At 48.9% G+C, this 70,961-nt stretch overlaps 3 protein-coding genes across 3 annotated transcripts; 1 reads left to right on the forward strand and 2 right to left on the reverse strand.

Annotated features, from left to right (window-relative positions):
- Positions 1 to 17,094: 17,094 nt before the first annotated feature.
- TKTL1 (transketolase like 1) lies at positions 17,095 to 40,148 on the reverse strand. The gene is made up of 13 exons (XM_084871070.1): positions 39,989 to 40,148; positions 37,145 to 37,262; positions 34,145 to 34,242; positions 33,038 to 33,229; positions 32,827 to 32,954; positions 31,425 to 31,618; positions 27,792 to 27,956; positions 25,245 to 25,401; positions 23,419 to 23,549; positions 21,275 to 21,358; positions 19,254 to 19,350; positions 19,001 to 19,120; positions 17,095 to 17,806 (listed from the first exon to the last, which is right to left on the reverse strand). Exons 1-13 carry the CDS (start codon positions 40,120 to 40,122, stop codon positions 17,634 to 17,636), a joined length of 1,791 nt encoding a protein of 596 aa, XP_084727196.1. The 5' UTR covers positions 40,123 to 40,148; the 3' UTR covers positions 17,095 to 17,633.
- A 7,729-nt stretch (positions 40,149 to 47,877) lies between these two features.
- TEX28 (testis expressed 28) lies at positions 47,878 to 53,818 on the forward strand (the record flags this gene model as incomplete). Its single annotated transcript, XM_084870891.1, has 3 exons — positions 47,878 to 48,611; positions 52,635 to 52,770; positions 53,462 to 53,818. The coding sequence occupies 3 exons, from the start codon at positions 47,878 to 47,880 to the stop codon at positions 53,816 to 53,818; spliced, it is 1,227 nt and encodes a 408-aa protein (XP_084727017.1).
- A 450-nt stretch (positions 53,819 to 54,268) lies between these two features.
- Positions 54,269 to 68,998, reverse strand: LOC311615718 (long-wave-sensitive opsin 1; the record flags this gene model as incomplete). The annotated part of the gene is made up of 6 exons (XM_084871135.1): positions 54,269 to 54,379; positions 58,351 to 58,590; positions 59,970 to 60,135; positions 60,933 to 61,101; positions 64,516 to 64,812; positions 68,887 to 68,998. The coding sequence occupies 6 exons, from the start codon at positions 68,996 to 68,998 to the stop codon at positions 54,269 to 54,271; spliced, it is 1,095 nt and encodes a 364-aa protein (XP_084727261.1).
- Positions 68,999 to 70,961: the final 1,963 nt, after the last annotated feature.

Here is a 70,961-nt window from a genome sequence, read left to right on the forward strand (position 1 = left end):
CTGAGCCCTGCCGGGCACGGGCAGGAGGAGCCCAGGGGAGGGCCCGCCACTGGCACCAGGAACCAGAGCGCCACCAGGACCTCACGCTGCTGGGGCAAAAGGCCCGGGACCTGGCCGAGCCACTGAGAGAACCCAGGCGCCCTCCTGGCTGCTGGGAGGACACAGGGAGGGAAGGCCAGGCCAGGAGCCGGGTCACACACTGTGAGAGCCACAGGGCGGCCCCCAGCCTCACACGGAGCTGCTCACCGGGAGGGGCGGAGCAGAGGGAGGACCGGCCACAGGCCCTCCCAGGCTCCCCACCTCACCTACCGAATGGGCAGGAGACGGCTGGGCACCCCATTGGGGCCCCGGGCCCCGCCCCGCAGGTCCTGTCTGCCCTGAGTCCAGGCGGGGCAGGGCAGGGGAGGGCTGAGCTGACCCCCACCCCACAGTCAGCTCCACCCCTGCCCCCGCCACACCCCACACCTGCCCTCCCTGCTGCCCTCCCCGCAGGGGCTGGGGGCCCAGGAGGGAAAGGGGAGCACTGGGTCCTCAGGGCAGGGCTGCCACCCCCCCACAGTGAGGGGGTCCGGCGTGTGAACCGGGGAACATTGGTCTGGGGGCCCTTGGGGTTCCCGCTGGGCCCTCCAGCTGGGCAGCCTCACCCCATCCAGGGCCTGGGGCCCCGGTGCTCAGGGCCGCCCCCGGGAACCTGGAGGGAGCAGGGGCCGAGGGGGGCGGACACCAAGTCAGGGCGGCGGGCATGCGCGGTGCTGGTGTGACCTGGGCCCTCGGTGCACTCGGTGCCCCAGGACGTTCCATCCCCGGCCAGGCCCGGCCATCCGGCCGCAGACGGCCCAGAGGCCGTGCACCCACACTCCTCCTCGGCCCAGGCGTGCCCAGGGGGCCGTCCCTGCAGGAGGACACCGAGCCGCTAGGAGGTCAGGCTGCCGCCGCCTCCGTGAGCAGCACGGGGTCAGGGCAGGGCTCCGGGCCCGGCGAGGCCGCAGCCAGGGGGCAGGGGGAGGACACGGCTGAGCAGCCGGCGGGGCAGAGGCTGCCCTGGGGTCAGCACAGCTGCCGGCGACGAGGGGCAGACATCGTGCTCAGGGTCAGGGCTGGGTCCTCCGGCAGAGGGTGAGGCACGGCGGTCACTGAGGGCGGACGGGGTCAGGCCCTGGTTGGGGCTGTGACTGCCCATCCTCAGGGCAGGCCGCCAGGAGGAGCTCCCCAGGAAAGGGCCCTGAGCGGAGAGGGGGGCCCAGTGCCCGCCCAGCACCGCCCAGCCCTCCACAGCTGCCTGGCCCGGAGGCCCCAGGGCAGACCGCAGGGCAGCGCCCTCCTCGCTGTGGCTGCTGCCCAGTGCCAGGGATGGGGAGGGGCTCAGTGTGGCACAGGCCGGTAGCGAGTCAGACATCAGGTGGCCGGGAGCCGGGGCTGCACCAGGCCTGGCATCTCCAGGGGCCCCGCTCCCATGTCCCTGCGCCCTGGCGGATGTCCCAGAGTCAGGGCCAGGGTCCCTGAGGCGAGGCCCGCCAGCGTCCCCTGCTGCCAGAGGCGGAGCCCGGCTCCCCGGAAACTCGCTGTCCTGGGTGCAAGAAGCGCACAGCACCCGGGACGGTGCCAGGAGCTGGCACCGAGGGCTCGGGGTTGCCTGGCAGCCAGAGCCAACAAGAAAAGACTCCCCGACCACAGAACCTGTGTGACAAATTCAGAGCCAGCAGATGCGTCACCGGGAAGTCACCTCTGGGCCCCTGCCAGGAACCACGGGGCTGGGCGGGCACGTCTCCAGGGAAACCAGATGCAAAGGGCTCCTTCAGCACAGGGGGAGCTCCTTCCTGGACTAGTGGCCACTCGGCTGCCCCGGCCCCTCCCCAGACTGGCACTGCCACCCCCACCCCCCAACCCTGTGCCAGAACCCAGCTCAGGGCCACCTGGCACACCTCCGCTCCCTGCCCCCACCTTCTAGGCTGCTTGGAGGAAGGCTGGAGGGGACAGCAGGGGGAGGGCAATGACCTTCCTGGGTGCAGCCAGAGGTCACCCCGCCTTAGAGGGCAGCTGCCCCTGCCCCTGCCCCTGCCCCTGCCCTGGAGAAGGAATGGAGGCAAGACTGAGCCAGTGTGGGACACGGGAGGTCAGTACATCCTGTGGCCCAGCCTGGGTGGGGACTGACCGGCGCTGCCCGCGCTGCTGTGAAGAGGAAGAGCTCCCTGCCCTGAGCCCAAGCTCTCCAGGGGCTGGGACCGCCCTCAGGGCTGCCCAGTCCCAGGAAGGGCCGAGAGCACACACCCGGGCACACGGGCTCCGAGCCCTCTCCTCTCTTTCTCTGTGTGTCTGGCTCACGGCCCTTTAGAGACAAAGAGCCCCCTGCCCGCACGCCCGGGCCCTGCTGGCTTGGTCCTGGTCCCGGGCTAGCACTGGCCGCCCTCCCTGAGACAAGGCACGCTCTGGAGGGGCCTGCTCTGGGCGGGGCCAGGTCCTCACGCCGGGAGCCCCAGGTTCGGAGCCAGGCCTTCCTCGCAGCCTGCTCGTGGGCTGTGACCAGAGACCTCCAGCCCCGCCTCCCCGCCGGCCCTGATCCGGCGTTGACCCGTGTGACCATGAGATAGGCAGAGGGAGGCCCGTTCCGGACAGACGGAGTGATAAAAGCCTGTGTCTTCCATCCTGGGCCGCTCCCCCCTCTGCCCTGGTCCCGGCAGCCCTGTCTGAGCAGCCGGATGGCCAGGCCCCGTGGGGAGGCACTGAGGCCCGTCACCTTCGCTGAGAGATCTGGGAGGCAGAGCCCCTCCCACCAGGGAGGCCCCGGAGCCAGACCCCCGCCAGGCCCTTTGGCAGCCTGTCCTCAGACACTTGGTCCCACCGGGGAGCTAGGATTGGGGCCCTTTGTTCCCAGCAACAGGGAACTAAGGCCCAGTTTCCAATGGAGACGGGACTCCAATGAGTCAGGAGCAGACCAAGCGACAAGAAGCCCCGGAGCCATAGGAAAAGCCTGGAGCGGCTGATGGCGTGGACTCCGCCGCTGTCTGCCCGACCAAACAGCCCCAAACCACAAGTCAGGAGACAAGTGACAAAACGAGGGGAAAAGTGACAAGATGTGAGTCAGGGCTTCTGTCCTTACCGCAGGGAGAGCTGACCCAGGACCCAGGGCACAGGGCACAGGGCACAGGGCACAGGGCACAGGGCCCAGCCCGACAACCCAAAAGGAAGAGGGGTCCCGGAGAGGAAACGTGGAAAACGGAGGCCCAGGGTTCCTCCCCGCTCTGTCCCCCAGCCGGCGTGCGCTCGGTGCTGGGCTCTGAGGGGCCATCGGGGCCAGGCCTGGCTGTGCCCTCACCTGCCGCTCCAGCAAGACCACAGGCCGCCGTGGCCCCAAACAGGCCGGCCTCTGACCCCTGCAGACGGGGCCGAGGGAGGAGGGTGCTGCTGGCACTGGCCCAGGCGCTGGGACCCCCTCCCTGTGGGGAGCATTCCGCAGTGAAGCGGGGTTCCCAGCAGCCAGAGGGCCGGCCGCACCCCAGCCCTGCCACCTGTCAGGGGAGTTCCCAGGCAGAAAACCGCTCTCTGGGCTCCTGTGCCCCCACATCACGCTCCTGCTCTCTGGCCCAGGTTCCTCTCCACCTCCGAGCTGGGGTGTGGCCTTCCCTCTGCCTCCTCAGAGAGCTCTATCCAGCCCCACCCCAGCCCAGCCTGGTCTGTCTGTGTCTCCTACAAGCCCGATGTGGTCATCAAACCGGGCATCGCTGAGCACCTGCACACCGACCCCTCTCCCCCCGGGGCTGGGCACGTGCCCTGCAGGCCGCCCAGGCAGGCAGGCAGGAAGGCTGATGCCGCTAACAGGCGGCCCCTGGTCTCGGAGGGCGAGGGCCTCCCAGCATCTCCCACACCCTCGGGGGCCATCAGAGGAGCCAGCCCCTCGGAGGGCAGGGGGCACACACCCAGGGGCTTCAGGCCTTCAGGGAAGTGCTTCTCTCCGCGGGATCCCTGCACCAGCAGCAGCAGCATCACAGGGAGGGGGTGAGATCGCTGACTCTCAGGCCCCAGGTCAGATCTGCAACATCAGAGACCGCAGGGCAGGCCAGGGACCTGGGTGTGAGCACGCCCTGCAGGGGCTGCCATGCACCTGCCGCCTCTCCCCCGCCCCCAGCGTGAGCACCCCCGGGATGGGTGTTTCTGAGCACACCTCCTCCAGAGAAGCCGCCAGCTCCCTCTGCAGGGCTCCCCGGGGCCTGTCCAGGTGAGGGGCAGCGGGCACAGCTGATGGCGGCAGCGCAGGGGCTCTGGAGAAGAACGGGCCTGTGTGAGCAGGACTCCCTCCCTCAGGACCACCCTGCCGGGTCCCCGGGGAACACTGTCCCTTCCTGCCTGCTCCCCTCTAGGGCCGGTCAGCCAGGCCCTCTGGCGGGCACACAGTCCCCGTGACTGGCCTCAATGGCGTGCCCCTCCCTGGGTACCCGCTCCTGGGTGGTTTTGTCTGTGGTCCGTGCTTGACACAAACTGCCAGATACACTCGGGAGGCGCTGGAACACAGTGGGCCCGGAAATGAGTGTGTGATTGTGTGGGGGGAGTGGGGGTGGGGATTGGAGGGTGGGTGAGGGGTACATTTGGGGCCCTGGGAGGATGGGAGCTCCCAGGAGCTGGGAGCAAGGCCACTCTCATTGGCCAGGCTGGGCGGGGCCGGAGACGAGTGACCCTGCCCTTTGCCATCTGCCGGGAGGGGGGGGGAGGTGGGGGGGTGGGGGGGTGTTGCCGCCCTCCTTTCCCCTCCCTGGTCCCCTCCGGACTTCAGTACATTGTCCCTGGCTATTGGGAAGGGCCTGGCCCCGTTAGGAAGGTGGGCAAGTCCTGCCGGGTTCCGACTGAGACCCCAGAATCTCCCAGGGCCTGGACTAGATGGTGGCTTTTCTCTAGGGGGGGGTCGAGAACCTCGGGTCTAGGGAACCGTGACTATGGCCAAATCGGTGTGTGTGTGTGTGTGTGGGGGGGGGGGAGATGGCGGAGCCGAAATGGCTTTCCATTGTCTCAGGGCGTCACCAGCCCGCCGACAGGAAGTCCCGCCTTTCTTCCTACACCGTCTCGCTGGTTCCACCAATGAAAACGCTTGGCTTGTGACAAGTCCCGCCCCCAGCCCACCCTACATAGCTCAGCCCCTCGAGCCTGACGGACAGTTGTTCTGCCCAATCAAGGCCAGCCGTTCTCCTTCCCGCCTCTTGGCTTAATGTTCGCGAGCTTCTTTCTTCTTGGTGGGGTGAGCTGTCTGTGGACGGGGGACAACGTCGGTTCCAATGTGGGAAAGCAGGGACTTTTCATGCAGAGCCGGGAGAATCCTCTTGTTTGTACACAGTATGCATGCTTGCGTTGTTTTGGTGTGAACTTATATTTTAGGTAATTAAATTGAAGGGAAATTCCATAGAAACGTCTCAGGTTTGGGCCTCTCCTGCCATTCCCTAGGGTCCCAAACCAGGAAATGGCATCGGTGCCAGCTGAGAGCTGCTCCGGGGTACGCCCGTGTGCATGTGTAGGCGGCCGCACACACAGCGCTGTGCACTTTGATCACACGTGTAGATTCCAGGGGCCGCCACTGCCATCAGTGTCCAGCCTGTTCCCTCACAAGGATCCCTCCGGGTGACCTTTCATAGCCACAGCCTTTCCCCTTCTCCCGCCAACCCATGCAACCAGTATTCTATTCTTTTTTTAAAAAAATATATTTTTATTGATTTTTTTTTACAGAGAGGAAGGGAGAGGGATAGAGAGTTAGAAACATCTATGAGAGAAACATCTATCCGCTGCCTCCTGCATGCCCCCTACTGGGGATTGAGCCTGCAAACAAGGTATATGCTCTCCACCAGAATCGAACCCGGGACTCTTCAGTCCACGGCCTGAGGCTCTATCCACTGAGCCAAACCAGTCAGGGCCAGTATTTTATTCTTTATTATTATTATTATTATTATTATTATTATTTTATTGATTTTTTTTTTTACAGAGAGGAAGATACAGGGATAGACAGTTAGAAACATCGAGAGAGAGACATCGATCAGCTGCCTCTTGCACACCTCCCACTGGGGATGTGCCTGCAACCAAGGTATATCCCCTTCACCGGAATCGAACCTGGTACCTTTCAGTCCGCAGGCTGATGCTCTATCCACTGAGCCAAACTGGTTTCGGCCAGTATTCTATTCTTATCCCTACAGGTTTGTCATTGAAGGCCGTTGGTTACATGAGTGGAAGCATGCAGTGTGTAACTGGCTGAGCCTTTCCCACTCACGCGGTGCCTGGAGGGCCATCCTCGCTGCTGCACGCATTGCTAGTGTTTCCTCTGCACACATTGCTGGCTGTAGTCCTTCCTTCCGGCACCCACCCACGGAGGCAGCTTGCTTGTTCCAGTCTCTGGCTTCTACAGACAACCCGCTCTGAACATTGGAGCACAGGTTTTCCTGTGATGACAAGTTTCCCCTTCTTGGGCCTAAGTGCCCAAGCCTGCAATGCCTGGGTCCTGTGCAGATGGGTGTGTAGCTTTAAAACAAACAGCTGAGCCCTGGCTTGTTTGGCTCAGTGGTTAGAGCCCCAGCCTGTGGACTGAAGGGTCCTGAGTTCGATTCCGATCAAGGGCACATGCCCTGGTTGCAGGCTCTATCCCAGTTGGACAGGCAAGAGGCAGCCAATCAATGATTCTCTCTCATCATTGATGTTTCTCTTTCTCTTTCCCTCTCCTTTTCTCTCTGAAATCAATATAAATATGTTTAAAAACAAAAAAAAAAGCTGAGTTGCCTTCCACAGTGGCTATACCATTTTACATGACCACCCTGCACACTTTAACAGTACATAATTGTGTGTGTGTGTGTTTTTTTTTAACAAAACAACATTAGCTTAAGCAAGATTCTTAACAATTTTGTTTTTCATCTAACTACAATTTTCTTTCTTTTTTTAAATAAAAAAAAAATCTAGATATTCCAGGCTGTGGGATAGTAGACAAATAGGCTGTTTGTTCTAATCTTAACATAAAACCAATCATTGCCTTCTGGCCGTTTCCTAGGGCTGAGGGAGGAGAGCTTCTGAGGTGTAAGGGCTCTAAGCTCTCTGAAGGCTGGTGGGAAGACAAGATGTTTTTTAAAATTTATTTTTATTGATTTCAAAAAAGGAAGGGAGAGGGAGAGAGAGAAACATCTATGATGAGAGAGAAACATTGATTGGCTACCTCTTGCATGCCCCTTTCTGGGGATCCAGCCCACAACCTGGGCATGTGCCCTTGACTGGAATAGAACCTGGGACCCTTCATTCAGTCTGCAGTCCAATACTTTTTTTTTTTTTTTTTTTAAATATATTTTATTGATTTTGTACAGAGAGGAAGGGAGAGAGATAGAGAGTTAGAAACATCGATGAGAGAGAGTCATCGATCAGGTGCCTCTTGCACACCCCCTACTGGAGATATGCCCGCAACCAAGGTACATGCCCTTGACCGGAATCGAACCCGGGACCTCTCAGTCCCCAAGCCGACGCTCTATCCATTGAGCCAAACCGGTTTTGGCCAATGCTTTTTAAAAAAATATATATATTTTGTTGATTTTTTACAGAGAGGAAGAGAGAGGGATAGAGAGTTAGAAACATCCATGAGAGAGAATCACTGATCAGCTGCCTCCTGCACAGCCCCCACTGGGGATGTGCCCACAACCAAGGCACATGCCCTTGACCGGAATTGAACCCAGGACCCCTTCAGTCCACAGGCCGACGCTCTATCCACTGAGCCAAACCGGTTTCGGCACGCAGTCTAATGCTTTATCCACTCAGCCTAACCAGCTTGGGGAAGACCTTTTTAGAAGAAGAAGAAGAAGGAGGAGGAGGAGGAGGAGGAGGAGGAGGAGGAAGTCATTCCTCTGAATGAGGCATCCTCAGGGTCCCCAGGCTGGCAAGGAGCCGGTGGCCAAGGGGACAGTGGCTTGGGCACTGGGGTCGGGCTGACAGACAAATGGCAGCCAGGAGGTTTGGGACCTCTTGGTTTCCCAGTGTGTTTGATAAAGTCCCATTTCTAATACAGAAAGTGCCCCAGGAAAGAGGAAGCAGTACGTCATTTCTTCTTCTTCTTTTTAATTCTTTATTGTTGAAAGTATTGCATATGTTCCCTTCCTCCCCCATTGTCATCTCCCAGCCTGCCCCTGCCCCCAGTCCCAGTCTACACCCCCCCATTGTCTGTGTCTATTGCTTATGCTTATATGCATACAAGTTCTTTTGTTGATCTCTTATGTATGTCATTTTTTAAAATATATTTTTAATTGATTTTGTACAGAGAGGAAGGGAGAGAGATAGAGAGTTAGAAACATCGATGAGAGCGAGTCATCGATCAGCTGCCTCTTGCACACCCCCTACTGGGGATGTGCCCGCAACCAAGGTACATGCCTTTGACCGGAATCGAACCCGGGACCTTTCAGTCCCCAAGCCGACGCTCTATCCATTGAGCCAAACCGGTCTCGGCCCAGTATGTCATTTCTGATCTCTCAGCAGCTTAGCTGTTGAACCCTTGGGATTCCAGCTACAGCATGAACCTCTGAAGAATCAGTCAAGAACCATTTTATTTTATTTTTTTTAAATATATTTTATTGATTTTTTTTTTTTTTTTTTTTTTTTTTTTTTTTACAGAGAGGAAGGGAGAGGGATAGAGAGCCAGAAACATCGATGAGAGAGAAAAATCCATCAGCTGCCTACTGCACACCTCCTTCTGGGGATGTGCACGCAACCAAGGTACATGCCCCTGACCGGAATTGAACCTGGGACCTTTTAGTCCTCAGGCCAACGCTCTATCCACTGAGCCAAACCGGTTTCGGCAAGAACCATTTTATTGAAATATTTCATTCAGGGAAGTCCAATTGCTTAGCCTTGGAGTGGGGAGAGTTGGGGAGGGTGGGTGTGTGTGTGTGGGGGGGGAGTGGAGACAGACCAGGCCAGTAACTACATTTTTCTATGCAATCACCAACATAGTTATTCAATTTTAAAAACATACACTTTTAAAAATATTTTATTTATGTATTTGATAGCTGTACAGATGTCTTTGTCCTTATCTTTATATTTGTCTCTGTGTTCTTAAGGAAAAGAATTAATGCCTAAGGGATAAGGCCTGGATCTGTTTCACTCAGTTTGCATTCTCTTAGCAGAGGATAAGCATCGAAGGACATCTGACACGCTGCAAAAATCAAACAGAACAGGAAACAATCGAACATAAACCAACAAGAGACCTAAGAAAAAAAAGCAGATGAAAATATATACAAAAATTCTTATTTTAGAATTATTCTGTATACATTTGATTGTGATTTTCTTAGTAATATATCTTTTTTTCAAACATATTTTTATTGATTTCAGAGAGGAAGAGAGAGGAGAGAGAAAAATATCAGTGATAAAAGAGAATCATTGCCAAAACCGGTTTGGCTCGGTGGATAGAGCATCGGCCTGTGGACTGAAGGGCCCCGCGTTCGATTCCGGTTAAGGGCATGTACCTTGGTTGCAGGCACATCCCCGGTGTGTAGGGGGCAGCTGATCAATGATTCTCTCTCATCGATGTTTCTAACTCTCTATCCCTCTCTCTCTCTCTCTCTCTCTCTCTGTAAAAAAAAAAAAGAAAAAAAAATCAATAAAATATATTAAAAAAAAAAGAGAGAATCATTGATCGGCTGCCTCCTGCACACCCCACAATGGGGATTGAGCCCACAACCTAGGCATGTGTCCTGACCAGGAATGGAACCGTGACCTCTTGGTTCATAGATCCATGCTCAACCACTGAGCACACCAGCTGGGCAATAATATACTTTGAGATCCTTCCGTGTCAGTACACAAATGTCTTGGTATTTGATGAAATACAGGTACTGTAATTTACATAATGAATCCCAATTGATGTACTGACCCATTGTCTCTCTTGTTTTGCTATTCACATTAATACTGCAACCACCAGCTTCGAACATGTGTCAATCTCCCTCTAGGATGATTTCCACTAAGCGGGATTGCCAGGTCAAAACCTATGGGCATTTCACATGTTAATAGACACTATATACCGTATTTTTCGAACCATAAGACGCACTTTTTCCCCCCCAGAAGTGGGGGGAAAAAGTCCCTGCGTCTTATGGTCCAAATATAGCCTACACATACACTGTAAAAAAAAAAGTTTTTTTACTTGCCCGGCTCTGTGTGGTCTCTGTGTGCTTGCCCGGCTCTAAAATGGTTCTAAATGCTGCTGTTTACTTTACAGGGTTGATTACATGTGTTTATGACTGTGATGTTGGGTTTTAATGCACATAAAATATTTTAGGACACTATTTGTTTCAGAATCTTTTTTTCTTCATTTCCCTTCTCTAAAAACTGGTGCGTCTTATGGTCCGAAAAATACGGTAAGTATCTCCCCAAAAGACCCTACTTGACATACATTAGGGTTGTTAGTCCTTTGTTACATATATTGTAAATATTTCCCCTCATTTAAAAAAATATATTTTATTGATTTTTTTACAGAGAGGAAGGGAGAGGGATAGAGAGGTAGAAATATTGATGAGAGAGAAACACCGACCAGCTGCCTCCTGCACACCCCTCGCCGGGAATGTGCCCGCAACGAAGGTACATGCCCTTGACCGGAATCGAACCTGGGACCTTTCAGCCCGCAGATCGACGCTCTACCGCTGAGCCAAACCGGTTTCAACTATTTCCCCTCATTTTGTCTTTGGTCTTAAAAGACTAGACTTGGTTGTTTTGGATGCAGGAAGTGAGACATTTTTATATTATCAAAATTATTAAGCTCTCAATTGATGATTACTGGGTTGTGTTTCTGGGCATGGAGGTTTTCTCCCACACGTAACCAGAATAAGGAGACTTAGAGCGGAAAGTCTGAGTCTTGTTTGCCAATTGCCCATTGACCCAGGCTGGTGGGTAGGCCTGCTGGCCCATCACTGTGGCCTGGGGAGTTGGCCAACATGACCCAGTGCTGCCTGGGCCTGGGTTAGTGGTGGTGACTGCCAGGTACCCAGCCCCTGCCCTCCAGGATGCCAGTTCAGTTTGGAAAAAAGACAAAATATGCAATGAGAAGTGTTTAGTTACATGCTTTTTGTTTGTTTTTTTGTTTGTTTGTTAATCCTCACCGGAGGATATTTTTCTATTGATTAAAAACAAAACAAAACAAAACAAAAAAACACATTGCTTGCTATTCCATTTATTTATTTATTTATTTATTTATTTATAAGAAATATTTTTATTGATTTTAGAGAGGAAGCGATAGAAACATCAATGACCAGAGAGAATCACTGATCGGTTGCCTCCTGCACTACTGGGGATCAAGCCTGCAACCTGGGCATGTGCCGTGACCGGGAATGGAACCTTGATCTCCTGGTTCATAGGCTGATGCTCAACCACTGAGCCACACTGGCCAGGTTTTCCATTGTTTTTTTAGAGAAAGTGGAAGGGGGGTGGGGGAGAGACACACAGAGAGAAAAATTGATGTGAAAGAGACACATCAATTGGTTGCCCCTCACACTTGCCTGGACCAGGGTTGGGGATCAAGCCTGCAACCTAGGTACATGCCCTTGACCAGAATCGAACCCAGACCCTTCAGTCTGTGGGCCAACACTCTATCCACTGAACCAAACTAGCCAGGGCTAGTTACATTCTTTTTAAAAAAATGTTTTTGATGTGAGATACACACACACACACACACACACACACACACACACACACACTGAGTGGCCAGATTATTATGCATTCAGAGATCATAATAATCTGGCCACTCAGTGTGTGTGTGTGTGTGTAGTATAAAATTGATTTCAGAGAGGAAGGAAGAAGGAGTAGAAACATCCATGAGAGAATCATTGATTGGCTGCCTCCGGCACCCCCACCCCCCACTGGGGATTGAGCCTCCAACCCAGGCATGTGCCCTTGACCAGAATCAAACCCAGGACTCTTCAGTCCGCAGGCCGATGCTCTATGCCCTGAGCCAAACCAGGTAGGGCTAGTTACATTCTTTAAATGCATAGGTGGCTTGCAGGTAAGGGAAGGAAATCCCTGGGGCAACAGAGCAAATAAAAACGGGGGTGGGTGGGGCTGGGCCCAGTGAGGTGCTGCCGAGCTGGGTTTCCCTCCTCCCCTCCTTCCCCCTTCCCCCCTCCCTCCCCCGCCCCTTCCCCCTTTCTGTCCCCCCTTCCCCTCCATCTCCCTCTTTCTTCCTCTTTGAAACCAATAAAAATATATTTAAAAAAAAATAAAATTGAAGACACTGCCTGTCTTCATGGAGAATCCGTCAGAGAGGAGAAGCCCCATCGATGTTCCCAGAGTGTAACTGTCAGAGGCCAGGGCATGTAATTTTCGGTAATGGCTGTGAGCGTTTGCAACGTGCCTGGACTCATGCCCCCCATTCTCTTGGCAGCTTTGGGAGGTGGGTAGCAGGTCAACCCCTTTCCTCCGTGAGGAAATGAGCAAGACAAAGGTTGAGTAGTTTTTTTCTGAGTCACCAGCTAGCAAGGCAGGGTGTGGATCAATGACTTTGGGCTCTAAGCCTGACCCCCTTTTGCGGGCTAAGCTCTGCAGCCCGGCTTCTCCCTCACTCAGAGCTTCCTGGGTCATGCGTGTGGCACATCACTATGTCCCGAAGGTGTTGGGGTGAGACCACGTGAATATCCCCCAGGCCTTGGGCCAGCACATAAGGAAGCAGGGAGGGTGAAAACAAGAACCACCTTAAAAAAATATTTTTATTGATTTTATAGAGGAAGGGAGAGAGGGAGAGAGATAGAAACATCAATGATGAGAGAGAATCATTGATCGGTTGCCTCCTGTATGCCCCACACTGGGGATCAAGCCTACAACCTGGGCATGTGCCCTGACCAGGAATCGAACTCTCACCTCCTGGTTCATAGGTTGATGCTTAACCTTTTAAGAAGAGGGACTTAGAAATATAGATTGATATTACCTTTGAATTTTCATAAAACCAGGGAGCGTTTCTCATGGATATTTATGAATTATTTGCATTATTGTGATATAAAGCTACTCCAACTGCCAGAATCTTCAATGGCTTCCGAGACACAACGAAAATAAAGATACAAAAGAAGGAATAAAAAAGATAAGAAATAGCCCTAGCAGGTTTGGCTCAGTGGATAGAGCGCTGGTCTGTGGACCAAAGGGACCCAGGTTCGATTCCGGACTAGGACACGTACAGGAGGCAACGGATCAATGTTAGACACATTGATATTTCTCTGTTTTTTCCTCTTCCTTCCACTCTCTCTAAAAATCAATGGAAAAATATCCTTGGGCGAGGATTAAAAAAAAAAAAAAAAGATAAAAGATAATTTTAAAAGCCCAGGTGTACTTGGGGAAAAAAAACACCCAAAACACTTTAGAAGTACAAACACATAGTCATTGCAATAAAAATCTCAGCCGAGCCGAGACCGGTTTGGCTCAATGGATAGAGCGTCGACTTGGGGACTGAAGGGTCCCAGGTTCGATTCCCGTCAAGGGCATGTACCTTGGTTGCGGGCATATCCCCAGTAGGGGGTGTGCAAGAGGCAGCTGATCGATGACTCTCTCTCTCATCGATGTTTCTAACTATCTCTCTCCCTCTTCCTCTCTGTACAAAATCAATAAAAATATATTTTAAAAAAATCTCAGCCGATGGATAAAGCCACAAAGAGATGCCACCAAAGAATCAGTGACGTGAAGACGGTGCCTTGGAAGTTACCTCCTGCCTTGTTCCCTCTTAGCTGCTGCTGCTGTTTTCCCTGACAAATTGCAGCAGCTCCTCCTGAGACCCAGACTCTGGCTCTTCAACGCCTCTCATCCTGGCTCCTAGGCTTCCGATGACACCAACTTCTCTTCTTCCCCTGGCGCTGGGGTGGCAGCTTTTTCCTGTACCATCTCTGCTACTGCGGCATCCCGTTTTGTACATTCAGTCTTCTAGCCCCTTATAATCAAGCTCCAGCTCACCCGGAGTGGCTCAGGGATTGAGCATCCATCTGTGAACCAGGAGGTCACAGTTCAATTCCTGGTCAGGGCACATGCCCAGGTTGTGGGCTCGATCCCCAGTGTGGGGCATGCAGGAAGCAGCCGATCAATGATGTTTTTCTCTCTCCCTCTTCCTTCCTCTCTGAAATTAGTAAAAACACATTTTAAAAATATATTTATATCCTAAACCGGTTTGCCTCAGTGGATACAGTGTCAGCCTGCAGACTGAAGGGTCCCAGATTCGATTCCGGTCAAGGGCATGTACCTTGATTGCAGGCACATCCCCATTAGGGGTTGTGCAGGAGGCAGCTGATCAATGTTTCTCTCTCATCGTTTCTAACTCTCTATCCCTTTCTTCCTCTCTGTAAAAATAAATTATATATATATATATATATATATATATATATATATATATATATATGTGCGTGTGTGTGTGTGTGTGTGTGTGTCTGTGTGTGTGTGTGTGTGTCTGTGTGTGTATCCAAGCTCTAGTTCCTTTCCTCTCTGCTCAAGCCACAGTATGACAGACCAGCAAATGACTTCAGTGACAGCCCTGAAAATTCCCGCACTCTGTATCTGCAGCGCTGACAGTGCTGAAAATCAAACACAGTGTTTCATTGCGTGGGCTACAGAATCCCAGTGTCATTTGAATTCCCACTTTCTCCATGTTTCTCATGTGAAAGGTAGGGCAGTGATTGGAGGATCGGGATCCCGCCACTTGGAACTGGGACATCTGGTTGGCCTCAACTGAAACTGACCACCAGGAAGCCCCCAGTGCCTCAGAGCCCCCCTTCTGGTGAAAGTGGGCTTTTTTCCTGTGTCTAACCCTTGTCCCAGGAATGCCGGGGAGCGCGCGCAACAAGCCCTGTTCCAGCTGCCAGTGGGTGTTTGCTCCTCTGGCGTTGCCCTCCACGCCCAGTTTTTCAATGGCGGCGCTGATTGGCTGAGTCTCAATGAGTGACGGAACAAAACCCAATGACGTGGCTGCACTGCCGCCCACATAAGGATTGGCGTGCTCGGGTTAGGCCCAGCGCCGGCCGGCGCTAGGCTGTCAAATGGTGGGTAGAGGGCGCACCAGTAAAAACACAGGCGATTCGGAGGGGAATGTGAGCAGCCAGGGCTGCAGAGAAGGGGTGGGCTGGTCAGGGAGGGGAAAGGCGGGCCGATTCGCCGCCGCTGAGCCCTGGACAATCCCAATGAGGCCAGGAAGGGGCTGGGGCAGGCGGAGGGCCCAGCCAGGGCTGGGGAAGAGGAACGGGTCAGGAAGGCAGGGCTGTTCTCATGTCGATGGCACTTCTAAAATCTTGGCCATAGTCCTGTGAGATAGATACTATCGCCATCATGAGCAGCGGCATCTCCTTTTACAGATGAAATAAACAGGCAAAGTGGGTTACCTAGTCACTGCCCCACCAGCCCAAGTAGCTAACCTGGGATGAAGGCCAAACAGCGGGCCACCCTCCCTGAATGCCTCTCCCATGGAAGGGATTCAGAGAAGCAAGGGGGCATTCTGAAGACTCAGGGGCAAGGTCCATGGCTCCAGAACAATTAAGGAACATTCAGTGCCTATGCCAGTTTACTGTGTGCCTCCCCCACGCCTTGGTTACTCTGCACTCAGAAGCTACACCTCGGTCAGGCTGGCCACAGGGCACTCCTTTCCGAGTGATCATGGTTTCTCTCAGTGCCTGTTACAAGATAGGTCCTACTGTTCATTCACAGCACCCGAGGGGGCCTGAATCCAGGCACTTTAATCACGGATGGTATCTACACTGTTTCTGTTGTAGGCATCACCAGATGGGGGCAGTTTACACCCGGATTCAAGCAAATGTGGTGCTAATACATAGCTACACATTCTGGTTTCACGTCACAGCCGTCATTCTGGTTCACTCATCACAAAACTGTTTAAATGTACACACACAGACACTCAAGAGTAAACATTTACCATATGACCCAACAATTCCACTCCTAGGTTTGTATAGACGTGGGAAGTGAAAATACACAGGGTGTCCCCCCAAAAAAATGTATATCCTGTAACAACTGATAGCTGTTTTTAAAATGAAATATATTTTAATAAGCACTGCCTTTACAATTAAAGTGTGTGCATACATTTTTGGGACACCCTATGTATTCACAAACTTGAATACGAATGTTCTTAGCATTATTCATGGAAAACAAAGTGAAAACGACTCAAAAGTTTATCAGGTGATGAAGGGATAAAATGTGGTCTGTACAGAGGATGGACTATTACATGGCTTTAAAAAGGGGAGTTCTGTCAGATGCTATAATGTGGATGAGCCTCAAATGCATTATGCTAAGTGAAATAAGCCAGACACAAAAAGGCCACAAGCTGTGATTTCCTTCATATATATGTCCAGAATGGGCAAATTCAGAGACAGAAAATACATGATTGCCAGTGGCTGGGAAGGTGAGTAGGGAGTGACTACTAAGGGATGCAGGTGTGATGCAAATCTAAAATTGACCACGGTTAATGGTTGCATAACAACTCTGAATATACTACCGTAGAACCACTGAATTGTACACTTTTAATGGGTGACATTGTATGGAGTATGAGATACTTGAGGTAAAAATTATGTGCATTTAGTAAACTTTCTATAATGTTCATCAACTGTGATTTTTGTTAAAAAATTAAGTTTGATTTTTAAATTGTTTGATATTTGTATTATATTAAAATCCAATTTTTTGAAATCATCTAAGCACAACAAATACGCTAATTTTACAGGCCAGGAAACAGGCTCAGTGTTAAAAGGGCAGGAGTAGAATGAGTAGGCCCACTCTGGAGTGAGGACAGTTCTTCAGTCCCTACCTCAGATTCCAGGACAAAGACTCCTGATGACCAGTTCATGAAAGCAATAAAAATAAGGACCATGACACACCAAGACACATCCAGTCCATTTTAAATTTTCAAGTTTGAGCCCACCTTTATCTGGCTGGTACTTTTTTCTTGCATTCTAGCCACGTGATTTATATACTCACAGCTGAAATAAGGAGGCGGCTCAGGGATGGCTTTCCAGGCCAATACACTGTCCTCTTGTGGTGCATCTCCTGCTCAGTACCCCTTCTCCTCCTGGTTTAGATAGCTCTTTCCTTACTGATGATTTTATCCAGGAAAAACCAAATCACACATACAAGGCACACATGAAGCCAAGAAGTTGTCTTTGTAATGCTTTATTAAGTCTTAACAAGTAAATGGATATAGAGTTTACAGTTAGGTCTGATCACTGGGCAAATGAGACATGTGAGACCTCACAAGAGTGCAGTGTGTATGCTAGAACTAGTTGTATCCTTTCTTCATAGACAAGTCACCTCAAGCAGCAAAGGACAATCTAAGAGCTTTCACTGCTGCCTCACACACCGCGAGAGGGAAGATGAAATTCCAGAGCCACTGCAGTCACACAGTTCCCAGGAAGCTGCAGGTAGGATGGCAGCTCATGCATTCTCCACCTGGGGCAGCAGCACGCAGCGTGGTGCTGCACGACCCAGGCGGTTACAGTCTACAGTTCCCATTTTCTTTACGTACAATCTTAAAACCCACTTTAATTGCTTAAACATGCGAGTAGCACTTGTACACAGTTATGGCCTAACTGCAAGGTTTTTAATTTGTTTTAAGAACAAGAAAGAATAAGAAAGCACAGAGTATAGATTTAAATGGTTTGTCAACATGTATGAATGTAGAGATGTCAGCAGCTGTTTTAGTTGGTTAACATACATTTCACAGCCATTATAATGTGTCTGGCACTAATGCCACACATATCCAGTAGTTCGCTCGGTTTTCCACACCGAGGAACTCCTTGTACTGCCAGGCCGTGCACCAGGATGTCAGGCTCCATGGAAACAGCTGCACACACAACCTCCCCGATGCCACCTGCGGAAGGGAGGGATGTTAATGCCCCATGACGTGCAGGCCTTTGAATTGGCTGGTTTCCAGGAGAAAGATTTTTCACTAGCATTGATTCATGGAAGCAGTCATTCCTGACTGCTCAGAAGTTCTCATTCTACACTGCAGGTTCCAAAATCGCTCCCAGCCCCACCTACTCTAGCGAGGGGCTCTCAACAAGGCTCCATGGATGCAGGGGACTATGCAGCTCAGATACTCAATGCTGTCAGGACCCCCAAACGATTAAAATCCACAAATGAACTGTAAAGAAAAGAGCAACTGGCAGGCCTGAGGTGACTAGCTTACGAAGGGCCACTTGCAAGGTTGGCCCTTGGGTGTCAACTGGACAGTGGGCTGGTGTAAGTCCCCTCGGCCAACATGACATTTCCCCTACTTATAAGGGTGCTCCCTGCACCTGGACCGTTTGTACAAGTGTGGTTTACGTGGAGCACCTGGGAGTCGGTAAGTTCGGGACATGCCTGGCATGGGGGGGGGGGGGGCTCTCACATGACCAGCCCCCAGTGAAACCCAGGGTGCCGGGTCTCAGGTGGGTTCCCTGGGTCTGTAGTGATGCATTTTTCACGGCTGAAGAGCGGGGAGTGTCTGGCAGGCCCCATGGGAGGAAGGGACAGAGGGAAGGAGGAATGGAGGGAGCCAAGGCCTGAGGTTCTCTCGCCCTGACCTGTGCCCTGTCCTTGTGGGTCCTGGTGTATGCCCTTTCAATGTGGTAAATCTCAGCCGTGAGGGCACTGGGAGTGCTTCCAGAGACTCTGGATCACAGCTGTGCTTTTGGGACCCCTGACATGAAACTCCCCATCCCCTTATCTGGCCCACTTAACTTTCCCCGGCCAAACACTACCCAGCTCCTATTCTTTGGGGGTGCAAACTATTAATAATTCAAAACTAAAAAGCAACTGTGAAGCTCTTCATGAGCCCTCCCTGTCCATAATGCCGAGTTAGACATTCCTTTGTGGTGCCACCGAGCCACCCAGGGACCAGAGCACTGTGTATTATGCTGGGGAATACACAATGAGAAGGTGGGCAAGAGACTCCTAAGATGGTATGCTTGGGAGGAGCAGCAATAAAGGTTGCCGGGTAAGTGGTTGGTGGAGGTGATGCCCAGGAGCATGGGGCGCCTCCAATCAAACATGTCCTGCCAGAGCAGACTCTGAAAAGACGTACCTTCTGGGTGGTGATCCTCCACTGTAATAATTCGGCCAGCAGTGCATTTTGCATGGGCGATGACGGTGTCAGCATCCAGGGGTTTAATGGTAAACAGGTCAATGACACGGATAGGTATATCTGGAGAAGAGCAATGACCAGCTTGGTATATGAAGCAGACTTAGAATAAGACCACCAATTTGGGGCACATGAGGCAGCCCAAGTCCCACCTCTCACCACCTGGAACTTCAACTTTTAGTGACAACAAACTGACCTTGTTTGGCAAGTTCATCAGCAGCTACTAAGATTTCATGCAGAGTAACTCCAGCTCCAATAACTGTGACCTTGTCATTGACACTCTGGCGAATGACCTGGTATTGCACCCGCAAAACAAAAATGCTGTGGTTACTATGTTCAGAGCACATCTAAAGGTGGAAGGCACTCTGCTAACACTGCTCTTCACTGACCTTTTGCTCTTCCCCAATTTCACTGCTTAATAATTCACTACAAAAAAGGCTGAATCAACTCACTGAAAAATGACACTTTTTGATAACCCCCTTCATGTTTTACAAATTCATCGACCTTTCCTCATGATTTTCAGTGCCAAATTACTAAGTTCCTACACAATACATAAACAAAAGGACACTTTAACAAAGAAGGTGGATATCAAACAGGGACCTAAAAGACAGAGGGGCCGGAAATGAGTTGTATGGCTCATATTCAGCCAGAGGATAGACTCATATCCACTGAGGGGTCTGGAAAGGACTGCTTAGACATCTTGCTGGGTGAGCAAAAACAGACTGAACTCCACTGGTGAACATGTATGTTAACAGGAACCGTTTGAGGACATTTTGCACATGCTCTGTGGGCCCATTCTGCAGCCAAGGACAGCGAATCTCAGAGCAGGAGGAATTTGCCTAGGGCTGAGACAAGCAACCAGGCCCATCTGATGTCAAGCCCATGCTCTCATTCACTTGCTATTCTGCAAGCAAAGACAGGGCCTTCGGCCTTTTTCTGAGTTTGATTTCCTCAAAGCTCCCCAACCAAAGGCACCTGGAATTAATCTTCATTTCAGCCATCTTTATAGGTTTTCCTATATGACAGTCCAGATATTCAGGCCTTCTAAGCCACTCCATTCTCTGAGAATATTCTAGCCTCCCTCTTTCTCTCTATATAAAATCACACACAGTACCTTCTTATGTCTCTTTTGTAAAAGTCAGCCCTTGAATTATCCATAACATGCATATTATCATACACATTTTAACTCACATCCTTTACCATTAGGGAATTAATTTTGTTAGGGTAGGGCAAATATTGGGGGGAAAGGGAGAGATATGAGAAAGCTCTGGAGACCTTTGACTATCACTGAAACCCTCATGCCCCAGAGGAAAACATATGGCCTTGAATTTAAATGTGGGCATACAGAGGACAATAGGACACTGGAAGTGAATACTGCAGCTTTTCCACCCAGTGTGGTGGCAGGCATAGACTGTCGGGATATACCTGCTTTATTATGCACTAAAGCCACTCGGTGCTCACAGTCATTCTGAGCACCAGCAACTATAAATTCTGGAGCAGCCTGGCCCTTAGGAACCAAGTAGGATGTCACCTGTAGCTCCTTCAAGAATGGCTACTGGTCTTTCTCATATTTAAGACAAGTACTAACAACTTTCTAAAAGGCATATAATAGGGCATAAAATTTTCCTCTGCAATGAACTCTTGTTCTTCACTGTGAACCCTGAGCAAGCTGCTCACCTCCTCTCATCCTCATCTCTAAAATATGGCCGCTAACACTGTGTGCTTCTAGGGCTTTTGCGAGGACGAGGGAGATAGAAAGTACCCAGGAAGTAAGGCCATATCCAATGTGCAAAAACCACCTCAGGGCCACACATCGCCAGCAGCAAGATGGTTCGCATTTCCTTTTGTTCCTGGCCTTGAGGATGCAAAAGCAGAATCTCATAGATCTGTTGTTATTCCTTTGAAATAATGGGTTCTATTATTTTGTTTAGCTTGAGGCTGTGTGATTAAGTTATAGTCAAGCAACTCAAGTACCTTCAAGTTGTACTGCTTTATCATTAAAAATTCAACAAAGAGAGACTCCATTCAGAGAGGAGAAAAGTTCAGTTCTGGCTGATGTTGGTAAAATGTTCCTTCTGGAGGAAAAGCAAGCAAAGGTCCCAGCCGATTTTTTAAAAACCAGAACAAAGGAAGGACAAAACCTTAACTGTGAGGATACCTGTGCTAGTTTTAGAAGTGATCTGCACATGAAATGGCACTGGAGAGCTTAGGGCTTACCTTGGCCTTGCCAATCTCAAATTTCTCTTCTGGGGCGTAAATAACATCAGTTTCAGGTCGATTGGTCCGAATGTAGCATATCCCCTAGGGTATAAACAGAAACCAGAAGTAGTAGAAAGTCTAACTCAATTTCCAATGAATAAACCTTTAAAAAAAGGCAGGGAGGGAGGAAGGGAGGGAGGACTCAACAGTTTTTTACTAAAATAAAGCACACATTTTGGAGCAAGGCAAACCACTGGCAAACAGGTAAGCTCTCACCTGGTCAGGTTACTACTGAGCCAGGCCAAGCCTATGTAGAACCCTGGCGATGCATTCAGTGACAAGCTTTCCACAATGCCACATTCACTGATGAAAAAAGCTCTCTCAAATCCACACTGACCTGTTCTGTACCCACACAGAACATAAATTTAGGGCAGGAGCACTGGCTCGTGTTAAATAGAAATGTCAGAACACAATGTTATACAGTTAATTTTCTCCAAAATAGCTTGTAATGCTTCAACCTTAGAAATGCCTTAAACACTGGAATATAAAGTGACTTAATATTTCCACAGTAAGATATAAATACATTTTTATCAACACATAAAGTATAAGTATCTAAATGTCTAAAGTATTTTTTTAAAATATATTTTATTGATTTTTCACAGAGAGGAGGAGAGAGGGATAGAGAGCTAGAAACGTTGATGAGAAACATCGACCAGCTGCCTCTTGCACACCCCCCACCAGGGATGTGCCCGCAACCAAGACACATGCCCTTGACCGGAATCGAACCTGGGACCTTTCAGTCCACAGACCGATGCTCTACCACTGAGCCAAACCGGTTTCGGCAAAATGTCTAAAGTATTTAATTAATTTACAGGGATAGTATATTAATTTAGGAACAGCTTTTGTTCATTCATCCCTGTTATAAGTAAATTATATTCCATGGTTTTGTTGAGGTAAAATTTACCTCAGTGGAGCGCTCCACACATTCTGACAAAGGTCTATACCACATTAGCATCACCTGAGTCCAGATTGCATTCATCTGCCCAGGAAGTTCCCTTGTGTTCCTCCCCTGTGCCCAAGCGACAATTTCTGCTCTGATTTGTCACCACAGCTTTGTTTTGCCTCTCTTGATCTTCCTAGAAATGGAATCCTCCAGCACATGAGATCACTCTGTATATACACAGGCATAAAACAATTTCTAGGATATAGTAAGTAAAAATTCAAGTACAGAACATACATAAAGCTTGAGCCCACTTAGGTGAAGGGGAAAAAAAATTCAAGCCCAGATGGTGTGGTTCAGTGTTGACCCCTGAACCAGGAGGCCAGTTAAGATTCCCAGTCAGGGCATGTGCCTGGGTTGTGAGCTCGATCCCCAGTGGATGGCATGCAGGAGGCAGCTGACTGATGATTCTCTATCATTGAAGTTTCTCTCTCTCCATTCTTCTGAAATCAATGAAAACATTACAAAAAGAAACATGTCTCCAACACATTACAAATGCTTAGAATGGAATTTCTACAATCTACCCTAACTGTGCCCAGTCACATGTGCAGGGGAATGGGTGGGTGCAGGGCTACGTAGTGAGGAGAGTCTGGTGACAACTGGAATGATTGGAAAGGTGAAAACTACACCCCCCAGTAATGCCCCTGTAACTGGATTCTGGGCAGGAATTAGGTGGCGTTAATCTGATGCCCTTGTGTGAGACTTCACGAGGAGAAAGTGGGGCAGAAGCCATACTCATGCTCATCTGCACTGTTTCTGAGGGTGCAGCCAGGTTGGGGACCCTAGGGTTTGTCTGCAGTGGTCTCACAGGCCACTCTCCAGCTTTCTGGATGTCACAGGTGGTGGCATGGGTATATCTAAGGCCAGCACATGATGGCTCCCTGCCTCAGAGTCCCAGGTTCCCTCTTCTCGCCAAGTCCTGGGCCATCAGGTGGCCAGCATCCCTCTGATTGTTTGTCTTTGAATGTGTTCATGTTTTATGTGCTTAATCACCTTTATTGGTTAATGGTTCTATTTTTAAAAGGAATCCTACAACTCAATTTTCCATAATGAATATTACCTTTATGCTGAGAAAAAAAAGGGAAAAATCAAAACATCAATACCAAACTAGTAGCAGAGCTCAGAAGCATTTTCTGTCCGAATCAGTGCCCCCGAAAAATACCTCGGTATTGGCTGCCAGGAACACAGCATACTCTGTGGAGACAGCATCACTTGGATAGAAAATGGTGCAGTTGGGAATTGTTCGGAACATGGCCAAATCCTCCAGGGCCATCTGGGAGGGGCCATCTTCACCTGAGGAAACAAAGCCACAGCCCAACAAAAACGTAAGACAGACCAAGAAGCTAGGACCGCTTCCTCTGCTGGATCAGCAGCAGTGCTGACTGACACCTGGGAGGTGGGAGGGAAGGGTGGCCACAACTGGAGCAGAGCCTACAAAACTGTCCAATTCTTATGCCAATACAATGCCTTCTAATTACAATCTGTCACACATCTGTCTCCCTCAAGACACCACTGTGACCCTTGAGGTTTGGCTAATTGACCTTCCAGATCAACAAACCAGTGATCTGTTCTTGGTCCTGACCCTTGCCAACCTCTGACACTTGGGCACTGCCACTGCTGTCCAAGGGGACTTCATGCTCTTCTTGAGCACCGGTGGTTGAGTCCACCCCGTCAATCAAGTCTCTGTCCCTGTCCCCTTCTCCTTAAAGGGTCCTTTGACCTTTGTCTTTCCTTCTCTGCTCTTCTATCTTCTCCATCAAGAGACTGGGGGTTTTAGATGGACTTGGTCTTATTCACTGCTCAAGGCCTTCAAGGTAGCTGAGTATGACATACCTTGGGGTGCTATTGTGGTTACGGAAGCCTTAGGGTTGTTTGGGAACAGTTTGGGATCAGCAACACAATGGAGAGAGAAAGCCCAATGTATATTAGGGTGGCCTGCCTCTTCTAGCTGGGAAGGGGGCTGTCACTATGCACACTGCATTGCCCGTGGTAAGTGTCTAACCTCAGAACTCCCAGCTCTTCTGCGTTGGTCCTAGAGCCACACCTCCACATCACTGACTTATTTGCAAACTTTCACTATACCCAGCTCTATGCAAAGACCCCTAAATCCCTACCTGGCCCTCTGCCCAGGCCAACCCTGACATGCTGCTGAGAGGCTCTCCTGAGAGGCTTTCCTCTCTTCTTAATTCACTCTCTCCCCCTGCATGTGTCCCACCCAGAGACATCTTGGCCAGTCTAGCTCTCCCAGGGATTCCCAGAGATAACTCCAAAATGTGCACTTACGGCCCACACTCCCTTCCCCTCCAGCATTCTAGCAGCAAATGTAAGCTGTCAAATCTACCTAGGGGTCCTGCCCCACCCCAGTACATCAGGCGCCTCCGTCTTTCCCAAGTCCTCATTTCTGTCACTCATGACCAGGATTCCCTGATGTTTCCCAGGCAATTTTGAACTCCTCCATCTGTCAGCAATGTGACCTTTTCAGATTCATCCTTATCTTCTATCCACTGCTAATGCACACCATATCTCAACCCTCTTCCTGGCTTCCCCTTTTCCCGTTGTTTCCATAGCATGTCCTGCCAGGTTAATGCCCTGAGAGTGCCATCTTCCTTGGCCTCACTCCCTAGTATCAGAATTCTTACAGCTTCCCATCCCATCCCACCAGGCTGCTTCACCCAGGCAAAGCCCTCACAGGCTGTGCTCCTCACTTCCCTGTGCCGTGACCACACCAAGAGCGGAAAGGAATCTGTGATTCCGGGGTGGCCTATTCATACCTAGTATGTGGCTAGCCATGAAAGGGGCACTTCACAGTAATATCAAGAGGCCCACTCATAAGTTACCCAGAGTATCCTGGAACTTTAAAATCATTTTTAAGTGGTTACAAATAATCAAATGTTATGAAACCCTACATACACTGGCAATTTAACCATTTAGATACTAATCTTTGTCAACTGGAAAGACTATTAAGATGATGGCATTGAGAACTCATACCAATGGATACCCCACAGTGGGACCCAATAAGGTTGATGTTGGATTCGGAGATGCTTCCAATACGGATCTGATCAAATGCTCTGGTCAAAAAGGCAGCAAAGGTGCAAACAAAAGCAATGGTCCGGCCACGAATAGTACATCCCAGCGCCACGTTCACCTGTTAACACCAAGAAAGTTCATCAGAATACCTCTGGACAAGGCCCCCATCCCCCCTAACTGCCCCCCTTTCCCAGGGTAGAATGCATGGTTCCCTGGTAACACCCTGCTCTATACACCCCATCTCAGGCACATACCCAGGGAGACTCCAAACCCAGAGTGTCCCCTGAACACTGCCAGGAACCAGAGGAATTATGGCGCTGACCTGGCTCTTCAAATGCAAAAAGGAAAAGCTTGGGACACCCATGGCTGCCCCCTCAGTCCTTGTGGGTCTCCTTCCCATTCTCTTCCCAAACCTTCTGCTCGCCTTTCTTCCTGGTGCCGTTACCTCACACCTCCCGGGGAATAAGAGGTGAACTATGGAGGTCCCCCCATCTGCCCGACTGGCCTCTTCACTGTGCTGCTGGGAGACATGGTGGGCCTGCTTGCCGTGCTGAATCTCATCCTCTTCCTTTTTCAAGGGCATTTCTGACTATGTCATTATCCCCTCCCCTCCTGTATTCAGTTTCTCCTTCTCTTGGGTTCACTCACCATTTGAACATGCGCTGTTATCTTCCAACTTCACCCTCCCATCTCCACCTTCACATCTTCTCTCCCTGTCCCCACTCTCTGCCTGGCCGCCTTTTTATAGGCCACCAACCCTATACGGGACCTTGAAGGTGCCAAATGCAAGAGTTGGCCTGACCTCCATTTCATTGTATCTGACCTCAGCAGCATTGCGTAGGACAATGCCCCTTTCCCACTGGCCGCTGCTCCTCCCGCCCACGATGGATCTGTGGATAGTGCACACCTCTTCCCCAGGGACACTGGACTGAGTCCTGGGGCTTGGTTAAACCCTTCCTCAGTTGTCCCCCCACTGGGAACTTGCATGAGGTTGTAGCCTGCAAAAGCCCTGTAAAATTTGGTCCTTGGTAACCTTTCTGAATCAATTTTGTTCTAATAGTCACCATGCTTCTGCCACTCTGTACTTTTTCTGCTCCACAAACATTTCAAATTTGAGCCTGTCAGAGAGAGCTGTGCCCTCTGCTGGGAATGCCACCTCTCAGAGCTGTGGAGGGCCGACTTCTTGTCATTTAAGTCTCAGCTTACGGTCACCTCTTCGGAAGCTACCCGATTGCACTGGTCACCCTCTCACTACCCACTAGCTTCACCATGGCACTGGACAGTACGTGCTGGCTGCTTCTTTACTACCTCTTCCAACTCTGAGAACGTATTAGTAGGCAGAAGAGCATATGACTGGTGACTGAAGGGATCATCAATGAGTTGGGGAGCAAGCCTTTTGATAGGAGGCTCAGTTCAGAAAATTATGGATTGTATTCTTTCCACTCAAAATGGAAATAGCTTAATGAGACTCACAGAAAAAAAATGTACATATTCTTACAATTGTGATGACCTACTTTTACTGAACAGGGGGTCTTAAATTCCAACAGTGACAGGGCCAGGGAAGCACTGTGAGCGAATGAGCAGGCTGGTGGGAGGCAGGGACACGGCCCATCTAAATGGCTCCAGCTGACTGGCGACAGGAGGAAATGCTGCCCTAGTGTTGCCAGACTTTCCCATTCTTGAAGAGAATCCAGAAATTCAGAGTCTATATAAAATCTGACTTTTAAAAGCCGGCAACTAATTACAAGATTTGTAAATACTACTTGTTCCAAATAAAATCTCTCTGGTGGTCATGTGAGCTCTGCTGGCCCAGTTTTCTGGCTAGTGCTGTTTTTGGCTTCTGTGATGTGAAGACAGGTGTGCATTGTTCTGTACTGGCACAGCGCTTCAGAAGTCCAGGCTTTTACTGGCATCACCTCCTTTCGCTCTTTTAGAAGAGGGTGTGCACCTATCTAAAACAGACTCCCGCATTAATATCACTCCAGGGAGAGATGAAGCCCAGATAAGCAAACAACTTTATCCAAGACCACAGCTCTACTGGCATTCTTGAGGCTGCAATTGGCACATTAGAGTATCTAGGATATATTAGGTCCTGCACTACGGTGGAGAGAGAAATCGTTGTCTCTTGTAGCTTTCTCAACCTCCTAACCTCTGGGTGGTTGTAGGATTGCTTAATTATAAGCAGGGCAGAAAGAGGAGGGCCACCTAGAGATACTAGGGAGCTCAGGATGTTTTGGGCTTAGAGCCTTGGGGTCAGATGGCTGCGGCCTCTCGGGACAGGGTGCTGGGTAGTCTACCATGCTCCTCCCAGCAGTCCTGGAAACTATCCGTTAGCCTTTGCCCAACTACTTTCTACCAGTTTCCCTGGAGACATTTCTCCCCCTCCAGTGCTTTTACTTTTATACACGGAAAGAAAAACTGTAAGGTGGGCTGGGACTCGTGTGTCCAGCAGACCACTGCTAATCAGTGGGAAGACCGGAGAGGGATGCCCACAGCATGCATACACACCATGTTTTGCTCGGCAATAAAGCACTCAATGAAGCGCTCAGGGTGCTCTTTCTTGAATATCTCCGAGAAGGTGGAGTTCTTGGTGTCACCATCCAGCACAATGACTCTCTCATTTGCATGGCCCAGCTTAGCCAGAGCTAAACCACAGGCTTTGCGAGTAGCAACCTGGAAAAGTCAAACAGTAGTTTCTTAGAATGGATTTAGAAAGGAGGTGAACATTTTGTAGAATTACAAGTTATCTATCTAAATGAAGAAAGCAAATTTGTGATTCACCAATAATTTCCTTTAGGGTCATAAAAATGGATTGCTAGTGAATCTTAAATGCCTATTTGCCTCACAAGGTATCAATTTCTCAAAAATAAGTGTATTTTTTTGTACCATTTGTTAGTTTAAAAAATTTAAATTTCCCTTGTGCTAGCCAGGTAGCTCAGTTGGTTGGAGAGTAATCTGGTGCACCAAAAAGGTTGTGTGTTTGATTCCTGGTCAGAGTGCATACGGGAGGCAACCAGTCAATGTTTCTCTTTCCTTTTGTTCTCTCTAAAAAAAAAAATAATAATAATAAAAAAAAATCAATGAAAATGTATCCTCAGGTGAGGATAAAATAATTTAATTTCCCAAAATGTAAATGCCTTTGACTTTTCAGCTCTAAAAATTAAAAAGTAGACCTTAAGCTCTGGCTGGGTTGGAGCATCAGCCTGTGGCCAAAGGGGACGCTGAGCAATGTCCAACCAACTGACCCACACTCGCCAGGGCTAAGAATTTTTTAAAAATATATATATTTTATTGATTTTTTTACAGAGAGGAAGAGAGAGGGATAGAGAGCTAGAAACATCGATGAGAATCATCGATCAGCTACCTCTTGCACCCCTCCCCCCCACCGGGGACGTGCCCGCAACCAAGGTACATGCCCCTGACGGGAATCGAACCCTGGACCCTTCAGTCCGCAGGCTGACGCTCTATCCACTGAGCCAAACCGGCCCCGGCTGCTGTTTTTTTTTTTTAAAAACACACAACATGAATGACTAAATTTTATGAATTGCTTTTGTTTCCCATGCATCAAAATGATAATTTCCTCTTCTCTAATATTGATGTATCATCTGAATTACTAATTTGCATATACTTTGTATACTAATGGAGTTGAAATTGGTGACTGTTTTATTTAGAATTTTTACACTAATAGTCGTGAGGCTGATCTATCTAGTTTTTCTTTTGGTCTAGTTTTGTTTTTATTAATTTGAGAGAGAGGAAGGGAGAGGTAGAGAGAAAAAACCATCACCATCAACTGGTTGCCTCCTGCATGCATCCCAAACTGGGATCCAATCTGCAACCTGGACAAGTGCCCTGACCGGAAATCAAACTGATAACCTGTTGGTGCACGGGATGACAACTAACTGAGCCATACTGGCCAGAGCTAGATTTATCATGCTTTGGTTTCTTAAATGAATTAGAATGATGCGCTTGTTTTTCTCTATATTCAAGGTGGCTTGAAATAGACCAGGAATAGAGATTAAAAGTAAGTTACTCTTGCCCTGGCCGGTTTGGCTCAGTGTATAGAGCGTCGGCCTGCAAACTGAAGGGTTCCAGGTTCAATTCCGGTCAGGGGCATGTACCTTGGTTTCGGGCACATTCCCAGTAGGGGGTGTGCAGGAGGCAGCTGGTTGATGTTTCTCTCTCATTGATGTTTATAACTCTCTATCCCTCTCCCTTCCTCTCTGTAAAAAAAATCAATAAAATCTATTTAAAAAAACTAAGTTACTCTTATAACTTTGTGAGCTGACTGGCAATTTGGAGCTATTACTTTTGGACAGTTTTCTCAATTTTCCCTATGGCTGTTGATCTACTTAAGTGTTTGCAGATTTTTAAGTCAATTATGATTTCACATATTCCTTAAAAATGATCTTCTTACAGGTTTTTCATACAAATTACCATGGAATTACATAGTTTTATTTTCTGATTGTTTTCTGCATCTATGATTATCTCCTCTAATGCCTTATTTTATATTTATGTTTTTAATCTTTAAGTAGACATAGCTAATGGCTTATCTACTGTATCGGTAATTCAGACAGCCAACTCTTAGATTGGTGTATTAATACAACTTGCTTTTTAATTCATTAATTTTTACAAACTGGCCTGTTTCCTTAATTTTTTTCTATTCATAAAATACACATACTTCTTTTAAAAAATAAAAAGTTCACTTTAATTCCACCTTCCAGAGAAAAACAGTTCAAATTTGGTCATGTCTTTAAATATACTTTTCAATGACCTTTAATAATATATGATGCCCTCTTCCATGACTTTCTACACAAAAATAGAATTATCCTCTATGCTGCTTTGAAACTTTAAAAAACTTTAATAATTTGAGTGAGCTCTTAGCTTTTTGCTGGTCATTTCCAATGGTGCAATCAAGATTCACTCCGACAGACATACTTGCACAAATATTTCGGTGGGACAAATTTCTGAGTTTGAAGGATTTGAACAGTTCAAGTGTTAACACATACTGCCAAAGTACCCTTTGTGAATATTAGCTTTTTCATCTATTTTCTAATTTAAGTAGTCAATTCTGTTTTGTTTTGTTAATCTTCACCTGACGATATTTTTTCATTGATTTTTAGAGATAGCTGGAGGGAGAGACAGAAACATCGATGTGAGAGAAACACACTGATTGTTGCGAGCCTGCAACCGAGGTATATGCTCTTGACTGGTATCGAACCCAGGACCCTTCAGTCTGTACGCTGATGTTCTCTTCACTGAGCCAAACCGGCTAGGGCGACAATTCATTTTTAAACCATATTATCAGACCAAGAAAACATAGGCAACAATAAGAATGTCCCCAATAAATTGGGAAAATAAAGAAAGGTTAAATATTTTCTTCCAAGGCTCACCATCTTGTTTCCTTAGGTCCTAAAGACCCCACCTATTTTGGGTCTGCTATAATATACCCAGAAGGCAAGATATAAAAATGTTAAAAAAATGAAAAGGCTTTATATTCAGGGTTTCATGCCTAATTTGTTTCCTTTTTGAATTGGTCTTTTTAATTGGTGTGGTTTCTTATGAAATCCAAAAAGTTCAAAAAGAGCCGAAACCGGTTTGGCTCAGTGGTAGAGCGTCGGTCTGTGGACTGAAGGGTCCCAGGTTTGATTCCGGTCAAGGGCATGTACCTGAGTTGCGGGCACATCCCCAGTGGGGGGTGTGCAGGAGGCAGCTGGTTGATGTTTCTCTCTCATCGACGTTTCTAGCTCTCTATATCTCTCCCTTCCTCTCTGTAAAAAATCAATAAAATATATTAAAAAAAAAAACACACACACAAAAAGTTCAAAAAGATCAGCCCAGCCAGGCCCCCATTCTTAGAGTAGACACAATTTTTTCATGCACAGTAGATTTCCAACCCATAAACTGAATTTAGGAAACAAGCAAAACCTACACAACACTGGGCACTATAAGTAGCAAATGGTTGGTAAGAAAATTCAGATATAAGTTTGAAATCGAAGACTAAATATCAGACGTAGTAAAGAAAAGGTAATTGCTTATAACCTTTAGTAGGTGTCACACCACCTAATAATTGGTTCATCCTGGATATCTGAGTAAAGAAAGAATCCCATGTATTTAGAAAAGCAGATAAAGCAGTTAGCTTACCTTGTCACCAACTTCGTAAATAGGCAGAGAGGTCATCTGTACTTCAGTGGTGTTGATTTGAGGCGAGTCTTCAATAGGGAATTTTGGTGTGAGCTTCAAGTTGGTCTCTATCTGGCTCTCAATTAATTTGATAATTGCATCTGCTCTTTCTGTTGGCATTGGCTTTCCATGCCAATTTTCTGTATCCTCAACGCCTGCAACCAGTGGAAGAGAAAATGTTTATTCCACTAATATTTAAGATATTCTGATGGAAAAGATGTCAGCCAAGGACTCACAGGAGTGAAAACATGGCACAGCCTGAGATGGTATTGCACTCCCAAAGAACAGCCTAGACAAAAGGCCAAGAGGCTCTTGAGGGGGCCACTGGTCCATGTGCTGGTGAATGGAGGGGAAAGTGAGGGAGATGAGGCTGGACAGACAGGCAAGGCAGACCATGGAGGACCCTGGCGTATAAGAAGTTTTGAGATTTGTCCAAAGCAAGATGGGAGACCACTGAAGGGTTTGAGTGGGGGAGGTGAGTGTTAAGACCTGTGTTGTAGAAAAGAAAGATCACCATAGCAGCCTTGTGGAGACAGTGGTTAGGGAGAGATGGAGAAGAGTGAACAGATCTGAGACATACTTTAGGGGCAGACATCAGAAATGATGGTGGACTGGGTATTTCTGTAGGGGGCAAATAAGGGAAGAGTTAGAGGCAAGGATGATACCAAGGTTTCTGCCAGAAGCAAATTGGTCAGATGGTCATTTCCTGAATGGGATACCAGAGCAAGACTGAATTTTGGGGAAAAGTCATAAAACAGTTTTATTACAAAATTTTGATGTCAAAACACCCCCAAAAAATCACACCCTTTACAACTATTTATATTTGAGAGGAACAACTTCAGGTTGAGAATAACAACTTTAGGTTGTCAGCTTTGGCATCTGCAGGAAGACTTTCAAAACCCCCTTCTTCCCCAGACCCCGTTATACAGCTCCCTTTCCTAGAGGCACCATATTACTAGTTGCCTGTGTTTTCCCTGACAGTGTGGGCATAGGCAAGCATGTATGACTGTGTACACCCTTACTTACATCTGCGCATGTGGGCAGCAGCACCTTCTCACTCTGCACTCTGTGGAGATCAATCCCTGCCAGTCCTCTAACTGGACCATCCTCCTAGCTACTTTCTTGTGTGGGCAGAAAATCACTGCTCACTTGCTGGGGGCCTGGGCTTCCCCTTCCACTCTCACCAGATGTGCTACCTATAAGAGCCAAGGAGAGCAAGAGCCTCCAGCCTCCATCCATGTTTCAAGCATAGCCATTGTACACCGAGTCAGCTTTCTGCCTGGCCAGCCTGAGTCTCCTGCCTTGTCTTTTGTGCAGACAGATGTTTTTAATATCCCCAAACTGAAAAGAAACATTTGTTTACTTGGAATGCCTCGGCCCTTGAAGGTCTTGGCAATGACAGCAGTGGGCTTGTTCTTTACTTGAGTTGCTCGCCAGAACACTTCACAAAGCGCCTCGACATCACGACCATCCACCACGTAAGTGTTCCACCTATCAACCAAGCAGGAGGCCAGGTTACAAGGTGAAGGGGGTATGGGCAGAAAGAGGTGACACAAGACAGGAAGGAGAGTTACCCAAAGGCTTCACAGCGCTTCTGATAGATCTCGATGCAGTTTTCAATGGGCAAGACGCCACTGCGGCCCAGGCGGTTGACGTCGAAGATGGCCATGAGATTATCCAGACTGTAGTGAGCACCGAAGGCCAATGCCTCCCAAACGGAGCCTTCCCAAGACTCACCATCTCCCAAAAGGCAGAACACGCGGTAGCTGGGGAAAGCAAAAAGCAGTTTAGGACTCTGCTTGGGTCTCTTCAGGGCCACTCAAGCAAACACGTTTCATGGAGAGAAGCAAAGGAACAGACGGAGGCAGCTGCTTCAGATCATCAAGTTCCTAAGACTATTTTCCTTGTCCACCCTGTTCCAACTCAACAGCTGAGGAAACACAGCTTTAAAAGCTTAGGTCTCAGGAGATGGGGTTTACCACCTTTGGCTAGTTTTCTCTTCCTAACTGTGAGGGCTATTTCTAGGTTCTTCTGCCACTTCTCTGGACTCGGCACACAAGAGGGGATGGGGAGAAAGCTGCTCCCTTCAACACCCAAACATTTACATATAGTTTTTCTGTAAGCTCCATTTGAAGCTCTGCCACCTTCTACTTCTGATCTTACAAATTTATTTAAAATAATAACAACAATCAAAACGTCCTACCTCAGGAGCATATGTTCTGTTGCAAATAGTAAACTCCTCCGCGGCAGAAACATTTATATCAATAAACCACAACCCAGACCCCACGAAAACGCTGTCATGTTTTAAAAAGTTAAATGTAGGATAGGGAGTAATAGAGGCGATAATGAGAGATGAAAAATGCCAGCAGACCTACAGGAAATGGAGCAGGCAGCTACCTGAGCAGTGGGGGAAGCATGTAGTGCCTCCAGAAGGGCCACCTGGGCTGGAACCAGGAATAGAGGGGCTCTGAACATGCACATAAGCATGGCCAACTCTGGGACAGCACTCCCCCCCCCGCCCCCGCCAGCTACCGGCCTCCACCTTGCTCCCATTTCAGCAGCACCTGGGCACGTGCCCCTGTAAGAAAGGCACTGATCTGCCTGTCTTCAGAAAGGAACTTCTTCAGAAAAAGAAACTTTTGATTAAATAAAGCCAAATGGTTTCTGGGTAAGAAACTTACCTGGCATGGTCAAAGTACTTGCCAGTATATGCCATCCCACACGCAGCCCCCAGTCCTGGTCCGTACCATCCGATTGCCACATCAACAAATGCCAGTCGCTGTGAGAGAAGGAATCAAATGAGCCTGGGTGCACGTGAAGGACACAAGAAGGTGAGCATTAGGCCAACTTTTGGCACCGAGAACCACAGGCTGCTCCTCAGAATGTCCCCTCCACCCCTGTGGTGTGACTTCCTCTTCACTACAACCACATGCACCCCAAATCTCAGATCACACACAGGGGACCACAGGCAATGGCAACTGGAGCTCTGGGAACGTAGAGGGAGGCTTTTCCTCCACTTGGCAGACTGCATAGGGCCCAAGAGCAAAGCAGAAAACCTAAGTGTGAACCTTGCCATCTCACAAGGCCTTTTATCCGGACATGTACAAATGAAAATGTTCCATCTTTCTGGAGAATGCGGATTCATAAGGCCCACTGAACTTATTCATCCTCCCACTGCCACCATCTCGGCCTGGCCAATAATTTTTCTCTCTCTCCTTTCTATCACTGCAGTGGCTTCCCTGCTTCTCCATAACCATTCTCAACAGCTGCCATGGGAGAGCCTGTTAAAACCTAAACCTGTTCGTTACTCTCTGCCAAGAACTGACCAAGTCTTGCTATCTTATGCTAAGTAGAGCCCAAGTTCTTGCACTGGCCTGTCCTTCGGGTGAGGGATTGTCCTCTGGTTCCCCTCATCTCCTACTCTCCCTCCAACCACTCTGAGTGCCCTGGCCTCCTCGCTGCCCCTTGAAAACCCCGGGCACATGCCTGCCTCAGGGCCTTAGTACCTGCTGCTCCCTCTTCCTCAAGTTCTCAGTGGGCTTGTGCCTAAATGGGCACACTGCTCACTCCCTCACCTTTTCCAAAATCCTCCTTGAATGTCAGCATCATGGCCACCCTGGACCATCTCTTTCAACTAGTAAGCCCTGTCCCTCCTCCACTTCCCTTGGATCCAGGATGCTCAGCCCCATCTGATATGCCAGCTGGCTATTTATAGGTTGGTTTCTTGTCTGCTCCCTCCCTCCATTTAAATGTCAGCTCTAATCAAGCAGAAGTTAGTGTGCTGTCACTACTGTGGATGGGTATTTGTAACTCTCTCCCTTCCATTCCAACTCCTCTGCTCCTCTCAGGGCTCCTGACCTCCCTAGCTTTCTCCATGTGCTCTGTGAACCGAGACTCCATCTCCATTTTGCATCTCTAGCCTCACAGAACTGTCACACTAAAGGTTCTCTAGCTTCATCCTTTTCTCCATGGCTCCTACTTTACTCCAGTAACAAGCTCTGGCTTCCAGGTGCCATGCATGCCCTTGGGCCCAGCCTGGACCCTGCACTCAGACAAACTCTGCTTCTCCTGGCTTTATTACTGTTAACCCTCACCCGAAGGTACTTTTCCATTGATTTTTGGGAGAGTAGAAGACAGAGGGAAAGACAGAAATATCGATGTGAGAGAAACACATCGATTGGTTGCCTCCTGCATGAGCCCTGGCCAGGGCCCGGGCTGTTTGGGCCAGGGAGGAGCCTGCAACCAAAGTACATGCCCTTGAGCGGAATTGAACCCGGAACCCTTTGGTCCGCAGGCTGATGCTCTATTCACTGAGCCAAGCTGGCTAGGGCCTCCCTGTATTTAAAGAGGAAACAAGCAAAACTACTTTCTCAAGGCTGTACTCTGTGGGTACGATGGAGATGAGAGCCCTCCTCAGGCGGTAGGGGGCTGAGAGACTGAGAAGACTGGCAGGGCACCAGCACAATGCTGGCATGGTGGAAGTGCCCTTATAGAGGTTCTCCTTCTCTTCTCCAGGAACCCTTATGCTGTGGAGGGAGACACTCACAACTGAGGAGGACCAAGAGCTACACAGAACTGTACATTCTTTCTAAATCGATCTTGCTTTTAATATTCCTTTTCTTTCCCATAACCCAATGTAATGAGGTACCTGACACTATACCTGATGTAACGAGAAAGTCCTCAAGTCAAATCTGCAGAGAAATGGAAGAAAAAGCTGACTGGCAGGGTAGGGTGTCCCTCAAATCCAATTCAACTTTCCTCAAGCTCAGCAAGTTGGACTCGCTATGTTGCCCACTTCTACGCACGTGTGACAGAGAATGAGAGCAGCAAGGCCCTGCCAAGGGTAACTCGGTGCTAGTGGTGTGAGTAGGGGAGCCACCGAAGGAAAGGAAGGGTGTGTAGGTGCCACAAGTCATCCTTCATTCCACACACCTCCCTACAATACCTTTTACATCTTTATTTGGTGCTGTGGTCCTAACTGTTCGTGAAAACCTAATGCCCAAGGTGGTAGTACTAGGAGGTGTGTGGTGATGAGGTCACAAGACCAGAACCTTCAAGAATGGGATTAGTGTCCTTAGAAAAGAGGCCCTAGAGAAGCCGCTTCTTCCATGTGAGGAGTCTGTGACCAGGTAGAGGGCTCTCACCAGAATGCGACCATGATGGTGCCTTGATCTTGGACTTCCAGCCTCCAAAACTGTGAAAACGAATTTCTATTGTTTATTAGCCATCCAGTCTGTAGGATTTAGTTATAGCAGCCCAAATGGACTAAGACATAAGGAAAAAGGAAAAAACAAAAAAAGATAAACGGAGCCCATTTTGTCTTGTTGCCACATGGTGGCTTTTTTATCTTTAAATTTTGTTAATCCTCACCTGAGGATATTTTTTCCATTGATTTTTTAGAGAGGAAAGTATGGAGAAAGGGGGAAAGAGACAAAGGAAGGGTAGGAGGAAGGGAAGGAGAAAGACCGATGTGAGACATATCATTGGTTGCCTCCCACATGTGCCCCAAGGAGTATGGGGACTGAACCTGCAACCCAGGACTCGCCCTAGACTGGGAATAGAATCAGTGTGTGAGCTGATATGCCAACCATTGAGCAACACCAACCAGGGCCACATGGTGGCTTTCAAAGTGAGTTTCAGCGAGCATGTGAATTAAGCCCTGAGCTCCCATGCCTGCTTACCTTGCAAAGGATGAATCGATCATTGTTCGGGTTCTCAGGGTCGTCCTGTCTATATCTCATGATGTGGAAGAATAGCACGGACATGATTTCAGCAGCACTGCTGCATGATGTGGGGTGGCTGAAAGACAGAAATGGCACAGATCATTTATCACAGGCAACTCACCAAGCATCCAAGGCATGGGGAGGCTTCTCAGCCCAGTCTCCTCAGACCAGAAGCAGCCGTCATTGCTCCCAGCCCTGGTAGAATCCAACCAAGGGAAAGAGAGGCAGGGCCACTGCCTCCCAAGCTGTTTTTAAGGACACTTTCAGGCCCAGTAACCTCACAATCTGGTGACTCCATAAGCACTTGAAGATTCATTCACTTGCTTGAATTTATCTGTGATATCATTAGTCAGAAATAAACCATATATATGTTCAACTAATATTTGACAAGGGAACCAAGAATACTCAATGGACAAAGGACAGTCTCTTCAATAAATGGTGCTGGGAAACTTGGATAATCACATGTGAAATAATGAAACTGGACCCCACATACTACAACACTCATAAAAATTAAAATGGATTAAGAGTTAAATGTAGGACCGAAACCCATTAAAATCCTACGAGAAAACAGGAAAAAAAGGCTCCTGGACATGAGTCTTGGTAATGATTTCTTGGATATGACACCTACAGCTCAAACAACAAAATAAAAAAAATAAACGGGACTACACCAAACTAAAAAACTGCACAGCAAAGGAAACCAACAACAAAATGAAATAAACTCACTACATTTGCAAACCATATATTTGATAAGGGGTTAATATCCAAAATCCTATATAATAAAAGGGTAATATGCAAATTGACCCTAAAGGCAGGACAACCAGAACTGCTGGCCCAAACATTTAATTAACTCATCTTTAATACCCTGGCAGGGCCAGACCAAATGATTTCTGGGGCTCATGGGCATGACCATCCCCACCCCTGACCTAAGGGGATAATTTGGATTTAATAGCTGTTAGAAATCCCTTGAGAAAATGCAAACTTGAATTTTCAAGGTAAGGGGATAAATATGAGTTTATTGGAAATCAAAAAAATAGGCAGGCCTTAAATTTATTATTTAAAAAAATATATTCCTGTATTGATTTCACCAAGGAATGGAGAGGGGGAGATAGAAACATCCATAATAAGAGAGAATCACTGATCTGCTGCCTCCTGCATGCCCCCTACTGGGGATGGAGCCTGCAACCCAGGCATGTACCTTTGGCCAGAATCGAACCTGGGACCTCTCAGTCCTCAGGCGGACACTCTATTCACTGAGCCAAACCAGGTAGGGCCAGGCCTTAAATTTAAACAACCAATGCGTCAAAGAAGAAATTACAAGAAATTAGAAAATACTTAATAAATGAAAATACAACTTGCCAAAAATGTATGAGATATAGCAAAAGTAGTGCCAGGAGGGACGTTTGTAGCTACAAATGTTTCCATTAAAAAACAAAGATCTCAAGTAAAAAACCTGATTTTACAAGGTTTGAAATAGGAAAACAATTAAATCCAAAGTTACCAGAAAGAAAAAAAATAATAAAGATTAGAGCACAAATGAATAAAAGAAACCAGGAAAAAACAACAAAAAAGTTGGTTTTTTGAAAACATTAAAATTAACCTTTAGCCAGACTAAGTAAAAAAAAAATTACTAAATTATTAAATCAGATTTGAAATTACTAATTTCATTTACAAAACACAAAAAAAGACACTACCACCAATTCTACAGAAATAAAAAGGACTATAAAATGTACTGTGAATAATTGTACACCAATAAATGGGCTAACCTAGAAAAAAAAATTTCTAGAAACTGAAAACCTAAGACAATCCAAAGAAATACAAAGTCGGAAAAAAACCATAACTAACAAAAAGATGTAGTCAAAAACTTCTGCCGAAAACGAAAACTTTGGGCCTGATTTTTTGTTGTTGCTGTTTTGGAGGGAGGGAGGGGAAGGAGGGGAGAAAGGGGGAGGGGACACGAATAGAGGGAGGATGGGAAGAGGAAAGTGAAACATGGACAAACACGTGCCAACTGGGATGCAACGTGCGCGCTCGTACGCAAGCACGTGCTCGTACGCAAGCACGTGCTCGTACGCAAGCACGCTCGCGCGCGCGCGCGCGCACGCACACGCAAGGGCGCGCGCGCACACACACGCACGCACACACGCGCAACCAGACCGGGAACAAAAGCCCACCTCCTATATGGGATGACTGTGCAACCAACTGCGCCATACCCGCCAGGGCTGGGCCTGAATTTGAAAGAATTAACATCAATCCTCAAAAAGCACCGAAAACAAAAAACTGGCGGGAAACGCATTTTGAAGCCAGCATTAACTTTACACTAAAACCAAATGCCTTACAACAAAACGGCTAACATCTCTTAGGAATATGGATGCAAACAATCCTGAACAAAATACTAGAAGCCCGAACACCTCCCCTTTAAGATTTCTTTAAACCCCCATGCCCTGGGTTTCGGGACCCGCGTGACGACGGCATCACTTACACAGAAAACCCCAACCTTCTGGCTCCAATCGCTAGGAAGGAGCCCCCTCCCCCCCAGCCTCCTCCCCTCCCCCCTCCCGCCGGCGTGGGCTCCCGGGCTGAGGCGCTAGGGCCCGAGCACGTGGCGGGGCACTAAGTGAACCGGTGGAGCCACAGCCACGCTTGGCTGGCGCCTGAAACGGAAGCCGAACCCCATGAGCCCCAAATTGGGCCTCTATGACCAAGCGCTCCGGGTCCCCGGCTCTAATGGTCACTTCACAACTGTTAGGCCTTCAGCCCGGAGCCGGAGCCGGAGCCACTGTGGCTTCGAAGAACGCGCCTTACCCGGTGCTCGAGGCACACGTGGCCTTGATGGAATGGATGCGCAGGCGATTGGCCAGGTCCCGGAGCACCTGCACGGTTTCCGCATCGGGTTTGTCTTCCTCCGGCATGGCAACGGGCACCTCAGCTTCAGCCATGGCTGCTGCCCAGACAGAGTCCGAGGAGAAAATGGCGTCGAGTGGGCGCTTCAGACCTTTATAGGCCGATGTACAGACTCCCTCGGCGAAGAGCCTTCCGCGCACGCGAGGATCCCTCCGCGCGCGCCCAATTAAGTGGATGTTGAACACTTCATTTGCATATATGATATCATTTGCATATATGATATTTTCCAGAATCAGTTAATTTCTTTATATCTCTCCTCGTGTTATTAATTCAAGGAGGACGGCCTCTGTACATGAATTCAGGGTCTACTTTTTGGATTGTACAGAGCGGGGGGGTGGGGGGGAGAAGGGGGGCGGGGGGGGGGTGTCCTGGATCTACTTTTGAGTTATCAAGGTCTGGAACTAGATACTATTGTAGGTGACAAGATGGCGGAAATAGTAAAGTAGTTCTCGATTCGTACACTTCCAAAACAGCTGCAATGCCGAAGTTTGTTTTGCACATTTTTATCACACTATTAAAAGAGTACGCTATCATTTTTACAATTTTGAGGTGCGCTTTCCTTCACCCAATAACGGCCCGGCTCCTGGGTCGACTTCGCAGCACAGGAGGCAGGCTGAGGGTTCCGAGGCAGCAGGTGTCTCTGCGCTGACCTTTCTTTCTGGAATCTTGTGTCTGGCGATACCCGTGTGAGGGTTTCGGTGGCATTAGCCTAACCCTGGCCAGCAGCTTTCCCAGGGGGGCCTGGCTTGAAGGGGTTCCCGTTGACTTTCTGTATGAAGGTCCCGGTCCGTATGAAGGTCACACCGGGTCTCGGAGACCTCATGTCTCTAGGATTTGGAGATGGGCTACCAAGACCGAGCCTTGTTCCCAGCCACACCATGTCCACAACACTATACCCTAAGGTGAACCACTGGCAACCATCTTGAAAACTGCCGAGCCACCGAGAGGGTCCCGTGTCCCTGAATGAGGCTAGATCGCAAGCCCATTACGTTCTGGCTCGGTGAAAGGACATTGATATTTTCCATCGATACCTCTGACTGCTCGAGAAAATCCCTGCTCCTATGTGTGCTCCTATTTGCAAAATACACGAGTGTTCATTTCCTCATATCATCCACGCTGACTATGGTTAGCCTTTGAATGTGTGACATTCTGATGGACGAGAAAATCGTATTTAGTAAATGCTTTGGTTTACGTTTGCCCAAGTTCCTTGTAGTCGTTTATTGCTGTTCGTGTGTTTATTGCCGTTCGTGGTCTATACTTTCTAAATTGTCTATTGCTATCCCTTACAGTTTTTACATTGGATTCTTTCTCTGTAGCTTCCTAATTTGTAAAGATTTTTTAGTTATATCTATTAGAGATGTAGCAAAAATTTCCCCTCAATCTGTTGTTTAAAAAAAAAAAGTTAACAGAGCCGGGACCGGTTTGGCTCAGTGGATAGAGCACCGGCCTGCGGACTGGGGGGTGGTCCCAGGTTCGATTCCAGGCAAGGGCATGTACCTTGGTTGTGGGCACATCCCCAGCTGATCGATGATTCTCTCATTGATGTTTCTAATTCTCTATCCCTCTCTCTTCCTCTCTGTGAAAAATCAATAAAATATATTTTAAAAAAATGTTAACAGAGGTACTTTGTTTTTAAGAAGCAAGTGTTTGAACCAAAAATCTAACTTTATGCTTTTTGTCTCCTCATAAGACTGTTTTAAAACACTTTTATGCAGAAAAATATGTAAATCTTTTGCTTCGTGGCATTTTGATTTGAGTCGTTTAGAAAGATCTTCTCTACACAAAGATTATAAAAATATTCCTATCATGTCCTCCTCGCACTTTTACAGTTTCATTTTTATGTTTAGTTCTTTATTCTGTCTCAGCTTTACACTAGAGGCCTGATGCAGGAGATTCCTGAAAGGACCTTGGCCCCTGCTGCTGCTGCCACTGCCGCAGGCGGCCTGCTATGGCTTTGTCCAGAAGGAAACCCTTCCAGACGTTCCTCCGATCTAATTAGCCTATTACCCTTTTATTATTATAGATATGATTATCAGGAAGCACTCTAATTTAATTTTTCAAAAAGCCAATTATCTCAAGACCATATTTATTATTCTTTAGCAAAATTTTCTTAGCTTTTTTTTTTGCACTTTTTCTTCCAAATAAATTTTTAAAACTATTTGTAAGATCCAAAATTTTTAAAATATATGTTAAAATGTATTTTATATGTTTTTAAAATATATTTTTATTGATTTCAGAGAGGAAGGGAGGAGGAGAAAGAGAGAGAAACATCAAAGGTGAGAAAGACTCATTGATCGGCTGCCTTCTGCACACCCCACGCTGCGCATCAAGCCCACAACCCGAGCATGTGCTCTGACTGGGAATCAAACCGTGACCTCCTGGTTATAGACCTTTCAGTCCGCAGGCTGACAACAACCACTGAGCCACACTGGCCGGGCCCGTTGCGTTCTTTTTAAAAAAATATCTTTTATTGATTTTTCACAGAGAGTAAGGGAGAGAGATAGAGAGCTAGAAACGTAGATTAGAGAGAAACATCGACCAGCTGCCTCTTGCACACCCCCTACCGGAGATGTGCCCGCAACCCAGGTACATGCCCCTGACCGGAATCAAACCCGGGACCCTTCAGTCAGCAGACCAACACTCTACCACTGAGCCAAACCGGTTTCGGCCCGTTGCGTTCTTAATTGGGATTTTTTTGAATTTATAGGTCAATATGTAGAGGCCTAACATATTTATGGTATTGAATCTCCTCCTCAAGTACATGGTATATAGCCATTGATAATCCCATCTTACTGGCATCCTATTTTATATTTTCAGTTTAACTAAAAATCTTCTTTCTTTTTTTTAAATTTTTTTAATCAATCTTTATTGTTCATATTATTACAAATGTTCCTCATTTCTTCCCCCCTCCACCAGGTTCCCACCCCACCCTCCACCCCCTTCCCCTCCCCCATTGTCCTCATCCATAGGTGCACAGTTTATGTTCAGTCTCTTCCTCCCTCCCTTTCCCTGATAGTAAATCCCTTTTCAGATAGTAAATCAGTTACTTAGCATTTTCTCATATCAATAATACCTCCAACATGCCCAATGATACACTTCACACAAAAGACATTTCCAAATAGGTCAACCAACCTCATCCAGGCCCCACACAAGGCACTCACAGATCAACACCCCAGAGCTATACTAACTCAACATATCCAGATTTAAGCCTTCATCACTTGATTCAGCAGACCCTCAAGTTCCCCCAAAAGTTTCCAGCCATGTCTGAGAGGCAGCCTTGGGGTGGGGGCAGGCGAGGAGCGAGCTGTTCCGGGCCTGGCTGCTCGGGGCCTGGCCTCTGTTGCTCTGGTTCATTCCACAACCAGCTGCTCCGGGTCTGGCCACTGCTGTTCCCGACCTGGTTGCTCCGGGCTTGGCTGCTGCTGCTCCGGGCCTGGCCACACCCAACCCGGTTTCTCCGGGCCCAGGCCACTCCTGGCTTGGCTGCTCCCAGCCTGGCAACTGCTGCTCCAGGCCTGGCCGCACCCGACCCGGCAGCTCCGGGCCTGGCCGCTCCCAGCCTGGCCGCTGCTGCTCTGGGCCTGGCCGCACCTGACCTGGCTGCTCTGGGCCCGGCTGCCCTGGGCCCGGCCGCTCCAAGCCTGGCCTCTCCCAGCCTGGATGCTCTGGGCTTGGCTACTGCTGTTCTGGGCCTGGCTGCTCCCGACCCGGCTGCTCTGGGCCCGGCTTCTCCGGGCCTGGCCACTCCGGGTCTGGGTGTTCCTGGACTGGCCTCCCTGGGCTTGGCCGCCTCCGCCTCAGGCCCGGCTGCCACTGCCCCAGGTCTGGCTGCTCCAGGCCTGGCTGTTGCTGCTCTGGGGCCTGGCTGTTGCTGCTCCAGGCCCGGCTGCCACTGCCTTGTGCCTGGCCACTCTAGGCCTGGCCGCCGCCGTTCCAACATTCTGTCCTTTATTTTTTAAAAAAAAACACATTTATGTTGCAATGTTGGCTGCTGAGTTGAGTTCTGACTTAGTCTTTGATTTTTCAAGATCTTCTTGTGTTCTTTCTTAAGTAATTTTACTATCTTTTGCTCTCCCTTGATTTCTTCACATTGAGAACTTCTTCGGTTTCTTCCTCCTTGTCCTGGAAGCTCAGCAGGTTGGCCTGTGGCACCCCTTTGTTCTCCGCGGGCTCCTGCACTGCTTCAGCCTGTTGCCGGGGTCGGCACCACCTCCCAGGAAGCAGCCCCTGGTCTTGGCTCCATTGCCCGCGCTCAGCGGTCGAAGGCTTGGGGGCACCCCCCCCCCCCCCGGGGTCCCCGTCGCCCGGTTCCTTGCTGGCGCCTGGCTGGCTGGTGTCCGGCAGGGGCTCCTGCTCCTCATCGCGTTCCTCCAGTCTGGAGCTTTTTTTCTCCTTCCCGCTAGGGGAGTCTAGCATCAGAGTCAACAGACTGTCCTCTACGCGCAATGTGCGCGACTCCGGGGGCTCCGCTTTTCGCCGCTCCCCCAGGACTCCACCTCACAGCCCCGTTTCCCTCTGCTTGAGTCTGGGTCCCCAGGGATTGGCCTAGAGCTGGAGTTCAGGGCAGTCGGGAATGGGGCTCAGCATCGCCGGAAATTTTGTTTCTTCCCTCCAGGGCAATCCAGCATCAGAGTCAACATTCAGTCCTCTGCGCGCAATGTGCGCGACTCTGGGGGCCCTGCTTTTCGCCGCTCCCCTGGGATTCCGCCTCACAGCCCCGTCTCCTCCTGCCTGAGCCTGGGTCCCCAGGGTCTGGCCCATAACTGGGGCTCAGCGTTGCCGGTTCTGGGGTTCAGCCCAGGCCGGGGTTTTTATTTCCTTCCTGCTAAGGATCACCAGGCAGGCACCCAGCCTTCTCCTCCTCTCCAGCTGCATCCTCTCCACGTGTGCGCGTGCAGCGCGCAACATGTCTCTGTACCTTAGGCTTTTTCAGCTCCTCTGATTTTCCTTCTGGTTTTCTCTTTCCTTCTTGTTGTAGAATTTTCAGTCGACTACCTGTAGCTCTGGGCAATGTCCACTCTACATTTTAGTTGTATTCCATTGAAATTGTTGTGTGCTGCTGCGGTTAGGTGTCTACCTGAGCAGCCATCTTGGATCCTCAAAAAAATCTTCTTTCTTTTTCTTCCTTCTTTCCTTCTTCTTTTTTTTTTTTTTTCATAATCAGGTTCCATTTTATGTGTCCCCTTTGTTATTTGGACGTTATGTACCTGGCTTTTCCTAAGTGATTACCTTTAATTTTTTTTTTCTTTTCTTCTGGTTACCTTTAAATTAAAAAAAAAAAACTTTTTTTTTTTTTTTTAGAAAGAGTGGAGGGCAGGAAGGAGAGAGATAGATCCAGCATGTGTCTCAACTAGGGGGTCTAGGAACAAACTTGCAACTCAGGTACGTGCCCTTGACCAGGAATTGAAACTGAGACCCTTCTCTGCATGGGCTGATGCTCTACCACTGAGCACACAGGCCAGGGCACCTTTAAATTTTTTCACCAACGTTTTTCTCTCAATTTTGAGTTTGATGTGATATCTATAAAATTCCCCAGCAGAACAAGTCATCAGCAAACTTTAATTTTCCCTATTTCCTATTTCCTTTTAAATAATTAGTTAGTTCTTCCATTTACCAATGGTATATACAAGTGTAGTTGAACGCAGAGGTCAGTGAATTTTTAAAGATATATATATTGATTGTTGACGGTATTACAGATGTCCCCCATACCTCTCCCAAGAGACATGCTGAATACAAAGGGCTGAAATAAATGAGTCATTGTTCATATAAAATAATAGAACATTTTAATAAAAATTAATCTTTTTTCTTGGACATTCACTTACCAGACACTGAATAACTGCACAAATTAATAAGCGTCACGCAAATAAACCTATATTTCTTGTTTTCCGAAGGAGAAATATTTCCTGTTGCGCACACCAAACAAGTTAGTACAGGACTAAAGACGTGGCCATCGGCTGCTAAAATATTCGCTGCTGGTATGAGTGGAGAGAAATGGTGCGCCTGCGCGTAAGGTGCATAAGGGAAATGAATGCACCACGATTATAGTCATCAGTCATTAGCAAACGTTGTAGGTCGTTATTAATAATTACTTATAATAGGATATTGTTGATATTTATTTACAGTGATAAAATTAAGTTATTAAATTTAAAAAATATATATTTTATTGATTTTTTACAGAGAGGAAGGGAGAGAGATAGAGAGCCAGAAACGTCAATGAGAAACATCGACCAGCCACCTCCTGCACACCCCCCAACAGAGATGTGCCCGCAACCAATGTACATGCCCCTGACCGGAATCGAACCCGGAACCTTTCAGTCCGCAGACTGACGCTCTACCACTGAGCCAAACCAGTTTCGGCTAAGTTATTAAATTTTTATTAAAACGTTTCTTACATACCGTTATATTGGCTGGGCCACAAAAATATTCGTGGGCTGCGAGTTTGACATGTTTGCTCTATGAGAACAAGGAATATATCTGGCTTCTGTAACACTCAGTAGGCGATCAGGAAGTATGTGTTGAATGAATGACTGAATAAAGGATAAAAATCTGCTAAGTTGCAAAGCTCTCCGACTATCCTCTTTGTTGTTACTCCTCACCCGAGGATATTTTTTTCCTTTTTTTTTTTTTTTTAAGAGATAATGGAAGGGAGGGGAAGAGATAGAGAAATAAACATCAATTGGTTGCCTCCCGCACGCTCGCAAGCCCTGACTGGGGCTGGGGACCAAGCCTGCAACCGAGGTATTATACATGCACTTGACTGGAATCGAATCCGAGATCCTTCAGTCCGCAGGCTGACACTCTAACCCGCATGTGTCAAACACAAGGCCCGCGGGCCAAATCCAGCCCGCCAGGCCTTGCAATGTGGCCCGCACCGCGCTGTCATCACTGCACTCCGCTGTCAGTTTATGACATTGTCAGTTTATGACTGTTCAGTAAACCATTCGGCCCGCGATTTAGGCTGGATTTTAGATTTTGGCCCCTTCTCTGATTGAGTTCTACACCCCTACTCTAACCACTAACCCAGTGGTCAGCAAACTACAGCTTGAGAGCCACATGCAGCTTGCAAGCTGCAGTTTGCCATTCTGTTGATTAATGAGTTTGCCGACCACTGCACTAACCCAAACCCTATGATGGCTCTGCTATCTCTTCAGTCTGCTCGGCAGTAGCAATACAGCAAGGTGTATGGCCTAATGGGAATGAGCTTATTCCCTACTTTACAAGAACAGTTTATATATATTTCTTTATTGATTTCAGAGAGGAAGGAAGAGGGAGAGAGAGATAGAAACATCAATGTTAAGAGAGAATCATCAATTGGCTGCCTCTTGCGCGCCCATTACTGGGGATTGAGTCAGAAACCCGGGCATGTGCCCTTGGCCGGAATCGAACCTGGGACCCTTCAGTCTGCAGGCTGACACTCTCTCCAATGAGCCAAACCATCTAGGACAAGATCAGTTTTTAATAAAATGAGATGCACAATTGGTCATTCTTGAAAGAGAGGAATCCCAGGAACAGAATGGGTGTGTGTGGAGGGAGAACTCTAGCCATCTGGGCTCGCTGTGAGGCACACCCATAAAGCAAGAAGTCAGTGCTGAAAAGGAGGGGAGAGGGGTCCGGAAGTCGAAACTGACTTCTCTGGTCTGTGCTGGGCCCATCTCAAACGCATAAATCTTAACACACATAAGTATCTCTGCATATGTGTAAGTATTTTTATAGAGCGAGGCAATCGTGTGTTCAGTTCTCCTACCATTTGCAGCTTATGCAGTAGTACCTGATTTTTTACTTGTTTCCCAATGCAGGAGGAAAACACCAAGAGCCCACGTGCAATCTTCCCCTCCAACATTCCCTCGTGCAGATCCAGATCCTTGTCACCCAGCAAGGAGGGCTTTAGCGGCCACTCCAGCCTGTTGCATGGCGAGATGGCCCGGAACTTACAGAAGAGCATCAAGCACCGCACCCTCTACCTCTTAGAGCAGCTGAGAGTGGAGAAGGCCAGCCGGGACCAGAATACTGAGAGCTACCTCAAGCTGGTGTCCAAAGCCGACCGGCGCCAGGCCTTGCACATCCGCCAGGCCTTCGAGAAGGTGAACCAGCGGGCCTCTGCCACCATCGCCCAGATAGAGCGAAGGCTCCATCAGTGTCACCAGCAACTGCAGGAGCTGCAGAGGGGCTGCCAGCCCAAGGGCTCAGTGGCAAAGGAGAAGAGCAGCCCGGACAATGGGCGGCAGCCCTGGGAGAAGGCCCCGTTTCTAGAGTCTTCCAAGGCAGGTGGGAAAGATGACTTAGCCACCACCTCGTCTGGCAGGCCCCTCCCACTTGACAGTCAGCTGCCGGCCTCACAGCAGGAGAGGTCACCAGCAAGGTTGCCAGAGTCGAAGGCAAACTTGCTATTGCAGAAGGTGAAGGAAGAGCTCAAAGAAGCCCAGAAAATCCACCTTGGCCTCCAGATGTCCTATCAGAGCCTAAAGGAGATGTACCTCACAGACCTGCAGATGTCGCTGGAGTGCCTTCAGGAGGAGAAATGCAGGTGAGGAGGAGCCCCTTCTGCCACCTTGGCTCTGGGGACAGCCCCCAGGACTGTCTGCCAGAGCTGAGGAGAGCGGCTCAGTGGTTTTCTTGGTGCCTGGGCCCCCGCGGTGAAGAGTGCTCACCCCCTGTCCGCAGTTGCACACCAGCTTGGCCAGTGAGGCTCCAGCTCTAGGTCCCTCTGGGCGGTCTGGCAGCTGCGGTTCTAGCTGGAATGGCAGGAGATAGCCCGAGTGGCGGTGAGCCCAGCAGACTCTCACCAGTTAGGGAGGCGCTTTGCCATCCTGTCTGCTGGAATGGTGTGTAGACAGGACTGGAGTCGGCTCGACAGCCCTGATCCCTTCACGTGTGCTTATGGCTGAACTGGGGTACAATATCACTTCCGGGATATTTATTCTGCAAATGACTGCCTTCTGGGGAATGCCATCTCCCCACTGTGCAGTGGGTTGATTTTTTTCTTTTTAAAAAATTTTAAAAAATATATTGATTTTTTACAGAGAGGAAGGTAGAGGGATAGAGAGTTAGAAACATCGATGAAAAAGAAACATCAATCAGCTGCCTCCTGCACACTCCCCACTGGGGATGTGCCCGCAACCAAGGTACATGCCCTTGACTGGAATCGAACCTGGGACCCTTGAGTCCACTGGCCGACGCTGTATCCACTGAGCCACACCGGTTAGGGCTGGTCTCTCTCTTATAGGATGTGTGTGATTGCAATTAGGGTCCACATATGCTCAGGAGGAGCTTTGCCCACTCTGCCGCATTCCCCAGCCGTATCCCTACTGCTTGAGCCCCGCCCCCACATCTGTTTCTCTATCTTAGATTTCTCATCTAGGCTGCAGACTCAATTTGCCCAAAAGCCAATCCTCAGGTATAGTCAGGAGTATAATCTTTTGACCCTAGCTGGTTTGGCTCAGTGGATAGAGCACCAGCCTGCAGACTGAAGGATCTCAGGTTCCATTCCAGTCAAGGGCACATGCTCGGGTTGTAGGCTCCATCCATTCAGGAGGCAGCTGATCAGTGATTCTCTCTCATCATTGATGTTTCTATATCTCTCTCCCTCTCCCTTCCTCTCTGAAATCAATAAAAAATATGTATTTTAAAAAAGAGTATAATCTTTCACAACAATACAGTTTAGGATAATTTGTATTGAAGAGGGCAGCCTTATCAGCTTTGGGAGATTTAGGGGACATTTTGGTTGACTGGTCATCATTCTGTCTTCATAAGAAAGTTTTTCAGCCTTGGCTGGTTTGGCTCAATGGATAGAGCATTGGTCTGTGGACTGAAGGGTCCCAGGTTCGATTCCAGTCAAGGGCATGTACTTTGGTTGTGGGCACATCCCCAGTGGGGAGTGTGCAGGAGGCAGCTGGTTGATGTTTCTAACTCTCTATCCCTCTCCCTTCCTCTCTGTGAAAAATCAATAAAATATATATTTTTAAAAAGAAGACTTTTCAGAGTGCTCCATTTGCCTCTGTGATGGTAGGAGCTGGATGGAGAGGGGCCTTTGACTAAAAAAGAGACAATGAGAAGAGGCAGCTGTGCCGAGGCCGGGGCACTGCTGCCAGAGGGAAAGGAGGCTGCGGGCAAGGGAAGGAGAGACCGAGAGAATATCCTTATGAACTAACATCTTTTTATTCACTAAATTATTCAAGAATACATTCAAGAATATATTAAGACATTCTTAGAAATACATTAATGAAGAATCTATTCATTGACTTCCTTCGTATTCGTGGAGAATATATTCATGAAAGCATACTTGAATACAGTTAATATCTTAAATGTTCTTGTGGCTGGATCTTTCCCGGTAATGGAAAGATAATCATGGGGTATGTACTTCCAGGGCGGACACCCTGCCTCTCCCCCTCTCTGTGGGCAGTAGCCTCAGCCATGCTGTCAGCCCACTCTCTTCTCAACAGGAAGCAGGGCAGAGACTAATGGAATGTTCCTTGAAACACTGCTCTGCTATGAATCAGCGCTTGATGACTTGGCTTTCAACAAATGAGTGTTCAGCTTATTAGCTGCCTGGGGGTGTCTACGCGTAGGTGTCAGTGAAGTTCTCAAAATAGGACCAAACTGCCTCCTTGCCTCACATTCCCTGTCCGGATGACAGCACCATTGGTTATGTTCTTGTGCAGGTCCTTCATTGCCCTGGACTCCAGTGCTCTCTGGTATCTTTCCTCTTCTCCGGTGTCACTGGCCCTGGCTTGGGTCAAGCCTTCCTCGGCTATTCCCTAAAAGAAAGTTCTAGAAGCCCCCTGTCCTTCCTGTTGCCCAAATGAAGAACCTCAGAGATTTTTTTAAACGATGAAACATTCCAAACCCAGGGGAAATTTGAGAATAACATGACCGACACTGTATACCTACCCCCGATCTTTCTCAAATTTTCACATTTAGCATTTTTGCCTCAAATATTATATTATATATACTAGGATACATATACATGTATCCTAATATGTATATGTATATGTATATGTATATGTATATGTATATGTATATGTATATGTATATAAATGTATTTTTATTGATTGCAAAGAGGGAGAGGGAGAGAGAGATAGAAACATCAACAATGAGAGAGAATCATTGATCAGCTGCCTCCTGCATGTCCCACACTGGGGATCAAGCCCACAACCCAGGCATGTGCCCTGACTGGGAATCAAACCATGATCTCCCGGTTCATAGGTCAGTGCTCAACCACTGAGCCACACCTGCCAGGCTCGTTTATATGTTTTTAACGATCCACTGAGATATAGTTTACGTGCCATAAAATTCACTGTCTTAACTGTACATTTTTATGATGTTTAGTAAATTTACTGGGTTGTGCAACCATGACCACAATCCTCTACTTATTTGCTTTAATAATAGCTTTATTGAGATATAATTCACATACCATAAAATGCATCCATTTAAAGTGTACACTTGAGTAGTCTTTATATAGTCACAGAATTGTGCAGCCATCACCACTATCTCATTACAGACCATAACATTGTCATCACTCCAAAGAGAAACCCCAGTCCCCATTAGTAGTCACTCCGCACCTTCCCCTTTTCCAGCTCCGGCAACCACTATTCTCTTTCCTTTTTTTCTGGATTGGTTTATTCTGGACATTTCATATAAATAGAAGCATATACTATGTGGTCTTTCACGGCTGCTCCATCTCTAGAACCCACAGATTTTTATGGAACAACTACTGCATGCCAAACACTGGCGCTGGGAATACATATGGAATTTAATAGCATATGGGGATAATTTAGATCTTGATTTCTACAACGTCTACTCTATCTCTATTTTGGCAAAGCCGTTACAAAAGGGGGATGGTATGTAGGAGATAACGTGACTGTCGGTGTGGGTGTGGCTGAGGCGCAGACCTGGAAGAGTAGGCTGGGTTTGACTGGCGCTGAGGGCCAGAAGAGGAAAGCAGATCCTAAACCCAAGTCTAGTCTTTTTAAAAAAATATATGGAGCCGAAACCGGTTTGGCTCAATGGATAGAGCGTCGGCTTGGGGACTGAAGGGACCCGGGTTCGATTCCGGTCAAGGGCATGTACCGTGGTTGCTGGCATATCCCCAGTAGGGGGTGTGCAAGAGGCAGCTGATCGATGACTCTCTCTCATCGATGTTTCTAACTCTCTATCTCTCTCCCTTCCTCTCTGTATAAAATCAATAAAATATATTAAAAAATATATATATGGAATGGTTCATGAATTTGCGTGACATCCTTGCACAGGGGCCATGCTGATCTCCTCTGTATAATTCCAATTTTAGTATACTAGAGGCCCGATGCATGACATTCATGCAAGGGGCTGGGCCCTCAGCCCTCGCAGCCACAGCTTCGTCCAGAAGGTCGTCTGGAAGGATGTCCGGAAGGTCGTTCGGCTGTCCGGTCTAATTAGCATATTACACTTTTATTATGATAGGCGTGCTGCCGAAGTGACGCCCAAAGTCTAGTCTGGATGGAGGACCATTCATTGCCAGCACAAGCTCTGGGCGGGGTACTGAGGGTGTATTACTTTCTCTTTTGCTCCCAAGGCAATCACTGATGGCAGAACTGGTGAACGAACACCTGCAGCGGCACCTGGATGAAATTTACTGCCTCAAACAGAGTCTGTCCTATGCTGAAGAGAAAATGGCCTATCTTTCCTACGAAAAAGCCAAGGAAATATGGGTGAGTTCCTCTCGGGGGAGCTTTTTGAGAATGGGCCAGTGAGAAGGATGCAGGGAGGAGAGAAGCCAAGGATGAGAGACTCTGTTCTGGCAACCTCCAAACCAGGGAAAGAGACAAATATTCAAGCTGTACCCCCACTGAGGATTCAATGGCAACCCCCACATTTGTTTTAGACCTGGCGGGGCCCAATCTTTATGTTCATGCTCCACTTCCCCTCTCCCCCCACCTTAACTGATCTGGGAACTTGGGCATTGCAGTTCTCACCCTTGAGCCCAGAGCCACTTGTAAAGGGGGCTGATGAGTACCCAGGAGCTGCTGGGGGTGCAGGGAACACCAGCTGGGAACCCCTGCTTTTGACCCTGGAGCTGCAAGCATGGGTGATGGATCCCCCTCACCTGAGACAGATAGCCTTACTCTCTTCCACACCCTCAGACCTTACACCTGACCTTGCTCAGACCTTACACCTCTCAGACCACGCTGGATGAGGGTCAAGTCAGATGAGATCTTCACTGTTACTGGGAAATATGGACCCTCCCAGGACAGGGCCCTCAGAGTAGGTGCTGTAGGCTCTTAGCTTCCCTCCTAAATCTTCAGCTCACCAACACCTGCTGTGCAACCCTTAAGCACTCAGGTCAATGTCCGCACCTTCCTTCTGACCTCTGGCAAGGGCCTGTGTTTTTATCACCTGCAGGAGGTCATGGAAACGTTCCAGTGTCGCATATCCAAGCTGGAAACTCTACAGCAAGTGACGCAAGCGAATATGACAGAGAACCTCAGACACTGTCCCCGGAAGTTCGTGTTCCGATTTCTGAACTTGCTCCTCATGCTGGCCACCATCTTCTTGGTCTTCTTCTCAACCGGGTGTGCCTTTCCATTTACACTGTTGAAGTCGCGTCTGCGCATGTGCACCGTGATCGTGCTGGTCGGGGTTGGGATCCTGGCCTGGCAGAATTGGCATGCCATTTCTGCCATGGACTGGCAGGTCTGGGTCGCCTCCACATGGAGACTGTATTCCAAGGATGCCAAGCCTCTACCAGACGGGCCTTAAAGGGTCTGGGTGGGCTAGCTCCTCTCTTTTCCAGGCATCAGGGCATCCAGCCAGCCCTCCCCAGGAGGCCACTTCTTAGATCTGGCTTTCAGATTTTGTCAACACCAGGCCCGTAAGAGGTGTGTGGGTGCCCACCCAGCCCGCAGTTCCCTTTCTCACAATCCTTCCTTATCATCTGCAGACTTTGGAAAAGATTAAAGTCTCCAGAAGTACAGTGCTGCACTCCTCTATAAACCCCTCGTGCCCTCTAGTGACCCAGGGACTGAACACCCGGGGGCTCAGGGCCCCTCTCTGTGACTTGGTTGTTTCTGGCAAAGAGAAGTTACATTTTCTTCACAGGGATGGAGAAGAAGGGATGGTGGCGGTGATGGTCAAAGCCCTGGTGAGTGGGACAGGGGTGACGTTTTCTGGCAGGAGGCAGATCTCTTTGTGGTTGGGGCTGGGAGAGACTCATGCAGGTGACACCGAAGAGACAGACGAGGCCTCTCTTTTGAAGGTGCTGGAGAGTTCAGAGCTATCATCTACCTTCTTCCCAAAAAGCTGCAAGATGCAGTTTCGAAACTGGCAGGACAGAAAGTGTTATTCAGCAGAGCAGGAAGGGTTATTTAGCGCTATGCTAAAGGGGATGCGTAGGGCATTCAGAGGAAGGTATTCATTGTCACCCAGATGACTCAACACCTTCTCTCCTATCATTCACAATTCTACAAAGTGAATGGAGGAAGACTAAGGTGGTTCCTCACATGAGGGGATGGTCTATTTCTGACTGTCTGGTCATCTAAGTATCTAATTTAGAATTGTGGCCCCCCAAAAGGTATGTTTAAGTCCTAATGCTTGGGGTCTATGAATGTGACCTTATTTGGAAATAGTCTTTGCAGATGTGGTTAAGATATACATTACACAAGGCTGGTGTGGCTCAGTGGTTGAGTGCCGACGCAGGAACCAAGGGGTCGCTGGTTTGATTCCCAGTCAGGGCACATGCCCGGATTGGGGGCTTGATCCCCAATGGGGGCCGTGCAGGAGACAGCCAGTCGATGACTTCCTCTCTCATTGTTGTTTCTCTCTCTCTCTCTCCCTCTCCCTTCCTCTCTCTCTCTAAAAAATCCATTTAAAATATATTTGAAAAAAAGATATACATTCCCAGGAGGTCAAGCTGGAGTAGAGTGGGCCCTAATGCAATGACTGGTGTCCTGGTAAGTAGGAGGGGATTTGGACACAGACACACAGGCATGAAGGTGAAGGCAGAGATCAGGCTGACTCATCTACAAACCAAGGAATAGCAAGTACTCACCAGAAGGTAGAAGAGATTTCCCCCAGAGCTCTTAGCAGAAGCTAGCCCTGCTGACATCTTGATCTCAGACTTCTGGCCTCCAGAACTAGGAGACCCTATGTTTCTGTTACTTACAACCACCCAATCTGTGGTAGTTCGTCATGGCACCCCAGGGAACTCATGCAGTGACCAAAGATGATGCCAGCTAAGGGGCCCATGCATACATAGAGTGACCTGTCTCCAGAATGTCTGGTAAGAGGCATTTTAGTGAAAGGGGATGTGTTTGCCATCTTGTTTCTATTCCATCAATTTTTAAAATATATTTTTATTGATTTCAGACAGGGAGAGAGAGAATATCATCGATGAGGGAGAATCATGGATCAGTTGCCTCCTGCATGCCCCACACTGGGGACCAAGTCTCCAACCCGGGCATGTGCCCTGTCTGGGAATTGAACTGTGACCTCTTGGTTCATAGGTTGATGTTCAACCACTGAGCCATGCGGCTTGGCTCTATTCCATCAATTTGAGGCCAGGTGAGGACTAGGTAAACAACAGTGTAGCCACCACCTGGTCTCTTTAGCCAAGAGAGTCTTCTGTCACCAGGAAGGCCCTGCTCTTTGCTGCTTGATCCCTAAAGAGATCTGGGCCGTATTTATTTCTCAGGTTATATCTCAGATCATCACAGCTAACCAAAATGCTTTGAGAACACAGATCTGATGCATTCCTATATATTCTAAGCTTATTCTTTCTTTTAAAATATAATTTTATGCCAAAACCAGTTTGGCTCAGTGGATAGAGCATTGGTCTGCGGACTGAAGGGTCCCAGGTTGATTCCGGTCAAGGGCATGTGCATTGGTTGCGGGCACATCCCCGGTGGGGGGTGTGCAGGAGGCAGCTGGTCGATGTTTCTCTCTCATTGATGTTTCTAGCTCTCTGTTCCTCTCCCTTCCTCTCTGTAAAAAAAAAAAAAAAAAAATCAATCAAATGTATTTAAAAAAAATAAAAATAAAATATAATTTTATTGATCTCAGAGAAGGGAGAGGGAGAGAGAAATAGAAACATCAATGATGAGAGAGGATCATTGATCAGCTGCCTCCTACACACTCCCTACTGGAGATCTAGCCCAAAACCCAGGCATGTGCCCTTGACCGGGAATCGAACCTGGGACCCTTCAGTCCATAGGCCGATGAGCCAAACCAGCTAGAGCCCAAGCCTATTCTTGATTATCTCCAGCTTCCTCCAACACCAGAACTCTCAAAAAATGAAAAACGTAATTGTTGACATTGATAACATAAGAAATGGGCTGAAGAGCAGAATCAACTCAGCCAACGAGCTGGCAGACGAGGCTAAGAATTCATTCAACACATTCACTTAACGTCTACCCACTGAGCACCAATTCTGTGCCAGACGTGACCTAAGGGTTTCATCATGTATGTCCTCATGGAGTTCCATTCCAGAAAGTTCTCTCAGAATGCAATAGGAAGGGGTAACAGTGTGAAAAGGTGAAAGTTTGAAAGCCTGGAGACGTCCAGAAGTGTGACATCTGTCTAGGAGGGGGGAGAACGGAAAGACTCAAGCCAAGACAGCTCCTGTCAAGCTAGCCTAGGATTCCACAAACAAAAGCCAGGCCTAAAAAGAGACCCGCACGCAAGACAGGAAACAGCGATCTGGGATTGAACTGTCCTCTGGGTATTGAGGTTGCCAGGAATGGAACCCTGGCAAATCAATTGTGCTACTGAATATTTATTTATTTTAAAACATTTTATGATTTCAGAGAGGAAGGGAGAAGGAGAAAGAGATGGAAACATCCATGATGAGAATCATCAATCGACTGCCTCCTGCATGCCCCACGTTGGGGGTTGTGACCGGGAATCGAACTGTGACCTCCTGGTTCCCTAAGCATGCATTCCTTTGGAAATGTTTAAATATTCACTAGCCCATGCTGGCCGGGCTACTGAATATTTAAACATTACCCAAAGTATGCATGCTTAAGGAACTCAAGGCCAGGCAGGAGGGAGCACAGCTATGGAGCAACTGTGAAATGGACGAGCAGAGGAAAGCCAGTTGGAAGGAGTAGGCTGCATGTGGTGCAACAGGAGGTCCCTAAGGGGCAGTATTTCTGACCCAAGACCTTCCTGGTCACCAAGTCACATCATAGATGCACCCTAATGAAGTGGGTGTGATGGATTCAAGGAAGAATAAGGCAAATTGCACTTGGAAGATGATGAGCCTCAATAGTCACCTGTATCTATCAAGAAGTCTAGGAGTCACCCTGGCCAGTATGGCTCAGTGGATAGAGCGTCGGCCTGCGGAGTCAAGGATCTCAAGTTCGATTTCGGTCAAGGGCATGTACCCTGGTTGCGGGTATATCTCCAATAGGGGGTGTGCAGGAGGCAGCTGATTGATGTTTCTCTCTCATCGATGTTTCTGGCTCTCTTTCTTTCTCCCTTCCTCTCTGTAAAAAAAATCAAATCAAATCAATAACATATATCTTAAAATAAAAGTCTAGGAGTCATGGGCAGTTTGCTGTGGAGGCCCAGTATGCCAGTCCATGCTGGCTGCCATCTAGGGAGACTTTGGGTGGGACCACAGTGTGTCCACCCTAAACTAATCTATAAAGCCACGAGAGCCACAGGTCAGTACAGCCAAGAAGGGCCTCTTTTTAAAAATATATATATTTTATTGAGTTTTTACAAAGAGGAAGAGAGAGGGATAGAGAGCTAGAAACATCGATGAGAGAGAGACATCGATCAGCTGCCTCTTGCACCCCCCCCCCCCCCCCGGGAATGCGCCCGCAACCAAGGTACATGCCCTTGCCTGGAATCGAACCCGGGACCTTTCAGTCTGCAGGCCAACGCTCTATCCACTGAGCCAAACCGGTTTTGGCAAGAAGAAGGGCCTCTTTTATGTCCTGTCAGAATTAGAGTTTGAAGATGGAAAGATGAAGGTTGAGAGAAGAGTTGTGCCAAGAATGGCAGAAAAATGTAGCCATGTCCAGGCAGTCCTCCGGTGTTCCAGTTCTAGGCTAGCCCTCAAGCCAACAGAAAGGATGAGAGCCACAGTACACAGGCCCTGCAGGCAATGCCCACCTTCAGGCAGAGACAGACCATAAAACTATCCAGAAGGAGGGCTGCCTGGGGTTGGGGTCACGTGCTGAGTCTTCTCCGGTTACTGTTCCGGAGACCAGACACTACTCCAGGTGGGAGATATCACGGGGCTCTTTCATGGTCTATTTCTAGTTTGCTGTGTCGATGGTGTGACTTACCTGCCGGTTCATAAAGACGTAGATAATGGGATTGTAGATAGTGGCACTTTTGGCAAAGTAGGCTGGCAGTGCAGCCACCAGAGGGTGGAAGGCGTAACCAGGGTGGGCAGCAGCGAAGCAGGCAAAGAAAGTATAGGGCCCCCAGCAGAGGCAGTATGCCAGGATCATCACCATCACCATGCGCGTCACCTCCTTCTCTGCCTTCTGGGTGGACTCGGATTCTTTCTGCAGCTTCGCCACCTGGGGGAGACAGAGGGTCATGCCAAGGGACAATGAGGAGAGTTTCTCAGGGCTCTGAACCTGAAGGGACTTGTGTTCCTGGCAGGGTCACGGGGAGAACGAGATGGGCTCACCCACAACAGCACCTCGCCAGCCAGCAGCCAGCTCCCATCTGAGTGAGTGCACGCCTGGCCTACAGCTCTCTGGAGGGTGGTCTCGCGAGAGCTGTGCAAGCTTTGAGGCAGCACGCAGCTGAACCTGGCTGAGATGGCCCCGAGCTGGAGCCTTCCTTCCAAACTCCTGGCTTAGCTTGGCTCCCATTGGGAGTTTGGGCAGGAGTCAAGGGGGCTGTTCTTAGCCTCCCCTGGTCCCCTTATCAGCATGCTCCCTCCTGTGCTCAGATCTGAGGGGTTGGGCAGGAGAAGACACAGGGGCTGGCCACTGCCGGCTATGGGCAGGACCTGATGGCAGACAGCTGAATGGGCACGAGGGGACACTGTGAGGGCAGGGACACATTCTGGAGCCTGAGCTCCACAACTCAGACATAACATGGCCAAAGCCATGGTTGGACACCTTGGGAGCCAGCTAAGTTGCTTCTGATCCCTGACAGCCAACAGGGTGGGGGAAGAAAGTGGGGGGCGGATATCCCAGGCTGAAGGTGGTGAGATGAGGGGAGCTTATCTCGAGCCCATGACCTCCACTCTAAAAAGAGCTCATAAGCCCAGGCTGATCGGATTGTGGGCGCAGGCAGCTTCATATAGGAAAGGCGCCACCCCAGAGGGCCTTCTACCACCGGGGCCAAGCAGGATCCCAAGAGGAACAGATGGCTCATCCAGATCAAGCTAATGGCAGCTTAGCTCACTGATAAAGGGACAACTTATGGTATCCAAGGGGAGCACAGAGCTCCCAGCACCCCAGGACCCATCCTCACTCTGCTGTCTTGCTCTCATTTCCTACAGGGCTGCCCCCATCGTAGCCCAGCTCGCCCAGGGGAGGAGGGGCGTGGCTGTGGACAGATGAGCTTCCCAAGAGGAAGAGGAGGGAGGAGAGGGGCCTGGAGGGCAGATGGCACATGTGAATTCATTTCTTAGCCTGCCCCAACAGGCCAGTGGAGGGGACCAGGGCCCTCCAGTGGCACCCTTTTAACAACACTCCTTGATTTGCAGGTTTCACTTCCGGATCTGGCCGTCTCAGGAGGAAGGCAGCACCGCTACATTACTGGGGTAATCCCTTGCTATTCTATAAAGACAAGGACAGGGAGCCAGAGGTGTAAGTGCCAAGTTCACGTCTGGTTTGGGGGCAGGGGAGCAGACCGGGTGACCCTCTGTCCGTGCCCACACATCCCTGGCCTTCATGATCCTACCAGCCAGGGGCGAAGTCAGGAGGGCACGGGGGCTTACAGCTCGGATGGCCAGCCACACTTGGAGGTAGCAGAGCACGATGACACTGAGTGGGATGATGCAGCACGTGATCATGAGGACAATCATGTACGACTGCACCCCAGGGTACGAGCTACCACTGAACACGTCTGGGCCACATGAAGTCTTCAGGCCATGGGGCCAGTACCTGGAGAGAAGAGACGGCAGCCTGTCTCAATGTGACCCCCAGCCCAGCCATGCCACTGACCAGTAGGGTTGTTGGTTATTTGTTTTTTATTGAAATTAAATTCACATTACACGAATGAACTATTTTTTTTTTTTTAGAGTGGAAGGGAGGAAGAGGAGAGAGAGAGAGAGAGAGAGAGAGAGAAACATTGATGTGTGAGAGAGACACATTGATTGGTTGCCTCCTGCACGGGCCCTGGGGATCGAGCCTGCAATTGAAGTACATGCCTTAGACCGAATCAAATCTGGGACCCTTCCGTCAGCAGGCCGTCGCTCTATCCATTGAGCCAAACTGGCTAGGGCTGACCGCTTTTGAGTGAGCAGTTTGGTGGCAGTTGTAGTACTTTCATCACCACTATCTGGTTTCAGAACATTTTCATCACCTTGATCACATCCCCTTTTCACCCTCTTGCTTTCTAAGAACCTGGGAATAACGGAATCATTTTTCTGGGGTCCACCCGATCAGCCCATCGCTTGAAGTTGTAGGCATTTCTCCTCGTGTTCCTGCGAGCAGCTCAGGCTTGGAGACCACGGGAAAAGCTTGGAGGCCATGCTCCAGCGGCCAGATTCACACACTCATAAACACTGCGCGCTAGAAGGGGCCTCAGGGAGAGCTGGACCCGACTTCTCGTTATTCGTGGGGCCGTGGAGGCCCAGAGACGGAAACCCGTTTGCCCCGAGGTCACAAAGGGAATCACAAGTCTGACCCTCCCCTCTTGGTCCTAGCAAGGTGCCTTCTGGGCACCCTGGCATCCTTACCTGCTCCAACCAAAGATGGGCGGGGCTGTCCACACCGCAGACCAGATCCAGGAGAAGGCGATGCCCGCGATGGCCAGCCTGGCATCAAATCTCATGTTGCCAAAAGGCTTGCAGACCACCAGCCACCTCTCCCAGGAAATGATGGCCAGGGACCAGAGCCCCGTGATCCCTGCGGGGGGGAACAGACAGATGGCAGCTTGGAGCCTCCTACGTCACCTCTTTCGCCCGGACCAGCTGGCAGCTTTCCGGATGCAGAGGCGCTCCCCAAGCACCTGCGAACCCTCCTTCTCCAAAGCGTGTTATCAGGTCCAGGGGGCACTGGGTCTCTGGGTCAATTACAAATAAAAATTTATATATATATATATATTATTGATTTTTTACAGAGAGGAAGGGAGAGGAAGAGAGAGTTAGAAACATCAATCAGTTGCCTCCTGCACATTCCCTACTAGGAATGTGCCCGCAACCAAGGTATGCCTTTGACAGGATTCAAACCTGGGACTCTTGAGTCCTCAGGCCCACGCTCTATCCACTGAGCCAAACCTGTCAGGGCTAAAAAAAAATATATTTTTTTATTGATTTTAGAGAGGAAGGGGGAGATATAGAAACATCAATGATGAGAGAATCATTGATTGGCTGTCTCCTGCACGCCCCACACAGGGGACCAAGCCGGCAATCCAGGCATGTGCCCTGACCAGGAATCGAACCATGACCTCCAGGGTCATAGGTTGATGCTCAACCACTGAGCCACACCAGCCAGGCTTGGTCAGTTTCTTTTTCTAAGTCCTGTTTTCCCGTCTTCCCCCATTGGGCCCTTCCTTGCCCCCTCTGATTCGACCGTGGTCCACCTTGTTTCCCCGTGTTCTTTTACTTGGCCATCAGCCTTTCCTGTGAGGGCACTGAGGTAGCCACCAATGGCCATGAGCACACCAGCCCGACCCACTGATATGCTCTGATCCCAGCCAAGAGCTGTGCCCCTCCTGCCAGTAAGCACATGTTCCTTTAGATCAGGGGTCCTCAAACTTTTTAAAGTGGGGGCCAGGTCACGGTCCCTCAGAGAGCTGGAGGGCCGGACTATATCAACTACTAATTCCTACTGTAACACCTCGGCTGCGCTCACTGCCCAAAAAACCTGCGGGCCGGATCAGACTCCTCTGCGGGCCACATGTGGCCCGCGGGCCGTAGTTTGAAGACCCGTGCTTGGAACCCTTCCCTGATATCTCACCCCCTTCCTCCGTTTAGCAGGTGAAGACAATGTCTTCTGTGCTGCTCAGACCCAGAGGTCTGTGCACAGAATCCAGGTGGCCATGGACTGGGGTGGGAAAAATGACGTCTTCCTCTAACTGACACTGGCATTTCCTTCTGTTATGGGTGTGACAGTATTAGCATTGCCCATGGCTCGGTCACTTTATAGAGGTGGCAAGCATTTCTCAATATCACTACGTTTATTACCACTTTGAAATGTCTTTTTAAAAAAATCCTCACATGAGGATATTTTTCCATTGATTTTTAAGTGTATATTTTTATTGATTTCAGAGAGGAAGGAAAAGGGAGAGAGAGATAGAAACATCAAGGATGAGAGAGAATCATTGATTGGCTGTCTCCTGCAAGACCCCCACTGGGGATCAAGCCCACAACCCGGGCATGTGCCCTTGACTGGAATTGAATCTGGGACCTTTCAGTTTGCAGGCCGACGCTCTATCCACTGAGCCAAACCAGCTAGGGTTTTCCATTAATTTTTAGGTAGAGTAGAAAGGAGGGGGAGAGAGCCAGAGCAAGAGAGAGAGAGAGAGAGAGAGAGAGAGAGAGAGAGAGAGAGAGAGAGACATTGATATGAGAGAAACACGTTGATTAGTTGCCTCCCACATGCACCCCAACCAGGGCTGAGGATCAAACCTGCAACTGAGGTACATACCCTTGACCAGAATCAAAGCCAGGACCCTCCCATCCACAGGCCAATGCTCTATCCAGTGAGCCAAACTGGCTAGGACACCACTTTGAAATTTCAATGACTTTCAGGCCTGGTCCAGTTATTTGATACTTCAATAAAAAATGGTATCCCTGCCCTAACCGGTTTGGCTCAGTGGATAGAGCATCAGCCTGTGGACTGAAGGGTCCCAGGATCGATTCTGGTCAAGGGCATGTACCTTGGTTGTGAGCACAGACCCAGTGGGGTGTGTGCGGGAGGCAGCTGATGGATGTTTCTCTCTCATCAATGTTTCTAACTCTCTATCTCTCTCCCTTTATACCTATAGAAAATCAATAAAATATATTTTTCAAAAAATGGTGTCACTAATATTCTAGAAAATACTCAATACTATTTATTTAATTATTAGAGGCCCGATGCCTTCCTTCTCCTGGCTGCCTGCGCTGGCTTCCCTCTTGCACCCTGGTCCTGGGCTTCTTCTTGCTGCCCCAGCTTATCCAGAGGATGTCCAGTCTAATTAGCATAGCACGCTTTTATTATTATAGATAATATACTATAACTTAGTATTATAATTTTAATACTAATACCTTAATGAAGCTATGTTGCTAATTACTGTTTAATACTTTGATAACTATATTTCAGTATCATTGTAGTCCTTTGTAATCTCATGGACCTCGTGTGCATTTGCAAATATTCTTCTGAGAAGGGGTGCATATGTTTCCGTTGAGGGCCAGGGGGTGTCCATGGCACCAAAACTGGTTCAGAAGTACAGGCGTCCGGCTGGTATGGCTCAGTGGTTGAGCATCAACCTATGATCCAAGAGGTCATGGTTTGATTCCCAGGGCCTCGGTCCTCAGTGAGGGGCATGCAGGAGGCAGTCAGTCAATGATTATCTCTCATTGTGGATGTTTCTCTCTCTCTTTCTCCCTCTCCCTTCCTCTCTGAAATCAATACAAATAAATCAATAATTTAAAAAAGTTCCAGCTCCTCCAGGACATGGCAATGTTGACCTGAATAGAGCCACAGCTCACAGAGACATTAGTGATGGGGATGGGGAAAGAGATCTGGGAATTGCTTCTTTCCCTGGAAAAAGCCAACACAGGTGAGCTGACAGGGAACACGGCCCTGACGGTGGGAGTTCTGTTTGGGGTGCCTGCAGCCCTCCCCTCCCACATTGTTCTGAGGTCATCTGACTCTACAGCTGTCTCCTCACAGCCGCATGGCCCCAAAGTGGCTGTCCAAAGGCAGAACCTGGCCAGGCTGGCATGGCTCAAGGTGGTTGAGCATAGACATATGAACCAGAAGGTCTCGGTTCAATTCCTGGTCAGGTTGCAGGCTCAATCCCCAGTATGGGGAATGTAGGAGGCAGCCGATCGATGATTCTCTCTCTCTCCCCCTCTCCTTTCCTCCCTGAAATCAATAAAAATACACATTAAAAAAACCCAAACAAACAGGCAGAAATATCTCAGAGTAGGCACTTGGGGTGTGTTGAATTGCACAAGCAGACCCCACCACCACCACCTGAATGATGGCCCAGGCCCGCTTTCTCCTGCACGTCTGTCTTTCTTCACACGTGTGCATTGCAGGCACACGTGGGGCATGTCTTTTCTGCACAGCAGGCTGGGTCTTCTCCGGAGCCCGGGCCCTCAGCTGGCTTACCGCACAGGGAGACAGTGTAGCCCTCCACAACGCACAGAGGGTGGCCCAGCACAAAGTAGCCGTAGATCTGGTTCACGACGCTGATGGTGCTGGCGATGATGGTCTCCGCCAGGTCAGCCACAGCCAAGTTCACCAGGATCCAGTTGAGAGGGTGGCGCAGCTTCTTGAACCTCATGGTGGCCACCAGCACGAGCCCATTAGTGAAGACAGACGCAATGACCACGAAGATCATCCAGGCACTGGTGAGGTGGTACACCCATCGGGGGGCGATGTGGTAATTGGGGCCTTCAAAGGGGCCTGGAGGCAGGAGGGACAGGGTAGGTAGTGGCCTCATCTGCCTGTACAGCTACACCCATCCATCCTCTCCCCCCGAGATGGCCTCCCGTCAACACTTCCGCTCTCTTACCTGCTGCCTTTGCAGCTGTTTCTCTCTCTCTCTCTCTCTCTCTCTCTCTCTCTCTCTCTCTCTCTCTCTCTCTCTCTCTCTCTCTCGCTTTGTACATCTTCAAACAACCTGCCCTCAATCCCATCTCTTAGGCCAGAGGACCTGGCTCTCTGGACAGCTGCACAAGCATCTTTGAACTTGACAAAGTGAAACTCCTCATCATCTCTGCTGGGTATCTCTCCCTCTTCTGATTCACCACTCCCCGGACACTGGGCCAGCCCCTTGTAGTGCCATTGGCAGGCTTATGCTCCCCTGAACCTCCACACCCCCTATACTGTCTTTCTTGCGCACTTCACATCTTTCTGTTGTTGGATCTTTTTTACACTTGATCTTAGCCAAAAGGCCGAGAAGCGATGGATCTTCTTTTTTAAATATCTTTTTTAAATTGATTTCAGAGAGGAAGGGAGAGGGGGAGAGACAGAAACATCAATGATGAGAGATTCATTGATTAGCTGCCTCCTGCACGCCCCACACTGGGGATCGAGCCCGCAACCCAGGCATGTGTCCTGACCAGGAATTGAACCTTGACCTCCTGGTTCATAGGTCCACGCTCAACCACTGAGCCATGCCAGCTGGGCTATTGTTGGATAATCACTCCCACTCTTCCCTGCACCAAGTCCTCTTGCTTTCCATGCTATGAAGCCCAGTTCCGATGCTCTTGGCTTCTAGAAGCCTCTTCAGATTCCCCAGCTGAGAGTTAACTTGACCCCTTGGGACCACCATGATGAGACTCTGAGATGTTCTGGTGTACATCGGAGTTCCCCGGAAAGTACAGAGGTCAGTGTGAGAATAGCAATTGAAACTGCGAGGTGTTTGAAATACTCCAGCTTGCAAGCAAATGCAAGGGGCTGAGGCAGTTTCAAAATGAAACAGACTGGCCGAAACCAGTTTGGCTCAGTGGTAGAGCATCGGTCTGAGGACTGAAAGGTCCCAGGTTCGATTTCGGTCAAGGGCATGTACATTGGTTGCGGGCACATCCCCGGTAGGGGGTGTGCAAGAGGCAGCTGGTTGATGTTTCTCTCTCATCGACGTTTCTAACTCTCTATCTCTCTCCCTTTCTTTCTGTAAAAAAATCAATAAAATAAAAATAAATAAATAAATTTAAAAAGTGAAACAGACTGAGTGTCCTTCTCAGACAACCCATAGAGACCAGACTGGGTGGGCAGGAATAAGAGGGACAGGGCAGGGACAAGGGCCTTGCATGGTGGCAGAGGGACTGAGGCACTCTGAATGTGGGGTGCCGAGAAGGAGTGGCCTCCAGCAGCGCAACCCTGCTCCTCCCTCCTGAAAACCCTGGGACTCATTTTGGGAAGAAATGAGCACGAGAAGGTATTCTAAAAAAATACCAGAAGGGATCCCAGCCAGCGTGGCTCAGTGCTTAAGCATCGACCTATGAGATCAACCTTAATTGGCTTCACTGGGGAACCAAGCCACTATTTTGAAATTAGAGAGATAAAAGGGAGGAATCAAACATTCCTCCTGTCTTTCCCATAAACTAGTACACCACAACCCCTCCTGAGGGAACACAATAGTAGATGAGGGCATGTTTCTCTTTATCGATGTAATCCAGCTAACAGAAGAAGACAGTCAGAATGCCATTTTTGCAACCCCCAGTGGTTTAATGGGTCTGGGCCTTGGGCTCAGGAGCTGCCAATACCCTGAAAAAAAGGACGCCCCCCCCCCCAAGTCTTGTCAAAACACGGGACAAACCCAGTTGACCTCTCAGCAGACCTTCAGAGCAGATATTTTACAGAAACATCCTGACGATGAAAGTGGGTTGGGCATGGGAAGCCACACATAGGAAGACATCAGCAGAGTCTGAAGTGGGTGAGTGAGTCCAGGGACTCATTTACTTTGACAAATAAATCGCAACGAGGTTGAGGGAGAACCTCTAAATTAAAAAAGGATATAAAGACATATCTATCAATTAATAAGGACATGTGGGCCTTATATGAACTCTGATTCAAGCAAACAAAGCCTGTGCCCTGACCAGGAATCAAACCGCGATCTCTTGGTTCATGGTTTAATGCTCAACCACTGAGCCACACCGGTCAGGCTATGGTTATGTTTCCCAGAGTCCTTTTCTCCTACAGGTGCATACTGAAGATTTATAGAGGAAATGGGGTGATGTCCTGGATCTGCTCCCAGAAATCAGAAGAAGGGATTAGTGGAGAGAGTTAGAGATGAAATAAGACAAATGATCGAGACCCAGGGGGTTGCTATACTTTTCTGTCTACTTTGACAGACACTTGAATTTGGGGGGGGGGAAAGAGAATAAATTTTACAGAAAGGAATTGGGCACTGATGTAGCCTTAGAGGCCCTCATGGAGAGCGTTGTTCCATCTCCATCAATTATTCTCATTGATGGGAACTTCAGGGTTCTCAACCAGTTTGGTCCAGGCACCCTGTTGCTGATCACTGCCCTGGCAGTCAAGAAACATTTGGTTTGGAGGAGGGACCTGGGGACAGGTCTAGGGCTGGGGATCACTGGTGCCCTCATCTCTTTGAAGGGTTTACAGGCAAAGCTTTTGGACTGGGCCACTCCCAGGGCGGAACTCAGCTACCTCATCAGTTTTTAGTTTCTTTGGGGCCTTTCTCTCTCGCCATGGGCCAGCTCTAAGTGGAAGGGCGGCCCCAGGAGTGGAGCAAACTTCTACCCCCAGAATGTGCCTGGTAAGGCGCAGGCCCCAGACATGGACACAGACTTGGACAAGGTGACCAATACAGCCTCTTCTGATCCGAAGGTTCTAGAAGTCACTCATCTCTACCCTCAAGCCTCCTGTTCCTGGAGTTTGCTTCTTTTTGGCTTCAGAACATGCAAAGGTGAGTCAGACCAGATCCTTTCTCAGACTTGAATGTAATGAGTGCTCACTTGCAATAAGGGGCCACGAGGAAAGAGTAATGAACTTGCATGGGAAAGGGATTCTCAAAGGGTCTGGGAAGCCTACGAGGTTTGCAATGCATGTTTGAGCCACGCCAGCGTGGCTCAGTGGTTGAAAATCAACCTTTGAACCAGGTGGTCACGGTTCAATTCCCACTCAGCGCACATGCCCGGATTGCAGGCTCATTCCCAATGAGGGGCATGCTGGAGGCAGTGGATCAATTATTCTCTCTCATCATTGATGTTTCCATGTGTCTATCTCCATCTCCTTTTCCTTTCTTCTCTGAAATCAATAAAAATGCTTAAAATAAGAAAATGCATACTTGATATTCTTTTTAAAAAATCCTTATCCGAGGATATTTTTTCCATTGATTTGTAGAGAAAGTGGAAGGTGGGGGAGGAGGGGTGAGAGAGAAAGAGAAACATCGATGTGAGAGAGACACATCGACTGGTTGTCTCCCACGCATTCCAGCACCTGTGGACCAGGGATAGAGCCTGCAGCTGAGGTACATGCCTTTGACTAGGAATCGAACCTGAGACCATTCTGTTCATGGGCAGACACTCTAACCACCCAGCAAAACAGGCCAGGGCTCATATTTTATATTCTTGTGTATCTTTCTATTCAGAAAGGACCCCCCCCCCCCAATTCATGTCATCATAAAAGCTAAGGGAGCCCGGCCAGTGTGGTTCAGTGGTTGAGCGTTGACCCATGAACCAGGAGGTCATGGTTCAATTCCCAGTCAGAGCACATGCCTGGGTTTTGAGCTCGATCCCCAGTAGGAGTTGAGCAGGAGGCAGCCAATCAATTATTTTCTCTCATCATTGATGTTTCTATCTCTCTCCCTCTCCCTTCCTCTCTGAACTCAATATATATATGAAGCTAAAAAAAAATAAACTAAGAGAGAAAACCCTTTTGGCTGGCGCCACTGTGCAGAAGACATTCTTGGGTTGGGTGGGTGGACTATGGCCCCCCCTGTGGCCACTTGGTCCTGGTGTCCCTGCTTCAGCCATCGGAACCCAGCCTCCATGGCACCTGCCCGCTCACCTCTGGTAGCGTTGCTGTTGGTGTAGGTGAAGATGCTCGAAGGGGTGCTGTCCTCAAAGCTGGCCTGCAGCTGCCTGCCTGCAAGCCTCTGGGGGCCCCACTCCTGGGCCATGGCTCTGGGAAGCCCTGACCCAGGTGCCTGCCAGCCCTCGAGCTGTCTGGGGGTTACAGTGCTTTATACAAGCCTGCAGGATCAGCTGGGCCTCCTCACCTCAAAAGCCCCCAAACTCTTCACCATCTGATCTCTTAATTGGGCCCTGGACTTAGACCTCCTCCTCCCTCAGCCCTGGCCTCCTGGCTCCTTAGGCGAGCCCATGAGGGCAGCTCAGAGGGATTGGCCTGCAACCAAACCCACAGTACCTGGCTTTCAGAGACGGCTGCGCTCCTGTCCATGTGTCCTCTGTTCTGTCCTACTGCCCAACTCTAGGGGAGCACAAAAGACTTGGTTGGAAAGTTGTAAGTAGGACATTTTGAGAAAAGGGAGGTGTGTAGAAGGCTGCCTGCCCTGTTTATCAGAATTCAGACTTAGGGGGAGACTTAGCAGAGTGTCGAAGGCAGCGCTCATTATTCCTTGACATTTTCAAACAAGTCTGTGCATATGCAGACCCCTGGGTGTTTACTGGAATCCTTATGCTTAACCCCTGGGTGCCCTTGCATAGAGGACAATATAAACGCATGTGTCCTCCCAAGATTACTCACCCTACTGACTGTATCTAAAGATAAAAATTTCCATAAGGCTTAACAAGGCAGGCAATCGAGGTTGCCCCTGGCTCCTTCAGCCAGGCCGTCCCTTAGCTTTCTCTTTCACAATGGAACTATGTCGGACTTATCTGTTCACCGGTCATTCAGAGGTCAGCTCCAGCATCCAACACCCACTCTTTTAAAAATATATATGATTTCAGAGAGGAAGGATGAGGAAGAGAGAGATAGAAACATCAATGATGAGAGAGAATCATTGATTGGCTGCCTCCTGCATGCCCCACATTGGGGATTGAGCCTGCAACCAGGGCATGCGCTCTGAATGGAATCAAACCATGACCTCCTGGTTCATGGGTTGATGCTCAACCACTGAGCCATGCCAGCCAGGCCCACACCCACTCTTGGGTCAAGTAGGCCCAAGGGTCAGGATTTTCAGATAAGGGGAGCAGCCCAAAGCCCAAATCTTCCTTTCCTAGCTGGTTTGCCCCAGAGCTCTTGGAGGTGGGGGCTGCTGGGAGGCTTTGTAAGGCTCAGGCGTGGAAATGGAGCCTCCTTGAAGGTCAGGCCATCTCACTGTGCCCATGTGCATGCAAGTTGCACTGATGGGGGCTCCTCCCCCCGGAGGGGAGGGGTGGCCTGAGGGTGGGGAGAATTCACTTGTTTTCAGCTTCCCTTCCCCTTGCTCGCCATGAACCCCAGCTCCTTCAGTTACCAGGGAGCTCATCTATGCCACCCCCTCCTCCCCAGCACCTGAAGGTGCCCACACACTCAGACTCCCCTGCTCAAGCCTCCTTCCCCTGAGTTCATGACCTTTCCTTGCACTGCCCCTGACTACAGCCTCCCTCTACACTTGCCTTCAAAGGTAAACCTCTCCACAGAGTGTTCCAGATGAGTCACCTCTGCTGTCCCTCCTCAGCCACCGTAGTCTGGCTGCTGCTGGCTCTGCACTTGGCAGGGGCACCAATTCCCTGCTAATTGCCCCATTCTGCAGCCTTACCTGTTTTTGTTGTTGTTGTTATTGTTAATCACCTGAGGATATTTTTCCATTGATTTTTTAGAGAGAGGGGAAGGGAGGGGGAGAGAGAGAGAAGCATTGATGTGAGAGAGACACATCAATTAGTTGCCTCCTACATACGCCCAGATCAGGGCCGGAGATGGAGCCTGCAACCGAGGTATGTGCCCTTGATCAGAATCAAACCTGGGACCCTTCAGTCCGAGGACCGATGTTATATCCACTGAGCCAAATTGGCTAGGGCTTACCTGCTTTGTTTGTGTGTGTGTTTTTTTAAATATATACTTTTATTGATTTCAGAGAAGAAGGGGGAGGAAGAGAGAGATAGAAACACCAATGATGAGAGTGAGTCATTGATCGCCTG

Source organism: Pipistrellus hanaki (assembly GCF_964339955.1).
Source record: "Pipistrellus hanaki genome assembly, chromosome: X".
Taxonomy (NCBI): Eukaryota; Metazoa; Chordata; class Mammalia; order Chiroptera; family Vespertilionidae; genus Pipistrellus; species Pipistrellus hanaki.

What these genes read in the sequence shown, in the direction of transcription:
- TKTL1 (XM_084871070.1), bottom strand. Translation starts at nt 40,122, where the DNA reads ATGGCTGAAGCTGAGGTGCCCGTTGCCATGCCGGAGGAAGACAAACCC. An exon ending in AAGTACTTTGACCATGCCAG is followed by an intron (nt 33,230 to 34,144) that starts GTAAGTTTCTTA and finishes TGCTTTCCCCAG; the next exon opens with CTACCGCGTGTTCTGCCTTT. An exon ending in TTATTGCCGAGCAAAACATG is followed by an intron (nt 25,402 to 27,791) that starts GTGTGTATGCAT and finishes TGGTGTTAACAG; the next exon opens with GTGAACGTGGCGCTGGGATG.